At 42.4% G+C, this 72,089-nt stretch overlaps 3 protein-coding genes across 4 annotated transcripts in view; all 3 read left to right on the top strand.

Moving 5' to 3' along the window:
- LOC124008763 (leukotriene B4 receptor 1-like) overlaps window positions 1-9,074 on the top strand; it is a 20,830-nt gene extending 11,756 nt beyond the window's left edge. The window contains exons 4-7 of the mRNA XM_046320296.1: window positions 6,861-6,964; window positions 7,329-7,425; window positions 7,620-7,663; window positions 7,829-9,074. Coding sequence (XP_046176252.1) covers window positions 6,861-6,964; window positions 7,329-7,425; window positions 7,620-7,663; window positions 7,829-8,144 — 561 coding nt within the window. The 3' untranslated portion in view covers window positions 8,145-9,074. The remainder of the gene's footprint in view (window positions 1-6,860; window positions 6,965-7,328; window positions 7,426-7,619; window positions 7,664-7,828) is intronic.
- Window positions 9,075-14,682: 5,608 nt separating this feature from the next.
- Window positions 14,683-21,571, top strand: LOC124008466 (leukotriene B4 receptor 1-like). Its single transcript, XM_046319761.1, has 4 exons — window positions 14,683-15,020; window positions 15,826-16,364; window positions 17,591-17,867; window positions 20,652-21,571. Exons 2-4 carry the CDS (start codon window positions 15,850-15,852, stop codon window positions 21,063-21,065), a joined length of 1,206 nt encoding a protein of 401 aa, XP_046175717.1. The 5' UTR covers window positions 14,683-15,020; window positions 15,826-15,849; the 3' UTR covers window positions 21,066-21,571.
- Window positions 21,572-56,262: 34,691 nt separating this feature from the next.
- On the top strand, window positions 56,263-61,919 carry LOC124008218 (protein mono-ADP-ribosyltransferase PARP14-like). 2 transcript variants are annotated; one of them, XM_046319336.1, is made up of 7 exons: window positions 56,263-56,986; window positions 57,685-57,806; window positions 58,150-59,628; window positions 59,747-59,983; window positions 60,073-60,297; window positions 60,474-60,531; window positions 60,627-61,919. In XM_046319336.1, exons 2-6 carry the CDS (start codon window positions 57,726-57,728, stop codon window positions 60,528-60,530), a joined length of 2,079 nt encoding a protein of 692 aa, XP_046175292.1. In that variant the 5' UTR covers window positions 56,263-56,986; window positions 57,685-57,725; the 3' UTR covers window position 60,531; window positions 60,627-61,919. The 2 variants fall into 2 exon arrangements, with proteins under 2 accessions (XP_046175292.1, XP_046175290.1); XM_046319334.1 differs by having other exon boundaries at window positions 56,263-57,084.
- Window positions 61,920-72,089: the final 10,170 nt, after the last annotated feature.

The raw sequence follows: 72,089 nt of genomic DNA, 5'->3' as shown, positions 1-72,089 counted from the left end.
CACTGTGAGAAGTTTCCAACACCAACTCACGAAGCTTAACTGGTACAACAACCTGACTAATTGCCTCCCCCAGAAAAACACTATCATGAGACACCCACTTTCTCATCAGGACATCCTCTTGGAGAAAATAGCCATGGGCGACATCTCCCAACTGTTCTATAGGCACAATTTGATCACGCAACTCTTCCAACGTGGGGTCATCCCGTTGAGCATTGATTAGATCTGAGCGGGTTACAGATAACGGGATAACAGGGAAAACAGTGACATACTTTGTATTATTATCATTAGTCGGCGCAGTGACTAGTTCGCCACGGCTCATAGAACGTGTCACTGCACACGCAGAGAACACCTCTGGGAAACTCTGTACACTCTCATCAGGAATCCCAACAAATGACGGCTTAGTGGAAACCACTAGAGATGGAAACACAACTGGCCATACCCGCTCACCTGCTAAGTTATTCCCAAGGATAACGTCGATACCCTCAATAGGCAATGAAGGACGCACCCCCACAACAACTTCACCCTTCACCAGCCCACAATCCAACATCAGTTTATGCAATGGAACTGACAGAGTGTTCAAACCTATTCCCCTAATTAGAACACTATTCCCGAATCAGTCTCAGCAGAAAAGGGTAACACAGACTCCAACACAAATGATTCAGAGGCACCTGTGTCTCTCAGGATCTTCACTGGCACTAGGTCTTTACTTCCTAACATAGACACAAAACCTTCTGTAATGAAAGGTAAATAGTCTGGATCAATATGGACTTTCACATTCTCCTGGGCCTGAGGAAATGAGTCAAGAATGAACTGATGTGGAACAGGTGCAGCTAACGCAGCAGGCTTAGATTTAGCGTAAGCACCCTTTGACCTGAGAAGTGGACATTCGTTTTTCCAATGACCTGAACCTTGACAGTAGTGACACTCCTGCCCAAAGTCAGCCTTACCATGGGAGTCAGGTTCAACCCTAGTTGAATAGAACTCTGCCCGAGAATCAAAGTATCTCGGTGAGCGAAGCCCAAATCTATCCGAACACCCCCACTCTTTCCGAATACGGGGTTTTGCAAAGACACTTTTGTGAGTCAACACATACTCGTCCGCCAAAACCGCAGCTTCAGCAACATTCTTTACTTTCTGTTCATTAATATAAGTGGCAATACGATCAGGAATTGTGTCCTTAAATTGCTCTAACATAATCAGATCACACAGCCCTTGGAAAGTCACAACTGCAGAGGCAGAACACCAGCGATTAAACTGTAAAGATAACTGTCGCGCAAACTCAACATGAGTCTGGTTATCGTCCCTTTTTAAAGTTCTAAATCGTTGGCGGTAAGCCTCAGGGACCAATTCATAAATCTGTAACACAGCTGTTTTAACTTTATCATAACTGGCACTGTCGTGTACACTAAGAGCTGAATATGCTTCCTGCGCTTTACCAGTCAGCACACACTGCAACATTAAAGTGCGGTCAGAATCAGGCCAACTCCTAGCGTCAGCAACCCGCTCAAACAACGAAAAGAATGTCTCGGGGTCCCTTTCATTAAACCGAGGCAATAACCGCAAGTTCCCAACAATATCAAATGTCTCTGGGGCACGACCAAAAGCGGAACTACCCCTAGGTAAATCTGGGTCACCTTCCCAAAACAACCTCTCCCCTGAGATCTTTCCTTCCCTAACCAACTCTATACGTTCTTGTTGCAACTTGATTTTAGCACGCTCCATATCTTGTTTAAATGCCAATTCCTTTTCATATTTCACACGATCATGCTCTAGCTTCTCACGATCATGCTCTAGCTTCTCACGATCATGCTCTAGCTGTAACAAAAGCAGTTCTTTCTGCTGTTCAAAAAGAAGGCTACTAGGACTAACCGATGGAATGGCCATTGTAACGTTATGGGGAGACAACAAATCCTCAGCAGAGGCTGGCCCGGTGGTAACTTCAAGAATACCACTCTCCATCAGATTGGCTTTCAATATCAACCTAATAGAATTCTTTAGACGTTTATCACTAATCTCAACCTTGTAGTGTTCCGCGACCTTCAACAGCTGTTCTTTAGTACCTAAATCTAACAATTCCTCTGATGGAGAGCGAATGAACTTATCTACATAAGACGCCATAATCACACAAAAAACAATTCTCGCTCTTCCCTTCTGCTGAGCACACCAGAACACAACCCGAGAATTGACAATCACCCTGAGCACCACAGAAGAGAGATGAGATATGGAGCTTCCCCAAAACCTACAATAACTCAACCCTAGTCTTCGTGCAGATTTGCGGTGGGAATTTACGCACTGTAGCCCGCTGGCAAGGAAATAGAACTCCCCAGCATGCTGGCAAATTCCACCAAGCCACGGATGTGCCCCCGAGACAACTGCTCAGTCCACAGACACCACACAAAAATAACAAACATTAACCATGCCCAACATATTCCAAAAAATGAAACACGTCGCTAAACCTATCAGGGGAAAAAGGCTATAGCTCCGGGTAGCAAGTTCCACTACCCTACCCAAATCTCCCACCGAGGTACACAGCAGATTACTCACTTCAGACTGACGTCCCAACAGAAAGTAGAACAAGAGTTCAGGCTAGGCAGGGCCTGGAAACTAACCATTATACTCTCTCCAACGCAGCACACAAACCAAACAACAAAGGCAACCAATACTGGGCCGATCACACTCAAACACTATTCAAACCAAACACGTACCTCCACGGTCTCCCAAACCAATAGTTCAAAGATCCCGGATGAGCCCCCACTTGTCACGAACCGGCTCAAAGCCCGTAACAAAGGGAGACAACGTGGAGATAAGGAGTAACAAAAGATATATTTATTAACTAAAGCAACTAAGGAAAATATCCAATGGTGTGTGTAATCAGTAGTCCGTAGTGTAAGTGAGTGTTTTGCATGCATGAATGTGATAATGCAGGGTGTTGAAAAGGTGCCAAAGCAAACAAACAAAAAGGCCACCAAGAACCACACCACAATCTACAACAGGTGTCTGCATGGAGAGAGTCTCCTCCATGAATGTTGAAGAGGTCTATTTATCCTGGGAGACACCTGGCCCAGGTGTCTCCCATGTAGCTGACGACCCTCTCAACTCCGCCCACCGGCATCCTAATAAGAAAACAAGAACAAAGACAGAATACGGCAGACAGAGTGGGAGGGTCGTCACATCAGAGAGATATCAGAAACATTAGGTTGAAACATCAGAGAGATATCAGAAACATTAGGTTGAAACATCAGAGATATATCAGAAACATTAGGTTGAAACATCAGAGAGATATCAGAAACATTAGGTTGAAACATCAGATAGATATCAGAAAAATTAGGTTGAAACATCAGAGAGATATCAGAAACATTAGGTTGAAACATCAGAGAGATATCAGAAACATTAGGTTGAAACATCAGAGAGATATCAGAAACATTAGGTTGAAACATCAGAGAGATATCAGAAACATTAGGTTGAAACATCAGAGAGATATCAGAAACATTAGGTGTGGAACATCAGAGAGCTATCGGAAACATTAGGTTGAAACATCAGAGAGATATCAGAAACATTAGGTTGAAACATCAGAGAGATATCAGAAACATTAGGTTGAAACATCAGAGAGATATCAGAAACATTAGGTTGAAACATCAGAGAGATATCAGAAACATTAGGTTGAAACATCAGAGCGATATCAGAAACATTAGGTTGAAACTTCAGAGAGATATCAGAAACATTAGGTTGAAACATCAGAGAGATATCAGAAACATTAGGTTGAAACATCAGAGAGATATCAGAAACATTAGGTTGAAACATCAGAGAGATATCAGAAACATTAGGTTGAAACATCAGAGAGATATCAGAAACATTAGGTTGAAACATCAGAGAGATATTAGAAACATTAGGTTGAAACATCAGAGAGATATCAGAAACATTAGGTTGAAACATCAGAGATATCAGAAACATTAGGTTGAAACATCAGAGAGATATCAGAAACATTAGGTTGAAACATCAGAGAGATATCAGAAACATTAGGTTGAAACATCAGAGAGATATCAGAAACATTAGGTTGAAACATCAGAGAGATATCAGAAACATTAGGTTGAAACATCAGAGAGATATCAGAAACATTAGGTTGAAACATCAGAGAGATATCAGAAACATTAGGTTGAAACATCAGAGAGATATCAGAAACATTAGGTTGAAACATCAGAGATATCAGAAACATTAGGTTGAAACATCAGAGAGATATCAGAAACATTAGGTTGAAACATCAGAGAGATATCAGAAACATTAGGTTGAAACATCAGAGATATCAGAAACATTAGGTTGAAACATCAGAGAGATATCAGAAACATTAGGTTGAAACATCAGAGAGATATCAGAAACATTAGGTTGAAACATCAGAGAGATATCAGAAACATTATGTGTGGAACATCAGATAGATATCAGAAACATTAGGCGTGGAACATCAGAGAGATATCAGAAACATTAGGTTGAAACATCAGAGAGATATCAGAAACATTAGGTTGAAACATCAGAGAGATATCAGAAACATTAGGTTGAAACATCAGAGAGATATCAGAAACATTAGGTTGAAACATCAGAGAGATATCAGAAACATTAGGTTGAAACATCAGAGAGATATCAGAAACATTAGGTTGAAACATCAGAGAGATATCAGAAACATTAGGTTGAAACATCAGAGATATCAGAAACATTAGGTTGAAACATCAGAGAGATATCAGAAACATTAGGTTGAAACATCAGAGAGATATCAGAAACATTAGGTTGAAACATCAGAGAGATATCAGAAACATTAGGTTGAAACATCAGAGAGATATCAGAAACATTAGGTTGAAACATCAGAGAGATATCAGAAACATTAGGTTGAAACATCAGAGATATCAGAAACATTAGGTTGAAACATCAGAGAGATATCAAAAACATTAGGTTGAAACATCAGAGAGATATCAGAAACATTAGGTTGAAACATCAGAGAGATATCAGAAACATTAGGTTGAAACATCAGAGATATATCAGAAACATTAGGTTGAAACATCAGAGATATATCAGAAACATTATGTGTGGAACATCAGAGAGATATCAGAAACATTAGGTTGAAACATCAGAGAGATATCAGAAACATTAGGTGTGGAACATCAGAGAGATATCAGAAACATTAGGTTGAAACATCAGAGAGATATCAGAAACATTAGGTTGAAACATCAGAGAGATATCAGAAACATTAGGTTGAAACATCAGAGAGATATCAGAAACATTAGGTTGAAACATCAGAGAGATATCAGAAACATTAGGTTGAAACATCAGAGAGATATCAGAAACATTAGGTTGAAACATCAGAGAGATATCAGAAACATTAGGTTGAAACATCAGAGAGATATCAGAAACATTAGGTTGAAACATCAGAGCGATATCAGAAACATTAGGTTGAAACATCAGAGAGATATCAGAAACATTAGGTTGAAACATCAGAGAGATATCAGAAACATTAGGTTGAAACATCAGAGATATCAGAAACATTAGGTTGAAACATCAGAGAGATATCAGAAACATTAGGTTGAAACATCAGAGAGATATCAGAAACATTAGGTTGAAACATCAGAGATATCAGAAACATTAGGTTGAAACATCAGAGAGATATCAGAAACATTAGGTTGAAACATCAGAGAGATATCAGAAACATTAGGTTGAAACATCAGAGAGATATCAGAAACATTATGTGTGGAACATCAGATAGATATCATAAACATTAGGCGTGGAACATCAGAGAGATATCAGAAACATTAGGTTGAAACATCAGAGAGATATCAGAAACATTAGGTTGAAACATCAGAGAGATATCAGAAACATTAGGTTGAAACATCAGAGATATCAGAAACATTAGGTTGAAACATCAGAGAGATATCAGAAACATTAGGTTGAAACATCAGAGAGATATCAGAAACATTAGGTGTGGAACATAAAACATAAAACAACTATGGTGGATGACAGAAGAATTCTTTCCCTGGTGAAGAAAAACCCCTTCACCACAGTTGGCCAGATCATTAACACCCTCCAGGAGGCAGGCGTATCTGTGTCAATGTCAACGATGAAGAGAAGACTTGACCAGAGTAAACACAGAGGGCTAACCACAAGATGTAAACCATTGGTAAACCTCAAATACATGAAAACCATATTAGAGTTTGCCCCAAAAAACACTAAAAAAGCCTATACAGTTCTGGAACAACATCCTATGGACAGATGAGACAAAGATCAACTTGTACCGGAGTTCAGATTCAGCCAAATGCTTCAAAACTCATTGGACGGCGCTTCACAGTACAGATGGACAATGACCCGAAGCAATACTGCGAAGGCAACTCAATAGTTTTTCAAGGCAAAAAAAAGTGCAATGTTCTGCAATGGCCAAGTCAATCACCTGACCTGAATTCAATTGAACATGCACTTCACTTGCTGTAGACAAAACGCCACAAGAACAAGCAGGAACTGAAGACAGCTGCAGCTAAGTCTTGGCAGAGCATCACCAGGAAAGAAACACAGCACCTGGTGATGTCTAGGGGTTCCAGAATTCAGGAAGTCATTGACAGCAAAGGATTTGCAACCACGAATTAAATCTCACTATTTAATTTATGATTTTGTTAGTTTGCCCAATTACTTTTGAGCCCCACTTATACTTAGCGCACATCTCGATTGTTTCCTTTCAAATCCATGGTGGTGGCGTACAGAGCCAAAATGATGCAAGTTGTGTCACTGTCCAAATACTCATGGACCTGACTGTATAAAGTGTCACTAAAGCTAACCGATCAAGGTGATCTCTATGCTGATACAGTACACGTCCCATTCTCTCAGCGCAGGTGGTGCTCCAGTACACGTTGGAGACGGTGCTGGGATTTGTAGTTCCTTACAGCTTGATTGTAGGCAGCTACATCTGCATCCTGCGGAGGATCAGACAAACCAGGTCCACTGCTGTTTTACTATCTTCATTTTTATTTCTGCCTTCATTTCATATTTGTCTAGATGTATTGTTTTTATTTTCTCACTTATTACAAGCCAGTGAAGTTGGGTCCAAAGGACCAAGGGCCAAACACTAGCATGCAATGCCATGTCAATTGGCCACATGGTAAATCTATAACAAGTGATTGAGAAAGCAAACGTTTTAAAGGCCATTCCCATCACCCCGTGTGATCTAGAGTCCTGAAATCCGGTACATTTGCATCAAGGACCATTAAGGTCTGTCATGATTGATTTTCCACCAATTGGAATTCGGGGGAAAAAAACACTTAAAACTCTGTATGAAAAAAAGTGTGATTTGATTTGACCAGGTTCAGGAGGAGGATCCACAGTGAGAAACTCATCCTAACCATCGTGGTCACCTTTGGAATCTTCTGGCTGCCCTACCATGTCATCAACATTGTGCAGGTAGTGTGTGCGTGCGTGTGTGGGGTGTTTTGTGTGTGTGCATGTCTGAGCTATAGCCAGGGCCTCACACTCCTAAACGGGGCTGTAACAGTAGGTCCCGCTGTAACTGGGCTGTAACTGGGCTGTAACTGGGCTGTAACTGGGCTGTCTGCTGTGATGAAATCTCTTCTCATAGATGAAATCTGTCCTTACAGGTTGCCTCAGCACTTTCTCCTCAAGATTCAGCTATAAAAGCAAGGTAGGCTTTCTGAAAAGTCTTTCCTAAATGACTGTTTCGTAAGATCCTCACCTCATCACAGGTATCATTTGTAGTGTATTGTTATCAAATCCCTAACTACATTTTAATAAAAAACAATGAACAACCATTTTTTTTTTGCTGTTTTCATATCTACTCTTCCTCCAGACTGGACCCTATCTGGCAGTCCTGCCGTGCGGTCACATCAGCCCTGGCATTCATCAGCAGCTGTGCCAACCCGGTCCTCTACACCTTCGCCGGCAAGTCCTATATCCGGCGGGAAGGCTTTGCCTTCATGGCCCGTCTTTTCGAAGGCACTGCGCTGGACTCTGGGACCAGGAAGAACCGACAGAACAGCCAGAACAGCCGAGAGAGAGACAGGGATGCAGAGGGGCTGAAAGAAAAGGAAGGAGAGCTAGAATCCACGACCAGTGCCAATGTTGTGAGCCCCATCTGTGTGAAACCTGTGAAAAATGTCAAATAGTGACCATCTGGGCTGGTAGTTGGACGCTATGGTGGCAGAACCTATTTTGATGGGAAAACACTGCCTAAGACTGGTTTCCTGCAGTTCGCTCGGCGGTCAGTAGATGTAAGTGCTTCCTAATGGGTCATGACTGACTTACTGACTGAACCATATCTCTGTTTTTAGAGGTGGTGCTTCAAGCGCTCAGCAGGTGAAGGGGGTGAATTTTATAAGTGATCTTACCGGGATGTCTTGTCTGTCTGACTGCCTCTCTTTCTATATGTGTGTGTGTGTGTGTGTGTGTGTGTGTGTGTGTGTGTGTGTGTGTGTGTGTGTGTGTGTGTGTGTGTGTGTGTGTGTGTGTGTGTGTGTGTGTGTGTGTGTGTGTGTGTGTGTGTGTGTGTGTGTGTGTGTGTGTGTGTGTGGTGTACTGCTGTAAGTACAGTAGAAAGAGCACTGTAATATTTCCCTACTTCTTTTTGCTTCATATATTTTCTCAAAAGCATTAAGACATGTTGCCATGTTGGGCCAGATCAAGAAAATAAAACACCATTTTCTCAGATTAGATTTGGCTGCCATCCATTGATTAGGAAACTCTTAATGGGAGAAGAAAACAACTCACAGAAGAGTCATGACTGGCTGGCAATAGCATGCAGGTCCTTCACAATCTGTCCAGTCATTTCTTTACCTTCAGGCCATTCTTTTCCCTCTTTCTCCTCCCCCTCTCTTTCTCCTGGAGCCGTTCTCCTCTCTTTTACCTCTTCATCCAGCTCCTCAACTCCTTCCTTCTCCTCTTTCTCTCTCCCGCTCCCATCATGCTGGTCTCCTGCTGGGCGTGTCCATGTTGGAGGCTGTCAACCTCCAGCAGCTGTGCCGGAGAGACTGGGCCCCGCTTGAAACAAGGAAATCATACATTTCATTTTCACTTTGAATAATGACAATAAAAAATACAGTTGATTTTTATATAAATGTGATTTTTTTTCAGTCTCACGCTCATACAGTGTGGTATTAGCTCTGGGTAATTATGGCATAGTAACCATTGCTCATGTGCAACACATTGACAAGGTGGTATTTAGCCCAAAATAGGGCAAAGGTCACCACTATCAGGGCAAGGATGTGGTTGGTCTTCCTGGTGGTGCCAGCAGGTGTGGCCAGATACTAAGGAATGAGCAGATTGCCATGATGCTGAAGGGGACCAGGAACGCAGCGACCGTCTCTAGGGAATAATGAAACACCGGGACCGTCTCTAGGGAATAATGAAACACCGGGACCGTCTCTAGGGAATAATGAAACACCGGGACCGTCTCTAGGGAATAATGAAACACCGGGACCGTCTCTAGGGAATAATGAAACACCGGGACCGTCTCTAGGGAATAATGAAACACCGGGACCGTCTCTAGGGAATAATGAAACACCGGGACCGTCTCTAGGGAATAATGAAACACCGGGACCGTCTCTAGGGAATAATGAAACACCGGGACCGTCTCTAGGGAATAATGAAACACCGGGACCGTCTCTAGGGAATAATGAAACACCGGGACCGTCTCTAGGGAATAATGAAACACCGGGACCGTCTCTAGGGAATAATGAAACACCGGGACCGTCTCTAGGGAATAATGAAACACCGGGACCGTCTCTAGGGAATAATGAAACACCGGGACCGTCTCTAGGGAATAATGAAACACCGGGACCGTCTCTAGGGAATAATGAAACACCGGGACCGTCTCTAGGGAATAATGAAACACCGGGACCGTCTCTAGGGAATAATGAAACACCGGGACCGTCTCTAGGGAATAATGAAACACCGGGACCGTCTCTAGGGAATAATGAAACACCGGGACCGTCTCTAGGGAATAATGAAACACCGGGACCGTCTCTAGGGAATAATGAAACACCGGGACCGTCTCTAGGGAATAATGAAACACCGGGACCGTCTCTAGGGAATAATGAAACACCGGGACCGTCTCTAGGGAATAATGAAACACCGGGACCGTCTCTAGGGAATAATGAAACACCTGGACCGTCTCTAGGGAATAATGAAACACCGGGACCGTCTCTAGGGAATAATGAAACACCGGGACCGTCTCTAGGGAATAATGAAACACCGGGACCGTCTCTAGGGAATAATGAAACACCGGGACCGTCTCTAGGGAATAATGAAACACCGGGACCGTCTCTAGGGAATAATGAAACACCGGGACCGTCTCTAGGGAATAATGAAACACCGGGACCGTCTCTAGGGAATAATGAAACACCGGGACCGTCTCTAGGGAATAATGAAACACCGGGACCGTCTCTAGGGAATAATGAAACACCGGGACCGTCTCTAGGGAATAATGAAACACCGGGACCGTCTCTAGGGAATAATGAAACACCGGGACCGTCTCTAGGGAATAATGAAACACCGGGACCGTCTCTAGGGAATAATGAAACACCGGACCGTCTCTAGGGAATAATGAAACACCGGGACCGTCTCTAGGGAATAATGAAACACCGGGACCGTCTCTAGGGAATAATGAAACACCGGGACCGTCTCTAGGGAATAATGAAACACCGGGACCGTCTCTAGGGAATAATGAAACACCGGGACCGTCTTTAGGGAATAATGAAACACCGGGACCGTCTCTAGGGAATAATGAAACACCGGGACCGTCTCTAGGGAATAATGAAACACCGGGACCGTCTCTAGGGAATAATGAAACACCGGGACCGTCTCTAGGGAATAATGAAACACCGGGACCGTCTCTAGGGAATAATGAAACACCGGGACCGTCTCTAGGGAATAATGAAACACCGGGACCGTCTCTAGGGAATAATGAAACACCGGGACCGTCTCTAGGGAATAATGAAACACCGGGACCGTCTCTAGGGAATAATGAAACACCGGGACCGTCTCTAGGGAATAATGAAACACCGGGACCGTCTCTAGGGAATAATGAAACACCGGGACCGTCTCTAGGGAATAATGAAACACCGGGACCGTCTCTAGGGAATAATGAAACACCGGGACCGTCTCTAGGGAATAATGAAACACCGGGACCGTCTCTAGGGGGAATAATGAAACACCGGGACCGTCTCTAGGGAAACACACGGGACCGTCTCTAGGGAATAATGAAACACCGGGACCGTCTCTAGGGAATAATGAAACACCGGGACCGTCTCTAGGGAATAATGAAACACCGGGACCGTCTCTAGGGAATAATGAAACACCGGGACCGTCTCTAGGGAATAATGAAACACCGGGACCGTCTTTAGGGAATAATGAAACACCGGGACCGTCTCTAGGGAATAATGAAACACCGGGACCGTCTTTAGGGAATAATGAAACACCGGGACCGTCTCTAGGGAATAATGAAACACCGGGTAGAATGGATGAGACAAGAAACAATTGGATTTGATTTACTTCATTATTAAAGTGTCTTGCATCTTCAGGATTCCCAGCCCACTTACGTTTTAGTAAGAGTGTCTTCAATGAATGTAATTACATATTGTATCTAGTTAAATTGCAGTTCTTGTCTGTTACAATTAATTGCATTAAGAACAATGTTTGACTGATTGATTATACTGTGTTGAAGATATATCCATATCTGCTTAGAATACTTGTGGATATAGAATAAACAAAAATCTGCAACATATTTTATGGAAAACTGAGAACACAATATGAGAACATGTGCTGTATTAAAATCAATAAAATTGCAAGATGAAGGAATATTCTGGTGGGCGGACACGCTTGGACATGAAGGTCCAATCCCCACGCAAGTGTCGATCGACGCCCATCAGGGTGACCAACAGGAGGCTGAGGTACATGAAAGATGCAGGAGCTTACACGCGCCCTCTCCCAACTCCCAGACTTCACCCGTGAAGAACTGGCGAATGAAGAAAGGAGCGGTGAGCAGGACGATGGAGCAGGTTGGGAGGAGCGGTGAGCAGGACGATGGAGCAGGTTGGGAGGAGCGGTGAGCAGGACGATGGAGCAGGTTGGGAGGAGTGGTGAGCAGGACGATGGAGCAGGTTGGGAGGAGCGGTGAGCAGGACGATGGAGCAGGTTGGGAGGAGCGGTGAGCAGGACGATGGAGCAGGTTGGGAGGAGCGGTGAGCAGGACGATGGAGCAGGTTGGGAGGAGAGGTGAGCAGGACGATGGAGCAGGTTGGGAGGAGCGGTGAGCAGGACGATGGAGCAGGTTGGGAGGAGCGGTGAGCAGGACGATGGAGCAGGTTGGGAGGAGAGGTGAGCAGGACGATGGAGCAGGTTGGGAGGAGAGGTGAGCAGGACGATGGAGCAGGTTGGGAGGAGAGGTGAGCAGGACGATGGAGCAGGTTGGGAGGAGCGGTGAGCAGGACGATGGAGCAGGTTGGGAGGAGCGGTGAGCAGGACGATGGAGCAGGTTGGGAGGAGAGGTGAGCAGGACGATGGAGCAGGTTGGGAGGAGAGGTGAGCAGGACGATGGAGCAGGTTGGGAGGAGAGGTGAGCAGGACGATGGAGCAGGTTGGGAGGAGCGGTGAGCATGACGATGGAGCAGGTTGGGAGGAGCGGTGAGCAGGACGATCGAGCAGGTTGGGAGGAGCGGTGAGCAGGACGATCGTGTCGGCGGCCGCCAACTGGAGGAAGAGGATGGAGGTGATGGAATGCTGTTGCAGGCAGAACAGGATGGTCCACACCACTAGGAGGTTCCCATGGAGACCCATGGCCATAGCAACCAGAAGAATGGAGATGCCAATAGAATAAGGAAGAGACGGGGATGGGTTTGAAGTGGATTAATTGGCGGAGAAGTAGGTGATGGTGGTATTCCTTGATGTGGCTTCCATCCTGAGAGCGAGAGAGAGAGAGAAAGACAGAGACAGGAAAGGGGAGACAGAAAGGAAGGGGACAGACAGACAGACAGACAGACAGACAGACAGACAGACAGACAGACAGACAGACAGACAGACAGACAGACAGACAGACAGACAGACAGACAGACAGACAGACAGACAGACAGACAGACAGACAGACAGACAGACAGACAGACAGACAGACAGACAGACAGACAGACAGACAGACAGACAGACAGACAGACAGACAGACAGAGAGAGAGAGAGAGAGAGAGAGAGAGAGAGAGAGAGAGAGAGAGAGAGAGAGAGAGAGAGAGGTAATCGTCAAGTGATTATGAAATGATTTGTCGTTGAGTGGGGGGAAGTTGCTTGAGACATGATGTTGAGACACATAACTGCCCTTTACAACACACTTGTCGACTCGCCCTCACGGATGATCACATGGACATTACCCAACACATCAGAGACAAAAACATTTTTTTGTCATCATTCATAAAAATAACAAAATACCTCATCTCTTCAGCATCCCATTAACGTGTATTAATCGGCCTATTTGGCATCATCATCATGTTGTTACCTGTATTCTCACAGTTCCACTGTAACACACACTCAGAGCTAACTGGCCACCGCTTCAACTGATCTGAGGAGTAACTGTAAGGGAGGCGGAACTGGTGGCAGTGAAGTCAGATGCAGGAGAGCAGAGAAAGGTAATAGCCAGAGCAGTTTAATTACAAAACCCACGGCAATACAAAAATAATCCTACATGGGTACAAAACCAGACGCGCAGCAGTAACATTGCGTACAATTGAGGCTGTTCTGAGGACAAAAGGGGGTAGGGGGGGCCACTCAATATTAGGAAGGTGTTCCTCATGTTCGGTATACCCAATGTAGTAAACATCATATAGTGTATTTGTAAAAACTGTGATGTCTGATCACAACCAAACACATTCATTTCTCAAAGCTATCATGTGAGGGCTGGAGGTTATCTACGATTGGAAAAATGGAACGGATTGTCAGAAAGATTACACAGTGATGCAGAATTTTTTTGCAAAGTTCTTTTGCCACCATTAAGCTATTTGTGGACTTAACATTGGCTTATGTACAAAAAGGTTGACTTAAGTCCATATTTTATTGAATTAAGTACATGCTAAGTGTACTTATCTCTAGTCTCTAGCTAAGTGTACTTATCTCTACTTATCTCTAGTACTTATCTCTAATCAGACCCAAAGAGAGCAAGCAGTAAGGCAGACAAACAGACTAGACAGACTTGGGTGAATGCAGTCATATATAGAGAGAGTTAGGGTGAATGCAGTCATATATAGAGAGAGTTAGGGTGGATGGAGTCATATATAGAGAGAGTTAGGGTGAATGCAGTCATATATAGAGAGAGTTAGGGTGGACGCAGTCATATATAGAGAGAGTTAGGGTGGATGGAGTCATATATAGAGAGAGTTAGGGTGAATGCAGTCATATATAGAGAGAGTTAGGGTGAATGCAGTCATATATAGAGAGAGTTAGGGTGGATGGAGTCATATATAGAGAGAGTTAGGGTGAATGCAGTCATATATAGAGAGAGTTAGGGTGAATGCAGTCATATATAGAGAGAGTTAGGGTGGGCGCAGTCATATATAGAGAGAGTTAGGGTGAATGCAGTCATATATAGAGAGAGTTAGGGTGGACGCAGTCATATATAGAGAGAGTTAGGGTGAATGCAGTCATATATAGAGAGAGTTACGGTGGATGCAGTAATATATAGAGAGAGTTAGGGTGGATGCAGTAATAAATAAAGAGCGTTTGGGTGGATGTGTAGGAAGTACACAGTCAAATGTGATGATCACAGACTTCCTTCCTGACTTGTGGTGATAGCATGTATTTAGTGTTTTCAGACTGACAGAAGGGGAACAAGAAAGAGGAGAGAAAAAGGAGTCCAGTGTAGACGGCCGGACGGACAAGAGGTCAGTCAGACAGGCGGACAGACATACAGTCAGATAAACAGACAGACAGGCAGTAAGACAGTCAGACAGACACTTCTTGTGGATTTGAGAAGATCCAGGTTAAAAGGAGAATTAATCCATCTCATAAAGGTCAGTGATGTATCAAGCTTTTTTGAAGTGGTACTGGCATTGTAAACACTGGAGAAGGCATTGTAAACACTGGAGAAGGCATTGTAAATACTGGCTGGAATTAAATGTTTTGGAGAGGATGTGTGCTTTACTGTCCCTTGTCTGTAAATATATATTTTTTTAATTTTTTAATTTTACCTTTATTTAACCAGGCAAGTCAGTTAAGAACAAATTATTATTTTCAATGACGGCCTAGGAACAGTGGGTTAACTGGCTGTTCAGGGGCAGAACGACAGATTGGTACCTTGTCAGCTCGGGGGTTTGAACTTGCAACTATCCAGTTACTAGCCCAACGCTCTAACTACTAGGCTACCCTGCCGTGTGTGTGTGTATGACTGTATTTGATCATGTGTATGTGTGTGTGTGTGTGTGTGTGTGTGGTGAGGTGGGGGGGGGTACATTATGACTTTGCTTGTCCAAGATAAGTACATGATCTTTGCATGTCTATTAGTGTCTAATGGAATTACAGATACAGGGCCCCAGTTGGCCTTTCTATCTTCTGCCCCCTTCCTTCTATGGAGTTTTCCTCCACCAAAGCTTCTGCTTGGTCTTTAGGGTCTAGGCCAGGTTACCATAAAGCACTTGTGAAAACTGGGTGTTGATGTAAAAAGGGATTGATGAATACATTTCATTGAATGATAGATTCTCTTCTCAGCGATTATGTGATATCCTCATCTCATACTGTGTGTCTCTCATCTCTCTGTGTGCTTCCCATTGTTATATCTCATCCGGTGTGTTCTAATTATATTTCTATCCTATCCTACAGTGGATTATCCCAAAAGTCCAGAAAATGGCGTCAGACCTCTCCATCTCCATCTCCGCTCCCCCCCTGCTCCCCTCCACCCCTTCTCTTGTCTCCTCCTCCCCTCCTCTCTCCATCTCACACCAGATCGGTATCTCCATTCTGGTCCTGGCCTTTGTCTTTGGTTTCCCAGGCAACCTGTTCGTGGTGTGGTCGGTGCTGTGCCGCGTGAGGCATCGCTCTGTCACGTGCCTGCTCGTCCTAAACCTCGCCGCGGCCGACGCCCTGGTGCTGCTAAGCGCCCCGCTCTTCCTGCACTTCCTGGCAGGCAGGCGAGGCTGGGAGTTCGGGGCGGTGGCCTGTAAGACGGTACACTACCTGTGCTGCGTCAACATGAATGTCTCCATCTACCTGATCTGCTTGATGAGCATGGATCGCTGGCTGGCCGTGGCGAGGCCCTTCCTGTCACAGAGGATGAGGACCAAGAAAACCCTGATGGCCGTTCTGCTGGCTATCTGGGTGCTGGCATTCGTCTTAGCTCTGCCCATGCCCTTCTATCGCAGGTGGGGCTGTGTGTGTGTGTGTGTGTGTGTGTGTGTGTGTGTGTGTGTGTGTGTGTGTGTGTGTGTGTGTGTGTGTGTGTGTGTGTGTGTGTGTGTGTGTGTGTGTGTGTGTGTGTGTGTGTGTGTGTGTGTGTGATTTACACTGATTGAAGTGGGTTTGGAAAGAGCAGGTGTTGGAGAGAGCAGGTGTTCTTAGTGTTTGTATACTCAGTGTATGGTATATATAAGTATATTACAAAGTATAATACGTCTGTGTGCTGTCTATTCTGCAAAAGAAGAACTGAAATAGAGTCAAAACATTTAGAGGATGTTGATGCAACATACTGTAAGTTTCAGTGGAGGCTGCTGAGGGGAGGACAGCTTGTAATAATGGCTGGACTGGAATGGTATTAAACACATGAAAACCATGTATTTGGTACCATTCCATTCACTCAATTTCAGCCATTATTAGCTGTCCTCCCCTCAGCAGCCTCCACTGATAAGTGTATCTGTGTGAATTTGTTCTCTGACCACCATGGATCTGTGACTGGTGTGGTTACAGAGAGAGAGAGAGAGAGAGAGAGAGGCGAGAAAGAGAGAGAGGCGAGAAAGAGAGAGAGAGATCAAATTCAGCCTTGCCCAACATTCTGTATTGTTGTGTCTATGAATAACTGTGTACATGTTCATGAGAGTGATTTGAAATGTCAAAACATTTTCTAAACAACTATGTCATTATCGAATACAAATCCTAAACTTTTCTGCGTTAATCTGTTTCAATGGTTGTGTTCCAGGTCATTTTTATTGTGGTTCCTGTAAAACACTTTCCATTATAACCTGTCTAGCACAAGTACAATGAAAAAGACCTGGAACGCTCCCATTGTCTCATCCAAACAATCCCTCTATTCTCTCTCTCTCTCTCTCTCTCTCTCTCTCTCTCTCTCTCTCTCTCTCTCTCTCTCTCTCTCTCTCTCTCTCTCTCTCTCTCTCTCTCTCTCTCTCTCTCTCTCTCTCTCTCTCTCTCTCTCTCTCTCTCTCTCTCTCTGTATTTGAAAGGTGCTATGTGTTATGTAGCAGTTCATTGTGTCATACAGGTAGAATAATACTAATACTATAATAATGGGTTGAATAATAGGTGTGATAATAACAATAGTAATTGGTAGAACCTCCCTCCCTCCCTCCCTCCCTCCCTCCCTCCCTCCCTCCCTCCCTCCCTCCCTCCCTCCCTCCCTCCCTCCCTCCCTCCCCAGTAACCTGAAGCCCTTCCTTCACAAGAACATCTCCATGAGCATCTGCATGCCGTACCACTGGGGAAGTGTGGGTCACCAGGTGTTCCAGTACCTATTCGAGACCGTCCTGGGCTTCTTCCTCCCCTTCACCTTCATCATCGTCTGCTACACCTCTGTCATTTGCCGGCTACGCAGCGCCATGTTCCAGCGCAAGGGACGAGGAAACCGTCTCATCCTCCTCATCATCGGCGCCTTCGCTCTCTTCTGGCTGCCCTACCACCTGGTCAACATCTTACAGGTACGTCAGTTCCTCAATGGATTTCCAAGGTGCTATGTGTTATGCAGCAGTTCATTGTGTCATACAGGTAGAATAATACTAATAATGATTATACATAGAATAATAGGATTAATAATAATGAGTAGAATTAGAATAATGGGTAGAATAATAGGACTAATAATAATGGGTAGAATTAGAATAATGGGTAGAATAATAGGACTAATAATAATGGGTAGAATTAGAATAATGGGTAGAATAATAGGACTAATAATAATGGGTAGAATTAGAATAATGGGTAGAATAATAGGACTAATAATAATGGGTAGAATTAGAATAATGGGTAGAATAATAGGACTAATAATAATGGGTAGAATTAGAATAATGGGTAGAATCGACCTGGCCCGGGTATCCTGGAAGGACATTGACCTCATCCCGTCAGTTGAGGATGCCTGGTAATTCTTTAAAAGTAACTTCCTCACCATTTTAGATAAGCATGCTCCGTTCAAAAAATGCAGAACTAAGAACAGATATAGCCCTTGGTTCACTCCAGACCTGACTGCCCTCGACCAGCACAAAAACATCCTGTGGCGGACTGCAATAGCATCGAACAGTCCCCGCGATATGCAACTGTTCAGGGAAGTCAGGAACCAATACACGCAGTCAGTCAGGAAAGCGAAGGCCAGCTTCTTCAGGCAGAAGTTTGCATCCTGTAGCTCCAACTCCAAAAAGTTCTGGACACTGTGAAGTCCATGGAGAACAAGAGCACCTCCTCCCAGCTGCCCACTGCACTGAGGCTAGGTAACACGGTCACCACCGATAAATCCATGATTATCGAAAACTTCAACAAGCATTTCTCAACGGCTGGCCATGCCTTCCGCCTGGCTAGTCCAACCTCGGCCAACATCTCCGCCCCCCCCCCCCCCCCCGCAGCTACTTGCCCAAGCCTCTCCAGGTTCTCCTATACCCAAATCCAGATAGCAGATGTTCTGAAAGAGCTGCAAAACCTGAACCCGTACAAATAAGCTGGGCTTGACAATCTGGATCCTCTATTTCTGAAACTATCCGCCGCCATTGTCGCAACCCCTATTTACCAGCCTGTTCAACCTCTCTTTCATATCGTCTGAGATCCCCAAGGACTGGAAAGCTAGAATGGGTAGAATAATAGGAATTAGAATTAGAATAATGAGTAGAATAATAGATGCAATAACAATAACAGGTAGAATACTAGATATAATAATAATAATAGGTAGAATAATAATAATGGTAGAATAATAGGTATAATAATAATAGTAATAGGTAGAATAATAATAATGGTAGAATAATAGGTACAATAATAATAGTAATAGGTAGAATAATAATAATGGTAGAATAATAGGTATAATAATAATAGTAATAGGTAGAATAATAATAATGGTAGAGTAATAGGTATAATAATAATAGTAATAGGTAGAATAATAATAATGGTAGAATAATAGGTATAATAATAATAGTAATAGGTAGAATAATAATAATGGTAGAATAATAGGTATAATAATAATAGTAATAGGTATAATAATAATAGTAATAGGTATAATAATAATAGTAATAGGTAGAATAATAATAGTAATAGGTATAATAATAATAGTAATAGGTATAATAATAATAGTAATAGGTAGAATAATAATAGTAATAGGTAGAATAATAATAATGGTAGAATAATAGGTATAATAATAATAGTAATAGGTATAATAATAATAGTAATAGGTAGAATAATAATAATGGTAGAATAATAGGTATAATAATAATAGTAATAGGTAGAATAATAATAGTAATAGGTATAATAATAATAGTAATAGGTAGAATAATAATAGTAATAGGTATAATAATAATAGTAATAGGTATAATAATAATAGTAATAGGTAGAATAATAATAGTAATAGGTAGAATAATAATAGTAATAGGTATAATAATAATAGTAATAGGTAGAATAATAATAGTAATAGGTATAATAATAATAGTAATAGGTATAATAATAATAGTAATAGGTAGAATAATAATAATGGTAGAATAATAGGTATAATAATAATAGTAATAGGTATAATAATAATAGTAATAGGTAGAATAATAATAATGGTATAATAATAGGTATAATAATAATAGTAATAGGTATAATAATAGTAATAGGTATAATAATAATAGTAATAGGTAGAATAATAATAGTAATAGGTATAATAATAATAGTAATAGGTAGAATAATAATAGTAATAGGTATAATAATAATAGTAATAGGTAGAATAATAATAGTAATAGGTATAATAATAATAGTAATAGGTATAATAATAATAGTAATAGGTATAATAGTAATAGTAATAGGTAGAATAATAATAGTAATAGGTAGAATAATAATAGTAATAGGTAGAATAATAATAATGGTAGAATAATAGGTATAATAATAATAGTAATAGGTATAATAATAATAGTAATAGGTATAATAATAATAATGGTAGAATAATAGGTATAATAATAATAGTAATAGATAGAATAATAATAGTAATAGGTATAATAATAATAGTAATAGGTAGAATAATAATAGTAATAGGTATAATAATAATAGTAATAGGTAGAATAATAATAGTAATAGGTATAATAATAATAGTAATAGGTATAATAATAATAGTAATAGGTAGAATCCCTATCAGTCTCTCTGATGTTTATCTGTCTCCTCTCAACTCTTTACCTCCTTCTCTTTACATGTTTTCCTCCTCCTCTCTCTCTCTCTCTCTCTCTCTCTCTCTCTCTCCCTCTCCTCCCTTCTCTCTCTCACAGGTGATTGGTCTGCTGGGTAGCAACGCCACTCTCTCCAATGCTGCTGTATTGGCCCGTCCCAACGTCACGGCGTTCGCCTTCCTGAGCAGCAGTGTGAACCCTGTGCTGTACGTGTTCGCCGGCAGCTCCCACATCCGCCGGGCCGGCCTCAGCTTCATGGCCAAGCTGTTCGAGGGCACTAACTCCGAGGGAGGTACCTCCGCCTCCTTCTCCCGCAGCACGAGGTGCAGCCGGAGTGGTTCCACAGCCCCGGACGAGAGCTCCGCTCTGCGCTCGCTGACACTCAAGCTGGGGTGGTTGGGGAAGGAAAAGGATGGGGGTGGGGATAGTGGAGTGGAGCTGCGTGGAGTTGAGGTCAAGGTTAACTCCAAGCAGGAGCTCAAGACTTTGACATCCAGTGATCAGTCAGAGTAGTGTTTTTTTATTTTTATTTTGCGGACTACTGTATTACTCCTAGATTATTATTCGTATTGAATGTATTTCATGAACAGATTTGTGATATATGTACTTCATAGCAAGTGTGTCTGTGAGGTTGCCTTCATGCAATTTCTGAATTAAAATATTATACCATTAGTTAATAAAGTTTTCACAAGTTGACAAATCGAGTCAGATTAGCGATTAGAGGGGAAGGAACGGTTCTAGACTCTGACATGCGAGGTCTAGCCAAATTACGTCAGTCACTAGAGCGGTGTTTGGAAACTCACATTTCCATGATGACCTCACTAATGCAATTGTGGTTAACTATTAGAAAATGTTCTGGGTAGGTGATGCAATAGAGACCAGTAGCCGATTTTAGTTGCACCATTATTCAGATTTGTGATATATGTGCTTCAAAGGAAGTGTGTCTGTGAGGCTGCCTTCATGCAATTTCTGAATAAAAACATTATACCATTAATTAATAAAATTTTCACGTTGACAAATCGAGTCAGATTAGCGATTTCTGCAAGGAAAAGGGGAAGGAACGGTTCTAGACTCTGACATGCGAGGTCTAGTCAAATGACGTCAGTGACTGGAGCGGTGTTTGGAAACTCACGTTTCCATGATGACCCACTAATGCAATTGTGGTTAACTATTAGAAAATGTTCCGGGTAGCCGGTTTGAGTTGCACCATTTTTCCAACACTTTAAACACACACAAAGCATTACATTCAGTGACTTCTAGTTAATCTAACATAGCGTGACAAACAACAATTTGGTGGAATTGGATAACTTTTTGTTATCAACGGTGTCATAAAACGAGCAGTAAAAAAAACACATACTGTAGTAAGATAATGAAACAGATTTGATCTTATGCCTCTGTCGACACACTAACAATATCTGTGTGCTAGAGTTCGTGGACCTTACTGCAAGGCAAGACCACCCGTACCACAGGAGAATGAGAATTATTCTTGACAAGGCAAAACATTACCATGTACTTTACCAATAAAATGGTGTGGTGATGGATATACTCAGTATACATTTCCCGAAAGAAATGATCTCACTCCAATACATTTTTATAGAAAGTTAGCAAATGTCAATGTCTATTTGCAAAAGGACAATGTCTATTTGAGGAAAAATCACCTTGATTAACTCTTGGTCACATCCCAGTTGACCTATTTACTTATGGTCTTGCCTACATCTAGTGACGTTTTTTAAATGATATTGTCACGTCGTGTATGTAGGTGGCAGGGAAGTCAAGCACAGGAGAATTCAACTTGGTATAGTTGGAGTATTTGAACTTCTTATGGCTGCAATCCCGTGATTTGACAACCGCCAGTCAAAGTGTAGGGCACCATTTTCAAAACATAAAAAATCTCATAATTAACATTCCTCAAACATACATGTGTCTCATACCATTTTATGTAAAGTATGTTTTGTTTTCTGAATTTTTATAATGATTATTTCTGTATTTGAATTTGGCGCTCTGCAATCTCACTGGATGTTGGCCAGGTGGGACGCTAGCGTCCCACATACCCTAGAGAGGTTAAAACTGTTAACAATGGGATCAATGTAGCCAGTATGCTCTAGAATGTATTGTAGTTACCCCATAAAATCTTGGGTTTTATTACATACAGTCGGGAGGAACTATTGGATATAAGAGCAAGGTCAACTCACCAACATTATGACCAGGAATATGACTTTCCCTAAGCGGATCCTCTGTTTGGCCCACCACCCAGAACAATGGATCGGATCCCAGCCGGCGACCCAAAACAACGGCGCCGCAGAAGGGGCATACGGAGTGGTCTTCTGGTCAGGCTCCGTAGACGGGCACATCGCGCACCGCTCCCGAGCATACTATTCGCCAATGTCCAGTCTCTTGACAACAAGGTAGACGAAATCTGAGCAAGGATAGCATTCCAGAGAGATATCAGAGACTGTAACATTCTTTGTTTCACGGAAACATGGCTCACCCGAGACACTCTATCTGAGTCGGTACAGCCACCTGGTTTCTTCACGCATCGCGCCGACAGAAACAAGCATCTCTCTGGTAAGAAGAAGGGCGGGGGTGTATGCCTTATGATTAACGAGACGTGGTGGGATGACATCAACATACGGGAACTCAAGTCCTTTTGTTCACCTGACTTAGAATTCCTCACAATCAAATGCCGACCGCATTATCTACCAAGAGAATTCTCTTCGATCATAATCACAGTCGTGTATATTCCCCCACAAGCAGACACATCGACGGCCCTGAAAGAACTTCATTGGACTCTATGTAAACTGGAAACATATCCTGAGGCTGCATTTATTGTAGCTGGAGATTTAAAAAAGGCTAATCTGAAAACCAGGCTCCCCAAATTCTATCAGCATATCGATTGTGCTACCAGGGCTGGCAAAACCCTAGATCACTGTTATTCACTGTTATTCTAACAGAATATAAGGCCCTCCCCCGCCCTCCCTTCGGAAAAGCTGACCACGACTCAATTTTGTTGCTCTTAGCCTATAGACAGAAACTAAAACAGGAAGCACCCGTGCTCAGGTCTGTTCAACGCTGGTCCTACCAATCGGATTCCACGCTTCAAGATTGCTTCGATCACGTGGACTGGGATATGTTCCGCATAACGTTGAACAACAACATTGACAAATACGCTGATTCGGTGAGCAAGTTTATTAACAAGTGCATCGGTGATGTTGAACCCACAGCGTCTATTAAAACATTCCCCAACCAGAAACCGTGTATTGATGGCAGCATTCGTGCAAAACAGAAAGCGCGAACCACTGCTTTTAACTTCTTGACGCACCCATCTCGTTAGCGGCTTCATTTTCATCAACCAGTGAATAGCAGCACGCCAAATTCAAATTAAATTACTAAACATATTTCATTTTCATGAAATCACAAGTGCAATATAGCAAAACACAGCTTAGTTTGTTGTTAATCCACCTGGCGCGTCAGATTTCAATATAGCTTTTCGGCGAAAGCATAACACGGGTTTATGTAAGAACATTTCTCTCAGTAGACAAAATATTACAAACACCTAGCAGCCAAGTAGATTGGTCACGAAAGTCAGAATAGCAATAGATTAAATCGCTTACCTTTGATGATCTTCGGATGTTTTCACTCATGAGACTCCCAGTTACACAATACATGTTCCTTTTGTTCCATAAAGATTATTTTTATATCCAAAATACCTCCATTTGTTTGGCGCGTTACAGTATGTTCAGAAATCCACAGGCTCGAGCGGTCACGACATTGCAGATGAAAATTCCAAATAGTATCTGTAATGTCCACAGAAACATGTCAAACGTTTTTTATAATCAATCCTCAGGTTGTTTTTAAAATATATAATCGATAATATATCAACCGGGACTGTCACTTTTTCAATAGGAGAGGGAGATACAATGGCTGCCCCACTCTGTTGCACAAGCAAAACTCATGCGAACACCCAGCTATCCACTGACGCAATGTTATCTTTCTCGCTCATTTTTCAAAATAAAAGCTGGAAACAATGTCTAAAGACTGTTGACACCTTGAGGAAGCGATAGGAAAAGGAATCTGGTTGATATGCCTTTAAATGGAGCGAAGGCAGGCTATGGAACATGGAGCTTTCAAAATAGAAGCCACTTCCTGATTTGATTTTCTTCTGGTTTTCGCCTGCAATATCAGTTCTGTTATACTCACAGACAATATTTTGACAGTTTTGGAAACTTTAGAGTGTTTTCTATCCTAATCTGATAATTATATGCATATTCTCATTTCTGGGCCTAAGAAATAGGCAGTTTCAAATGGGTATGTTTTTTAAGCCAAAAACAACAATCCTGGCCCCTACACTCAAGAAGTTAAACAGGGCAAGGTGACCGGAAACATGACCGAATACAAACAGTGTAGCTATTCCCTCCGCAAGGCAATCAAACAAGCTAAGCGTCAGTATAGAGACAAAGTGGAGTCGCAATTTAACGGCTCAGACACGAGAGGTATGTGGCAGGGTCTACAGTCAATCACGGACTACAAAAGAAAAACCAGCCCGCCGCGGACCATGCCTTGCTCCCAGACAGACTAAACAACTTTTTTGCTTGCTTTGAGGACAATACAGTGGCACTGACACGGCCCGCAACCAAATCCTGCGGGCTCTCCTTCACTGTAGCCAACGTGAGTAAAACATTTAAACGTGTTAACCCTCGCAAGGCTGCAGGCCCAGACGGCATCCCCGGCCGCGTCCTCGGAGCATGCGCAGACCAGCTGGCTGGTGTGTTTACAGACATATTCACTCAATCTTTATCCCAGTCTGCTGCTCCCACATGCTTCAAGAGGGCCACCATTGTTCCTGTTCCCAAGAAAGCTAAGGTAACTGAGCTAAATGACTATCGCCCTGTAGCACTCACTTCTGTCATCATGAAGTGCTTTGAGAGACTAGTCAATGACCATGTCACCTCCACCCTACCTGACACCCTAGACCCACTCCAATTTGCTTACCGCCCCAATAAGTCCACAGATGACGCATCGCCATCACACTGCACAATTACAATCAATTACAGCTCCGCATTTAACACCATAGTACCCTCCAAACTCGTCATCAAGCTCGGACCCTGGGTCTCGACCCCGCCCTGTACAACTGGGTCCTGACGGGCCGCCCCCAGGTGGTGAGGGTAGGTAACAACATCTCCACCCTGCTGATCCTCCCCACAAGGGTGCGTTCTGAGCTCTCTCCTGTACTCCCTGTTCACCCACGACTGCGTGGCCATGCATGCCTCCAACTCAATCATCAAGTTTGCAGACGACACTACAGTGGTAGGCTTGATTACCAACAACGACGAGACGGCCTACAGGGAGGAGGTGAGGACCCTTGGAGTGTGGTGTCAGGAAAATAACATCACACTCAACGTCTACAAAACAAAGGAGATGATTGTGGACTTCAGGAAACAGCAGAGGGAGCACCCCCCTATCCACATCGATGGGACAGTAGTGGAGAGGGTAGTAAGTTTCAAGTTCCTCGGCGTACACATCACAGACAAACTGAATTGGTCCACCAACATAGACAGTGTGGTGAAGAAGGCGCAGCAGCGCCTCTTCAACATCAGGAGGCTGAAGAAATTCAGCCTATCACCAAAAGCACTCACAAACTTCTACAGATGCACAATTGAGAGCATCCTGTCGGGCTGTATCACCGCCTGGTACGGCAACTGCTCCGCCCACAACCGTAAGGCTCTCCAGAGGGTAGTGAGGTCTGCACAAGGCATCACGGGGGCAAACTACCTGCCCTCCAGGACACCTACACCACCCGATGTCACAGGAAGGCCATAAAGATCATCAAGGACAACAACCACCCGAGCCACTGCCTGTTCACCCCGCTATCATCCAGAAGGCGAGGTCAGTACAGGTGCATCAAAGCAGGAGCCGAGAGACTGAAAAACAGCTTCTATCTCAAGGCCATCAGGCTGTTAAACAGCCACCCCTAACATTGAGTCGCTGCTGCCAACATACTGACTCAACTCCAGCCACTTTAATAATGGAAATTGATGGAAAAAAATGTATCACTATCTCCTTTAAACAATGCCACTTAATATAATTTTCACATACCCTACATTACTCATCTCATATGTATATGTATATACTGTACTCTATATATTCTACTGCATCTTGCCATCTTTATGTAATACATGTATCACTAGCCACTTTAAACTATGCCACTTTATGTTTACATACCCTAAATTACTCATCTCATATGTTTATACTGTACTCGATACCATCTACTGCATCTTGCCTATGCCGCTCTGTACCATCACTCATTCATATATCTTTATGTAGATATTATTTATCCCTTTACACTTGTGTGTATAAGGTAGTAGTTGTGGAATTATTAGGTTAGATTACTCGTTGGTTATTACTGCATTGTCGGAACTAGAAGCACAGGTTTATGCAGAGTGTAAGCATCCTGCTATGCTAGCCATTCATTCACTTGAGCAGCGCCTAACCTGCTACCTGGTTCTACAGCTATAGTTCTCTGGAATCGCTCCTTACCCCCATAAGACCCTGGGTTATAGGGGGTATAATAAATGTTATTCAACATCTGCTCTGCCATCCTTCTTGCCTGTCTGATGTACAATTACATTAATGAGCCCCGTTCAAATAACGAGAATATTTCATTTTAATTTTGCATTTTTATTTTTGCAAATATTATGTATTACGTATACAGACACTTCAGGATATTAGTACCCGTTTTCTCAATGATCCATGCATGCCACACCTTGTATACTTGGTTTACATTTACAGGCTTGTATAGCTGAATTTTTAAAACGCATACATCCGTTATATAAGAATATAAACAACAAATATGATAAATGTTACAATTAAACGGTGTTTCAAACAAATAAAGTAAATCTTAGACAAGGATGTTTCTAGTTCTTCAGAATCATCCACAAGACGGGATACCAGTTGTGTCCATTGTAGAGTCTTACATGTCTTACATGACTCATGATTTGCTCCATTTTTAGCACACTCTCTGCATTCTTCAGGCAGAAGTTTGCATCCTGTAGCTCCAACTCCAAAACGTTCTGGGACACTGTGAAGTCCATGGAGAACAAGAGCACCTCCTCCCAGCTGCCCACTGCACTGAGGCTAGGGAACACGGTCACCACCGACAAATCCATGATTATCGAAAACTTCAACAAGCATTTCTCAACGGCTGGCCATGCCTTCCGCCTGGCTACTCCTACCTCGGCCAACAGCTCCGGCCCCCCCGCAGCTCCTCGCCCAAGCCTCTCCAGGTTCTCCTTTACCCAAATCCAGATAGCAGATGTTCTGAAAGAGCTGCAAAACCTGGACCCGTATAAATCAGCTGGGCTTGACAATCTGGACCCTCTATTTCTGAAACTATCCGCCGCCATTGTCGCAACCCCTATTACCAGCCTGTTCAACCTCTCTTTCATATCGTCTGAGATCCCCAAGGACTGGAAAGCTGCCGCAGTCATCCCCCTCTTCAAAGGGGGTGACACCCTGGACCCAAACTGTTACAGACCTATATCCATCCTGCCCTGCCTATCTAAGGTCTTCGAAAGCCAAGTCAACAAACAGGTCACTGACCATCTCGAATCCCACCGTACCTTCTCCGCTATGCAATCTGGTTTCCGAGCCGGTCACGGGTGCACCTCAGCCACACTCAAGGTACCAAACGATATCATAACCGCCATCGATAAAAGACAGTATTGTGCAGCCGTCTTCATCGACCTGGCCAAGGCTTTCGACTCTGTCAATCACCATATTCTTATCGGAAGACTCAGTAGCCTCGGTTTTTCTAATGACTGCCTTGCCTGGTTCACCAATTACTTTGCAGACAGAGTTCAGTGTGTCAAATCGGAGGGCATGTTGTCCGGTCCTCTGGCAGTCTCTATGGGGGTGCCACAGGGTTCAATTCTCGGGCCGACTCTTTTCTCTGTATATATCAATGATGTTGCTCTTGCTGCGGGCGATTCCCTGATCCACCTCTACGCAGACGACACCATTGTATACACTTTCGGCCCGTCATTGGACACTGTGCTATCTAACCTCCAATCGAGCTTCAATGCCATACAACACTCCTTCCATGGCCTCCAACTGCTCTTAAACGCTAGTAAAACCAAATGCATGCTTTTCAACCGATCGCTGCCTGCACCCGCATGCCCGACTAGCATCACCACACTGGATGGTTCCGACCTTGAATATGTGGACACCTATAAGTACCTAGGTGTCTGGCTAGACTGCAAACTCTCCTTCCAGACCAATATCAAACATCTCCAATCGAAAATCAAATCAAGAATCGGCTTTCTATTCCGCAACAAAGCCTCCTTCACTCACGCTGCCAAGCTTACCCTAGTAAAACTGACTATCCTACCGATCCTCGACTTCGGCGACGTCATCTACAAAATTGCTTCCAACACTCTACTCAGCAAACTGGATGCAGTTTAGTTTTGTCACTAAAGCACCTTATACTACCCACCACTGCGACTTGTATGCTCTAGTCGGCTGGCCCTCGCTACATATTCGTCGCCAGACCCACTGCCTTCAGGTCATCTACAAGGCCATGCTAGGCAAAGCTCCGCCTTATCTCAGCTCACTGATCACGATGGCAACACCCATCCGTAGCACGCGCTCCAGCAGGTGTATCTCATTGATCATCCCTAAAGCCAACACCTCATTCGGCTGCCTTTCGTTCCAGTACTCTGCTGCCTGTGACTGGAACGAATTGCAAAAATCGCTGAAGTTGGAGACTTTTATCTCCCTCAACAACTTCAAACATCAGCTAGCTGAGCAGCTAACCGGTCACTGCAGCTGTACATAATCTATTGGTAAATAGCACACCCATTTTCACCTACCTCATCCCCACAGTTTTTATTTATTTACTTTTCTGCTCTTTTGCACACCAATATCTCTACCTGTACATGATCATCTGATCATTTATCACTCCAGTGTTAATCTGCAATATAGTAATTATTCGCCTACCTCCTCATGCCTTTTGCACACATTGTATATAGACTCCCCTTTTTTTCTCTGTGTTATTGACTTGTTAATTGTTTACTCCATGTGTAACTCTGTGTTGTCTGTTCACACTGCTATGCTTTATCTTGGCCAGGTCGCAGTTGCAAATGAGAACCTGTTCTCAACTAGCCTACCTGGTTAAATAAAGGTGAAAAATAAATAAATAAATAAATAAATTAGCCCATGTATTGTGTGGTGTGTAGAACGATACATTGTTCACTTTATTTTCAATAGTTTTCTGCATAACATTTGTAAATTCTCTCACAAGAAAACATGTATTTATTCTCTCTAACATCGTATGCAAATAGTTACCCATTGCTTTATATCGAAATAAAAATATATATTGTTTCTCGTTCTCTTGGGGTTTATTGAGCCAGAACGTCACCACATCAGCCACCAAAAGCTTCCTTGTATTTGTTGTCGTCCACCAGGGGGGAGTAGAATCCTTAGGCTCTGGTACCCATGATGAATCAGAGTTCTGATATGGGACTTGCCTGGGGGGAGTAGAATCCTTAGGCTCTGGTACCCATGACGAATCAGAGTTCTGATATGGGACTTGCCTGGGGGGAGTAGAATTCTTAGGATCTGGTACCCATGACGAATCAGAGTTCTGATATGGGACTTGCCTGGGGGAGTAGAATCCTTAGGATCTGGTACCCATGACGAATCAGAGTTCTGATATGGGACTTGCACCCATGACGAATCAGAGTTCTGATATGGGACTTGCCTGGGGGAGTAGAATCCTTAGGCTCTGGTACCCATGACGAATCAGAGTTCTGATATGGAGCTTGCCTGGGGGGAGTAGAATCCTTAGGCTCTGGTACACATGACGAATCAGAGTTCTGATATGGGGCTTGCCTGGGGGGAGTAGAATGCAGGGCTGTGAGGCATAGAGTCTTAGGGTCTGGTACCCATGACGAATCAGAGTTCTGATATGGTTAACGTAGCAGCCGCGTACTTAGTTTTCTTCAGGGGCTGATCTTCTGAGGATGAACCTTCTTGGGTTTCCTTTGAATCATAATCCTTAGGATTCGTATATATCATGCACTTCCTTAGTTGGAAAATACTCTGCCATTGATGGCTCTGTACAAATAGAGCCTCCACTAACTCTAACATGATCAATTCCATTATATCCCAACTTTTAAAAGGAATAAGCACACGCAACCTAAAATCCCCAGTCAGGCCACCATCACTGTTGTTTTCGTTGCGGGTTTTCTCGTTGCTGATATAGAACTCCACGCACCCACATGGAAGTCTATTCTTTCTTTGTATTTTCACCCTATGAAATATTCTCCCTGAGGAGTCAGGGGCACCTTCCCAATGGGCCTCGTAGCCGTGAACAAGCTAAACCCCTTTGTGATAACTCTCAGTTCGGGACACACCACCTTGTGAAACACCTGCCAGTCTTCAAACCTGTAGTCCACTCCTAAAGTCTGGTCTGTATATTCTTCTTCTTCGGCTACGGTACGGTTCCACTCTGCAGGCCGGGTAATCAAACAGATAACCCCATAGCTGTCAATTAGACATCAACACTTGATCTTTCAGCACAGTTGCAGGCGGTATTTGGGTTCTATACATATTTAGAAACCGTTTTTTTTGGCGCATCGTATATTGATGCTCTATACTCTTCCCGTTCTCTATGTTTTAACCGAGGTCCTGCTTCAGTTGTTACGGTCATCACGTGTGTCACTGATCACAAAATCCATGTTTCATTTCTTTAGTGGTTTGTCTAGGTCGCTTGTAGTGTTCAGCTCTTATTTATAATGCGGCTTCCCCCAACATTCCAGCCCTAAGGTCACTACAACAGGGGGGAGGGGCAACAGGGGGTGGGGGCATACTCTTTCAAATGTTCAAACACATCCCCTAGTTCAACGAGGTCCCTACACATCAATCATGATGACAGTTTCAAAGGAACAGATGCACTATCTGGTTAAATAACCACTTCCTGTACATGTACAGATATGGGCACTCCCTGGAGAGCGTGAGAACTTCCTGACAGGATTTCCTGCAGGATGATATGGGCATACACACCGGACCATAAAAATAGGGTCATAAATCACACGTTTGACGTGTGCTGTCTACAGTATTCTCTCTTATACAATATAAATGTCTGCTAACCAACATAATAAAGTAGTTTTAAACTTAATAAATACCCCATGTGTTTTAATTGAAAATATTGAAAGGTCATACAGAAACAGTTATATTATCTATTTATTTGTATTTATTTAACCTTTATTTAACTAGGCAAGTCAGTTAAGAACAAATTCTTATTTAAAATGACGGCCTACACCGGCCAAACCCTAACCCGGACGACGCTGGGCCAATTGTGTGCCGCCCTATGGGACTCCCAATCACGGCTGGTTGTGATACAACCTGGAATCGAACTAGGGTCTGTAGTTACACCTCTAGCACTGAGATGCAGTGCTAGAGGTGCAGGCATATATTTTTCTGGCAACATCTGCATTTTCCATGGTTGATACATAAATAATCAATACAACAGTAAAACAATAGTCAATTAAACAATTAAACATAATCAAACTCTGCATTAAAGACCTGCTCCACGTCACCTCTACTGGTGGTAGAAAGAACAACATCAACATCATTTACTAGCATCATTCAATTTCAAAGATAAACATCAAAAGTGTTGCGTAAGGATGTGAATATGAGACTAATACAGATTAAGAAAACAAGGTCAAATCGACGAAAAAACTAAATTCAAAGATCAAAAAAAGTATATATATATTTTACATTAAACATAATCTATAACAACAAATACAGTTATTATTAAATAGCACACAATATAGTCAATTCTTCCACAGGAACAAACCACTAGAAAGGCATTTCAACATGTTCTTTTAAACCCTGTGACAAGTGAGTGATAAATAAGTCTAACCTGTCGATGTTGATGACTTATTCGTTTGTGGCTCAAACATTTTTGTGTGAAGACATCTTCGAAATGACTACGTGGGCATCAGAAGGTTTCCAACGACTGCCGTAAAAACTGTGGATGTCGTGAGAGTCTCCGCTATCGATGATGCAGTCGTATGAGTTGCTAGCTCAAACGGTTTGGGTTTTAAATAGGATTGTGTGCTGACTTTCTTGTCCGGATCCACTCTTGTGTAGAAAAACACTGCTTTCAAAGGCCCCGTGTTATGGAATAGGCGCAAGCTTTATGTTGTCGTTAAAGAGGGGATTGATCTGCGGTTAAGTCTCTAGCATAAACACACAGGGAGCTATTCAACATTCAAGATGGCGTCACGTGTGACGTGTGGGGCATCCAATCAACTCTTTAAAAACACACTTTGACAGCATCGTGATTGTATAAAGAAACAATACTCTCATAATCTATAACATTATTATTAAATCACACACAATGTTAGAAAATGTTAAACTAAATGTGATAATTTTACAACAGGAAAATACTATTAGAATGTTCTAGAGCCTCCAACAGAATCAATGAATGGCAGAATCGAAATCCTGTACGGCCACATTGTTAAGCGCCATCAAATACTCTCTCCTACCAGCTACAATAGCTACTCTCAGTAAAAGTTACCTAGTCAGACAACCTATAAGTATCTTTAAAGCTGAATCTAAATATTCATTTTATAACAGGAAAATATAAAGGGGATTGGATGTCAGCCTCTGGAGCTCCACAGCGCCTCACTATGGCCGTCTGCTGCTGTAGAAATACACTCTGTTGACTCCTGCTTCAGGACCTGAGGACAGAGAGACAAGAGACAGTCAACATTGTCTCTAACCAATAAGAGTGTAAACCCTGCCTAAGCACCAGGGGGGATATGTTTAGGAAGTTCATACCAAGGATGATTTTACTATTTGATTTTGAATTTGAAGACCCCTTGCAGGATAAAAAAAAAGATTTGATGAAAAGTTGTATTAGCCCATACAAACACATTGAATAACAGATTCACTACATGTACAAACAGATAGTCCCACGCAAACAAATCTAATGGAAGTTTGTTCTGAAGTGTCTGTTACGTCTGGTAACATTTGTTATTCTTGTACCCTTTATTTTTGGCACTAAACAGTCTCCATATAGACCTCCATGCATTTTTTCAACTGATACTGGGGGACCTTCAGACCAGTCTTCAGACCAGGCTTATGAGGCCTGTGGGCCAAGCCACTCCTACGTTGTCTTGGCTGTGTGCTTAGTGTCATTGTCCTGTTGGAAGGTGAACCTTCGCCTCAGCCTGAGGTCCTGAGCGTTCTGGAGCAGGTTATCATCAAGGATCCCTCTGTTCTTTTCGGATTAGTCTCCCAGTCCCTGCCGCTGAAAAACATCCTCACAGCATGATGTTGCCACCACCATGCTTCACCTTAGGGATGGTATTGGCCAGGTGACGAGCATGACAGTAGGCTATCAGGCCAAATAGTTCAATCTTGGTTTCATCAGACCAGAGAATCTTGGTGTCCCGATGGAGGACTTGTTGCCAGAAAAATATATGTCTGCACCTCTAGCACTCCATCCCCCACTTAGTCTGACTGCTGTCCTCTCCGGCTCCACAACAAACTCCCGCCCGGCCATCTAGAGGTGTGAATACCCAGCCAGCCTACAAGTAGATAGAAGTGCTTTACAGCAGAACGAGACTTGGGACTTGTGCCCAGCAGCACACTATTGTGTAGAGGGTGTTCTAAATACTGTAATTGTAAATAGTGTGTACATTTGAATTTAATTTTAATTTGACTTTGTGTGTGTTCTGTGGTGTGTTCACTTATGACATTCGATCAGTGTTGGCTGCTAACTTGGCCCTTATCTTAAATAGTTCACTTCTGTGTTTGCAGACATTGGATCAGCATTCTTGTCGCGTCTCCTGTTAGTACATTTCATGTAGGAAGTTAATGATCCATAATGTATGACATTCCTGGGAGCGTGTAAACGTGTATTTTTTATTAGCATAGTATTTTTGTATATTTTCTATAGTTATGTTCTTGAAAATGTATAAATTTACCAATTCTGCCACATGGGTACATTTATGCAAATTGTGAGGGACACCTGGGTGACTTCATACTAAACGTTGCTTGGTCATTCTTAAAGTTATCAGTCTGAAACTTCACACACTGTTGCCCTTTTGTGGACACTATCTACAGTCCCTCCAGCTGCCTAGCTGAATGTGTGGCTTTTCTTTTTCAATGCAAATATGATGCATCAAAAATAGAAAACTTTTGTTTTTGTATTTTTTTATTATCTTTTACTAGATCTATTGTGTTATATTTTCCTACATTCATTTCACAGTTCCACAAACTTCAAAGTGTTTCCTTTCAAATGGTATCAAGAATATGCATATCCTTGCTTCAGGTCCTGAGCTACCGGCAGTTAGATTTGGGTATGTCATTTTAGGCAAAAATGGAAAAGAAGGGCCTGATCCTTAAGAGGTTTTAATGGGGGCCTGTACCATCTACCTGCAGTGAAGCCGCTCAACATTTACATTACATTCAGTCATGTAACAGACTCCCATCCAGAGTGACCAACAGGAGCAACCAGGGTCAAGAGCCCTGTCCAAGAGCACAAGGACAGATGCCCCACCCAGCTGAATAAGGGGACCCAAACCAGCCACCTCTCGGCCACCCGACCAACCATCCAAGATCCCCCCCCACAGTTCCCCTCGAGAGCTGCCCCTCAACCATCCAAGACCCCACCACAAATCCTTCCCAAAAAACCTCCCCCTCCACTCCACTCCACTCCACTCCCCTCCACTCCGCACCCCTAAACCCTCCCATTTCCACCCCTCCCCCCAATCCACCGTCGCACTCCAACCCAACTAAAACTACCACCCACCCGATGCGCCAACAACCAACAACCAACAACCAACAAGAAAAACAAAAGACAAAAACAAAAGACATCAAGGCCAAGTGTTTGTGTGCATATGAGGCACTATTTGCAGGTGTGTATGTCCGTTTGTGTACACGTGTGAATTTGAATGAAAGTGTGTGTATGCAAGTGTATGTGCGTACAAGCGCTTGCGTGGCATCAGTCTCAGGACAAAAGGCATTGGATGTAATAATCTTTGTTTATTTTGACAGAATTTTTTACTTTTATCTTTGACTGTCATTCTACCCCCCTGCCTAGCAACTCATGTATACTGATGTGAGTGCTATATGGTGGTAGTCATTGTGGCATGAGGCCTTAGAGTTCTTGGGAACAGGAATCTTACAATTCCTCATGTTAAGATCAAGTTGTAGATATGACAACTTTGCATTTTCCAATCATCTATTTGTGAAGTTATATAAAAAAAGTTAAGTCAATCTATTAGGATTTAGAATATTTATTTAAAATGGTAATGTTGTATAAAACATTATGACAGTAAAATTGTCTGTGGTCTCACCTGTCACAGCATTGACCATCTGGGCTAGCAACACAACTCCTGTAAATAAATCAGAATTTGCATCCATTAAAATCATCTTCTTTGTTTATCCATTCTGTACTTCATTTTGCCCTGTCTGTATGAGTAGTTGTAGAGGCACTACAGTGAAGCAGAGGTATGATTACCAACTATTGCTACAGAAGTAGTGATGGAAGGTAGGAGGTAGAGAAATGTGATAAAGAAGTAAAAGGAAGCAACACTGTTTGCTGTTGTTGTGCAAACAAAACCCACACAAAACGACAACAACAGCAAGCATAGACGTCTGCTGTCACGCCCTGATCTGTTCCACATGTCCTTGTGCTTGTCACCACCCCCCCTCCAGGTGTCGCCCATCTTTCCTATTATCCAATGTTACTTCATACAGTCTGCACTTGGTCTTACCTTGATTCCTGATAGTCTGTATACCAGAGAGAGAGACTCCACAGCATGTTTAGTGGTTGAGGCTTCATTCACCACCTGTCTCCTGTCTGTAATGACAAAACAAAGAAAATGGGGTTAGGTGCCCTGGGGCCCCAAATGCTTTAGTCCGGCACTGGTCAGCAAAGGTTTAAATCCAACCCACTGCCCTTCTAACTTGCACTCCCTCCTACTTCCCCTGTCTCCTCTTCCCTGTTCTATCTCAGTACAATATATTTAAATAGTAATAATATGAATAATAATAACATGAAAAACACTAATAATATGAATAATAATAACATGAAAAACACTAATAATATGAATAATATTACTAATAATATGAATAATAAAACAAATGGGTGACTATGCATATTTCATTACAATTTGAATTTGCGTCACATACTGCATACTGTTGGTGATGTTATGTTTGGCTATTGTTTACGGTAAACTAAACAAGACACTCTAATAGATGGAATATCCAAATGGTAAATTCACTACAGGAGGTACACAATACACAATAAACAAACGTGACCAATAAAATCATTCAGGTTGTAAAATAAGAAAAATCAAGTGAACAACATTGAATGTTCTGTCATTTAACAGGCTTTTACAATTCTAAAAATAATATAAGTTTTATAAATCAAATCATTACTAATTTTAGACATGGTACATGAAATAACTCAGTACCTTCCCTGCTGTTTGAAGAAGTTGAAATTTTGAAGAGTGGAAATATCTCCGTGTCTTTTACCCCCGTCTGCTCATCTGTCACCTTGCGTGTCCTTCTATCATTCTTTTTTATTTTTATTTTTTACATTTTATTTTTGCATTTTCCAATTAAGAACATTCAAAACAAAAGTGAAAAGATATTAGACAACGATAGGACAAAGTGACAGTAACAGAAGAGCGTAACAAAAATACATTATAATTATAATTATATAAACAAACATACAATAATAAAAATTAAAAATAATAACGAGACATTGGATCACCTGCCGTAGGCTACATATTATACATTATGTGTGAAACATTATGTGGGGATTATATATAGATTCAATCAATGAGATGTGGGGGGAGATTCTCCATATAGTCAATAAAAGGTTGCCAAATTCTGTAAAATGTCTTTAACTTATTCCTCAAGCAGTAAGTGATTTTCTCCAAAGGGATACAACTATTATCTTCAGAAAGCCACATTGCAACTGGCAGGGAGGAATCCAATTTCCATTTCAAGGCAATACATTTCTTGGCAATCGCTAGCAATATTTCTGTTAGCTTTATAGTATGGCTTTGCCTAAGATTGGTGTTAGTAAAGTTACCCAGTAGACAGACCCCCGTGAATTGAGGATATGGTATCGCATACCCCCTGCCAGAAACTGTGTAGTTTTGAACACTGCCAAGTGGAATGGAGGAATGTTCCTTCATCTGAGCTACATCTAAAACATAGGGAGGAGATATCTGGGTTGAACTTGTGCAGTCTAGATGGGGTGATTTAGAGCTGATGGAGGAAATTAAACTGGATCAGTCTGTATCTGGAGTTCAATGTGGATGTAACCCCATCCCTGCATAGGTCACTCCATAGATCCTCATCAAGATCAATACCCAGATCTTTCTCCCATCTAAGTCGGGGTTTGTCTAGCCCAGGCAGTGTTAGTCCTGACATAAGAGCATTGTAAACACGGGAAATGGTCTTGAACAGTGGTTGGTCTGCGTGGCAGAGTTGTTCAATAGGTGACATCTTAGGTAGGTTCCATTGTCCCTTGAGAGTCACCCTAATAAAGTTTCGTAGTTGTAGGTAGCTAAAGAAGTCCCTGTTAGGCAAGTGGTATTTCTGTTTCATCTGATCAAAAGACATAAGAACTCCCTCCTCGTAACAATGTTCCAGAAGAGTGATCCTCTTATCAGACATGGTCTAAAGTTACTATTCTGGAAAAACATAGGGATCAATCTATTGTTCCATAAAGGGGTTTTGGGGGAAAGGAATCCCCCTCGTCCGAACCTTCTATCATTCTTTGACCACAATGTCAATCTTTGATAATATATTCATATTGTGAGCTGTGTAGCCTTCTGTACTGTACCTAACCACATTTATATAATTAGTTGTGTAATGCAAAACAGTGTTTTGGGTACAGCAGAGCATCCCAGTGCTCATATTGACACCATTCATCTGCTTTTAACACTTTGTTGTCCCACATTGTTTCTCCACGTTGCTCCATGGAAATAATGTTTATTTTAAATTTTCCTTGGTAACACAGTGCGTGACAGTGCATTGTACACTCCTCTCCTATTGAAATAGGCTTCTACTCGTTCCAAGGGTTCAAACAAGGACTGATACACTCATTCAATCAGGTAGATCTACATATATTGAAATGCACTTTGCTAACAGAAAGACACAATTTCATGACAAAGATCAGTGTATAAGCTCTGATAAAAAAAAGATTGAATCCAGTCTGATGTCTTGTAGGGAGCCTAGAAGGGTCGTCCACCCTGTGCCCTTCCTCCTTTCAACCTAATTTTACCTTACATGCGTACGCGACGCAAGAACGCAATTAGCTATGCAAAATGTCAACCCTGAGTAGTTGAGCGGAGTTTATAATTGTGGGGATGCACACGTCTGAGTATTGTTGCTACATAACAACGCAGGATCACCATTTTGAGGAGCCGAGAGATTTTTTCCATCACTTTTGTTTTATGAAAGTGGTAGATTTTCTAAACTCTACATATAAACTCTGAACTGATAACACTTGTAATGCCAATGATATTATGTTCAGAACCTTTGATTGTGCATTCAATGGGGTTTCACAAATCTTTCATCCCTGAGTCATTCAATACATCAGATAATGACAGGCTCACCATGTAGTCATTTTAACTACCATGTATTCCAATAGTACAAGATACACATTTAAAACGGTTATTTTTTTTATAGAAAGAATAGTAGATGGTAAATATAATTGTCCATGCAGTATTCAACTATAACTTGACATGCACAAGTGTTGTATAATTTATATCCAATGGCAGGTTGTGAGCCTGTTGAGAAATATGTGAGTTTTACAGTTTCATTATCCTGATACGGTACATAGGTAGGACAAATCATCAGAAATAGAGGTATTGTAAAGTGGCTGGCCACTGTAAAAACGTAGCACGGCACCATTTTTACCTGGAGCAATATTGTACAAGATAACATTTTCAAGGTGCCCTGTCAGATGACCTGTCACCTGACACAGTATCACCTGTCTCTCTGCTTGAATTCGTCAGCTTACAGTGTATCATAAAAATCCAGATAATGACCTGAATATATTGTTATAACCCAGGTATTTCAGCGGTACGTTGTACAAATGATGCTATGATTCCAAATTCAAAATATCATACAATTATTAATACAGTTTATACAGATTTTATGCAATTGTTTTGTATAAATAGCCTCTAAAATATATGTAAACAGACCACAAAACTCTACATTTTTGTTTTCCTGGAAAGGTATATGATACAATATCAGTACTTTTTGCCTTAGAGGGCCTGGCCCGCCCTACCGTACCTCCTTGCCCATCCAAATAAAATATTTAAATAATGATATTTTATTTGATCGAGATGCGCATCGACAGAAAGCGTCAATCTCAGATAAAGCATCTGAGCGAAAACAGCACCCCTGTCTCAGTATGTGTAGACCATGTATCTGATGCTGTCTGGACCAAAAGAATATGGCATGTCATACTGTTTCTGGACAGATCTGATCAGATTCACCGGTTACTTATGGTAAGGGAGAGGGGAGCTGATTGGCTCGCTCGCATGCTTTCTCTGATGATTCAGCAGAGAGGAAGAGGCAAAGCTCGAGACAAAATATTTCCAGAATAAGCCTAATGCATTTTTATGGGCATAAACTGCAGACCTAAGCTTGTCGCCTGCCTTCCCGCCTTTGGGACAACAACTCCCATTGTAGTGTGGAGATGCATCTTGTTATTATATACAGATCTTTGGTTTCACCCTCTTGTGAATTGGAAAGGAAAGTTGCCGATTGCACAGTGCACTGTTTGGATGTTGGCTTCCCCTAAAGTAAATTGAAGATTTGACAAAATTATTTAAATAATATTGTTCAAAATACTTCACCAGAGATCATGACTTAGCCACAGAGGATCATTAGAATGTTATTTTGTTGTTGCTGTGGATAGTTTCAAATCACAACTTCATAGGCTGTCAGGACCCGGTTACGAACCCGGGTCTCCGGAGTGAGAAACAGTCACTAAACCAACTGAGCCACGAATAGTCAGCAGAACCCAGAAGATGAGACAGACACAGCAGTACTTGAGACGGTGTATTTAATGAAGTAAAAAGTGAAGTTCTTCAGGAAAACATGTAACTCCACAACCTCAAAAGGAATTCCACAAGAACAAAGGCAATCCTCCAAGACAAAAAGGCAAATCCACAAGGTGGAAGGCACAGCACAAAAAGCCTCAAAAGATACTCAAAAACAAACAAACAAGAACAAAAAACAGAACTCCACCGGGCTCAACAAGCGCTCACAGAGTACTAGGGCTGGGTGCTAACATACAAACACAGAGCAAAGAACTGAGGAAAACAAAGGGTTTAAATACAATCAGGGGAAACGAGGCACAGGTGCAAATAATAATGGGGATCAAGGGAAAACAAAAGGTCAAAAGGCACAATGGGGGCATCTAGTGACCAAAAACCGGAACAGCCCTGGCCAAATCCTGACAATAGGCATATGCCTTTTTGGGAGGCCCGCAATTTGGCCAGCGTTTGTGGCAATAGGCCTAGCTGATTGAGTTGCGGCTGTCAGTGATCATTTTATTTCACCTTTATTTAACCAGGTAGGCTAGTTGAGAACAAGTTCTCATTTGCAACCTGGCCAAGATAAAGCATAGCAGTGTGAACAGACAACAACACAGAGTTACACATGGAGTAAACAATTAACCAGTCAATAACACAGTAGAAAAAAAGAGAGTCTATATACATTGTGTGCAAAAGGCATGAGGAGGTAGGCGAATAATTACAATTTTGCAGATTAACACTGGAGTGATAAATGATCAGATGGTCATGTACAGGTAGAGATATTGGTGTGCAAAAGAGCAGAAAAGTAAATAAATATAAACAGTATGGGGATGAGGTAGGTAAAAATGGGTGGGCTATTTACCGACAGACTATGTACAGCTGCATCGATCGGTTAGCTGCTCAGATAGCAGATGTTTGAAGTTGGTAAGGGAGATAAAAGTCTCCAACTTCAACGATTTTTGCAATTCGTTCCAGTCACAGGAAGCAGAGAACTGGAAGGAAAGGCGGCCAAATGAGGTGTTGGCTTTAGGGATGATCAGTGAGAAACACCTGCTGGAGCGCGTGCTACGGGTGGGTGTTGCCATCGTGACCAGTGAACTGAGGTAAGGCGGAGCTTTACCTAGCATGGACTTGTAGATGACCTGGAGCCAGTGGGTCTGGCCACGAATATGTAGCGAGGGCCAGCCGACTAGAGCATACAGGTCGCAGTGGTGGGTGGTATATGGTGCTTTAGTAACAAAACGGATGGCACTGTGATAAACTGCATCCAGTTTGCTGCGTAGAGTATTGGAAGCTATTTTGTAGATGACATCGCCGAAGTCGAGGATCGGTAGGATAGTCAGTTTTACTAGGGTAAGTAGTGAAGTGAAGGAGTGAGTGAAGGAGTGAGTGAAGGAGGCTTTGTTGCGGAATAGAAAGCCGACTCTAGATTTGATTTTCGATTGGAGATGTTTGATATGAGTCTGGAAGGAGAGTTTACAGTCTAGCCAGACACCTAGGTACTTATAGATGTCAACATATTCTAGGTGGGAACCATCCAGGGTGGTGATGCTGGTCGGGCGTGCGGGTGTAGGCAGCAAGCGGTTGAAAAGCATGCATTTGGTTTTACTAGCGTTTAAGAGCAGTTGGAGGCCACGGAAGGAGTGTTGTATGGCATTGAAGCTCGTTTGGAGGTGAGATAGCACAGTGTCCAAGGAAGGGCCAGAAGTATACAGAATGGTGTCGTCTGCGTAGAGGTGGATCAGGGAATCTCCCTCAGCAAGAGGGTGACCAAGAACCCTGACAGAGCTCTAGAGTTCCTCTGTGGAGATGGGAGAACCTTCCAGAAGGACAACCATCTCTGTAGCTCCATCGGTCAGCCCTTTTTGGTAGAGTGGCCAGACGGAAGCCACTCCTCAGTAAAAGGCTGATGACAGCCCGCTTGGAGTTTTCCAAAAGGCACCGAAAGACTCTCAGACCATGAGAAAAAAGATTCTCTGGTCTGATGAAACCAAGATTGAACTCTTTGACCTGAAGGCCAAGGGTCACGTCTGAAGGGAACCTGGCACCATCCCTACGGTGAAAAATGGTGGTGGCAGCAACATGCTGTGGGGATGTTTTTCAGAGGCAGGAACTGGGTGACTAGTCAGGATTGAGGCAAAGATGAACTGAGCAAAGTACAGAGAGATACTTGACGAAAACCTGCTCCAGAGCGCTCAGGACCTCAGACTGGGGTAATGGTTCACCTTCAATCAGGACAACAACCCTAAGCACACAGCCAAGACAACACAGGAGTGGCTTCAGGACAAGTCTCTGAATGTCCTTGAGTGGCACAGCCAGAGCCCGGAGTTGAACCCGATCAAACGTCTCTGTAGAGACCTGAAAATAGCTGTGCAGTGACCCTCCCCATCCAACCTGAGCTTGAGAGGATCTGCAGAGAAGACTGGGAGAAACTCCCCAAATACAGGTGTGCCTGTAGACTCGAGACTGTATTCGCTGCCAAAGATGCTTCAACAATGTACTGAGTAAATGGTCTGAATGCTTATGTACATGTGATATTTCATTATTATTATTTATTTATTAGCAAACATGTCTAAAAAACAGTTTTTGATTTGTCATAATGGGGTATTGTGTGTAGATTGATGAGGAAAAATTACAATTTAATCCATTTTAGAATAACACTGTAACGTAACAAAATGTGGAAAAAGTCAAGGGGTCTGAATACTTTCCAAATGCACTGTATTTCCTGAGTTTTCTTATATCGCCTAGAAATAGGACAGACACTTCAGAACCTTGTTTCTTATGATTCATAATTGTTCTTTTTGCCATTTATGAATGTGTTATTCAATGGGTTTCTATGGGCTTTAGTAGTAAAGGCCCAAACCTTTTTTTATACCTAAACGGTTCCTACAATTCTAATGTATGTTAATTAACTAGCTAAGTTAGATATATTATAAATACAACTATCATCTGCTGTGACATTAGAACATGACTTGATAGAATAGTTAGCTCCATCCAGTGGCAAGCCACACTACAAACGTACACTACAAACATTGTACAAGGTCCCCAGGAAGTAAGAGTAATGACAATCCACCACAACATACCCAATAGTCTAATGATTAGCAAGAGGTAGTCTGTGTTTCATTTGATTGTGCATTAAAAAGACCGTTTGAGATCGTTGTGAGGGGTTTTCTCCAGTTGTTTGAACAGGGAATGGAGCTTCACTGAAAAATGTTGTCATAGGTTGCAACAGTAATCAAAGGTGGTGGGGCATATTGTTGGGTTAATTGCAGTATTTATTTTTAGATACCAGCAACGTTTGACAGTGTAATGCGTCTGTGTATAGGTAGGTGGTGACATGAGTCAGTTGCAAGAGAGCAAATATGAGTAATGAAAGCAATTTAATCAATAAATTCACAATACACGTAGTAAAAATACAAGGTCACACAATACGGCCCGCAATACAATAAACAATTACTCACAAACAAACATGGGGGAACAGAGGGTTAAATAATAAAAAAGTATTTGGGGAATTGAAACCAGGTGTGTAAGACAAAGACAAACAAATGGAAAATTAAAAGTGGATCAGCGATGGCTAGAAGGCTAGAAGGCGACAGTACCCCTTTCCCCTTGAAGCACGGCTCCAGCAGCGTGCCGACACTGACCTCGGGGACGACCCGGGGGACAAGGCGCAGGGCGATTCGGTTGGAGACGATGGAACTCCCGTAGCAACGAAGGTTCCAAGACGTCCTCCACCGGCACCCAGCTTCTCTCCTCTGGGCCGTACCCCTCTCACTCCACGAGGTACTGAAGGCCCCTCGCCCGATGCCTTGAGTCCAGGATGGCTCGAACAGCATACGCCGGGGCCCCCTCAATGGAACCTCCTGCACCTCAGACTTCTGGAGTGCGAACACCGGGGCCTCACTGCGGTGAGGCACTTGCCTTCTGCCACCTCACGGCCCGTTGCAGGTGCACATGGGCAGCGTCCCAGGTCTCCTCCTTGCGTTGAAACCATTCGTTCACCGCAGGAGCTTCAATAAGCTCTGATGCCAAGGTGCCAGAACCAGCTGATTTCTGGAAGGGAGAGAGGTTAGTGGAGGAGTGGCAGAAAACTACCCACATCCTGGTTTACTCTCTCCACCTGCCCATTACTCTCGGGGTGAAAACCTGAGGTGAGGCTGACCGAGACCCCCAGACGTTCCATGAACGCTCTCCAGACCCTGGACGTGAACTGGGGACCCCGATCAGAGACTATGTTCTCAGGCACCCCGTAGTGCCGGAAGACGTGAGTGAACTGGGAAAAGGGAGGAGACAGCAGGACTTAGAAAAACGATCCACAATGACCAGGATTGTGGTGTTGCCCTGTAAGGGAGGAAGATCCGTGAGGAAATCCACCGACAGGTGCGACCGCGGCCGTTGTGGAAAGGGTAGGGGTTGTAACTTCCCTCTGGGCAGGTGCCTGGGAGCCTTGCACTGGGCGCACACCGAGCAGGAGGAAACAAACCCTTACGTCCATGGCCAAGGTGGACCACCAGTACTTCCCACTAAGGCAACGCACCGAGGGTGTTGTGTGGGCCCAATAGATCAATCGGTCGCGGAGAGCAGGCGGAACGTACAGGCGCCCAGCTGGACACTGGGGGGGATTGGGCTCTGTGTGTAACGCCCGCTCGATGTCCGCGTCCAGCTCCCACACCACCGGTGCCACCAGGCAAGAGGCCGGAAGTATGGGAGTGTGATCCATGGACCGCTCCTCTGTGTCATACATCCGGGACAGTGCGTCTGCCTTAATGTTCTGGGAATCTGGTCTGTAGGACAGAGTGAAAACAAAACGGGTAAAGTACATGGCCTATCTTGTCTGGCCTTGGTTCAGTCTCCTCGCCACCCAGATGTACTCCAGATTGCAGTGGTCAGTCCAGATGAGAAAAGGGTGTTTAGCCCCCTCAAGCCAATGTATCCATGCCTTCAGAGCCTTTACAACAGCCAACAGCTTCCAGTCCCTAAGGGCATTTGTGGCATAGATCCGTGAGAGGGAGATACATCCATCATGCATGATGATTTATACGGTAAGATGGTCTAGCTAGCTACATTTTCAGATATTACACATTTCTAGTTTTGACAGAAAGTGAGTTTCATTTTAAGCTAAAGTGTATTGTTAGCTAGTTAACGTTAGCTGACTGTTCCCTAACTAACGCTACATGTATGACGTTTTTATTCAATGTTGTTTAGCTAGCTAACGTTAGCTGGCTGGCTTGTGATGTGTGTGATATTACACATTGTTTACCTAGCTAGCTAGCTACATGTCTTAAGCTAAAGTGTATTGTTAGCTAGCTAATGTTAGCTGGCTGGCTCCCGAGCTAACGTTGCGTGTATGACATTATTATTTGTATCCCAGATCCATTAGCTTTGCTAGTTAGAGCCTACTGTTAGCTAGCTAACATTGAACCTTGGTTGGTTAGCTCCCAGCAGATTCATGCAGGGTAGTAATGACATGATTTGGCAATGTTCATTGTTTTTTAACTAGCTAACGTTAGGTGGCTGGCTCGTTAGCTAACGCTGTGACGTGTGTGATCTTACATGTTGTTTATCTAGCTGGGTTCATTGTTTACCTCGCTAGTTAGCTACATATCTTATTTTAAAGTGTACTGTTAGCTAGGTAACGTTAGCTGGCTGGCTCCCTAGCTAACATTGTGTGTATGGCGTTATTATTCGTATACCAGATCCGTTAGCTTTGCTAGTGTAAAGGGTTGCGCTGATTGAATCTGGTATCAGGATAAGTATGACACTGAGTAACCAATTGTATACTATGTTTTTTTTATTAGCTAAGCAATAAGTGGTAAATGCAATTTTCGTATATACGGGTCCGCTGTAATACCACGCAGGGCAAACAGAGAACTGGCCAACACCCTAAAGATATCTTCTGACAATACTCTGACAGTAGTAGTTCCTGCTTCCGAGCTGGCCTGTCAGAGTAGAGATCAAGTGTGGTTTAAACTTACTCGACCTATGTTGATTGTTGGCGCCCCAACTGGTCCCAGCCCCCGGGCGCTCCCATTGGCAGGTGTAGTTGTTGCTGGGCAGAATATCTATGCGCTCATACAAACTTCTTCACAACAGTATCTCGGACCTGCCTGGTGTGTTCCTTGTTCTTCATGATGCTCTCTGCACTTTTAACGGACCTCTGAGACTATCACAGTGCAGGTGCATTTATACGGAGACTTGATTACACACAGGTGGATTGTATTTATCATCATTAGTCATATAGGTCAACATTGGATCATTAAGAGATCCTCACTGAACTTCTGGAGAGAGTTTGCTGCACTGAAAGTAAAGGGGCTGAATAATTTTGCACACCCAATTTTTCAGTTTTTGATTTGTTAAAAAAGTTTGAAATATCCAATAAATGTCGTTCCACTTCATGATTGTGTCCCACTTGTTGCTGATTCTTCACAAAAAAATACAGTTTTATATCTTTATGTTTGAAGCCTGAAATGTGGCAAAAGGTCGCAAAGTTCAAGGGGGCCCAATACTTTCGCAAGGCACTGTATATATATTTTCAAGTTTAAAAAAATCTGAAGTCGAGGTATGGACCACGGTGTCCTCATATGTAGTAATGACCATGTTTAAGATGCCGATTTCAGAATTCAGAAAAGTGTGCACTGCACTGACATTTGCATGAATCTGTTTAATCTCCTTTATTGAATAAGTATCAATATCTGAGTATCAGTCCTTGTTTTCACCCTTTGAAAGGGGAAGAGTAGAAACCTATTTGAAAAGGATAGGAGTGTACAATTCACTCTCACACACTGTTCTGAAGAATAAGAAAAAAATACATGCCTTCATGGTCAAATTGCTGCAAAGAAACCACAGGCGTACTTCCTAACTCAGTTGCTGGTGAGAAAGGAAACTGCTCAGGGATTTCCCCATGATGCCGATAATAATTTTCAAACAGAGCTTAATGGTTGTGATAGGAGAAAACTGACGATGTACAAACAATGTCGTAGTTATTCCACAATACTAACTTGTTATGGCTGGGGGCAGTATTGAGTAGCTTGAATGAATAAGGTGCCCAGAGTAAATTGCCTGCTAATCAGGCCCAGTTGCTAATATATGCATATTATTAGTAGATTTTGATGAGCTGATCACGCGCAGTCATGTGAGAGTTAGCTTGCGTTCCATTGCATTTCTACAGACCAAGGAATTCTCCAGTTGGAACATTATTGAAGATTTATGATAAAAACATCCTAAAGATTGATTCTATACTTTGTTTGACATGTTTCTACGAATTGTAATATGACTTTTCGTCTGAACTTTTGCCTGGACTGGCCCGCGTGTCGTGAGTTTGGATTGTGTACTAAATGCACAAACAAAAAGGAGGTATTTGGACATAAATGATGGACTTTATCGAACAAATCAAACATTTATTGTGGAACTGGGATTCCTGGGTATGCATTCTGATGAAGATCATAAAAGGTAAGTGAATATTTATAATGCTATTTCTGACTTCTGCTGACTCCACAACATAACGGATATCTGTATGGCTTGTTTTGTTGTCTGAGCGCTGTACTCAGATTATTGCATGGTGTGCCTTTTCGGTAAAGCTTTTTTGAAATCTGACACAGCGGTTGCTTTAAGGAGACGTTTATCTAAAGTTCCATGCATAACACTTGTATTTTCATCAACATATATGATGAGTATTTCTGTAAATTGTTGTGGCTCTCTGCAAAATCACCAGATGTTTTGGAACGACTGAACATAACACACCAATGTAAACTCAGATTTTTGGATATAAAGATGAACTTTATCGAACAAAACACATTTATTGTGTAACATGAAGTCCTGTGAGTGCCATCAAATGAGGATCATCAAAGGTTAGTGATTAATTTAATCACTATTTCGGACTTTTCTGAGCCCTCTCCTTGGCTGGAAATGGCTGTATGGTTGTCTGTGACTTGGTGCTGACCTGACATAATCGTTTGGTGTGCTTTCGCCGTAAAGCCTATTTGAAATCGGACACTGTGGCTGGATTTACAAGAAGTTTATCTTTAAAATGGTGTAACATACTTGTACGTTTGAGGAATTTTAATTATGGGATTTCTGTTGTTTTGAATTTGGCGCCCTGCAATTTCACTGGCTGTTGTCGAGGTTAGCGTCCCACTTGTACCAGACAGCTTAAGATATTCTCTAGCGTCCTCTCGTGTTCTCTAGTCCAGTGGATAAAGGCTGTATCTTAGGCCATGATGTGTAGATGTAATATTCTAATGTAATTTAACATTAAAGATAAATATATGTTGGATGTCATTTTTTCTATTTCCTAATTCCACATAAAAAATAAACAGAAAAGAAACAGTTTCTACATCACATACAAACTGCATTACAGACCTGCTCCACATCACCACAACTGATGGTAAAAAGTACATTGTCATATAAAATCATAATTTACCATAATTTACTATGACCATTTATCATCATCATGTACTATCATCATTTACAATAATTTACTATCACTCATTTACAATCATAATTGATCGTAATCTAACTTCATAATTTAAGATCATCAATTCAATTCAAAAATCAAACATCGAAAGTGTATCATATACAGTATATATAAATCACAAACAAGATCATAAAATGTCAAACAAAAAGTCAGGAACATGCTACTAGAAATGCACAGCATTATATTATGTAATATATTCTGTAACATGAATTACAGTTTGTATTAAGTTAAGTACAATATTGTAAAATGTAAAACAAAAGTGAGCAGGAACTTACATCTAGAATGTTCTAGAGCCTCCAACAGAATCAGGGAATGGTAAAATCCAAATCCTGTATGCCCACATCGTTAAGAGCCATCAAATACTCTCTCCTACCAGCTACAATAGCTACTCTCAGTAAAAGTTACCTGGTCAGGCAACCTCTAAAGATATGGAATAACTTAAAGCTTAACCTATATATTAGAGATATATTCATCACATTGTATGATTTTTATGTAATTAACTTGCATTTTATTTTATGACATAAGTATTTGATCACCTACCAACCAGTAAGAATTCCGGCTCTCACAGACCTGTTAGTTTTTCTTTAATAAGCCCTCCTGTTCTCCACTCATTATCTGTATTAACTGCACCTGTTTGAATTCGTTACCTGTATAAAAGACACCTGTCCACACACTCAATCAAACAGACCCCAAACTCTCCACAATGGCCAAGACCAGAGAGCTGTGTAAGGACATCAGGGATAAAATTGTAGACCTGCACAAGGCTGGGATGGGCTACAGGACAATAGGTAAGCAGCTTGGTGAGAAGGCAACAACCGTTGGCGCAATTATTAGAAAATGGAAGAAGTTCAAGATGACGGTCAATCACCCTCGGTCTGGGGCTCCATGCAAGATCTCACCTCGTGGGGCATCAATGATCACAAGGAAGGTGAGGGATCAGCCCAGAACTACACAGCAGGACCTGGTCAATGACCTGAAGAGAGCTGGGACCACAGTCTCAAAGAAAACCATTAGTAACACACTGCGCCGTCATTGATTAAAATCCTGCAACGCACGCAATGTCCCCCTGCTCAAGCCAGCACATGTCCAGGTTCGTCTGAAGTTTGCCAATGACCATCTGGATGATCCAGAGGAGGAATGGGAGAAGGTCATGTGGTCTGATGAGACATAAATAGAGCTTCTTGGTCTAAACTCCACTCGCCATGTTTGGAGGAAGAAGAAGGATGAGTACAACCCCAAGAACACCATCCCAACCATGAAGCATGGAGGTGGAAACATTATTCTTTGGAGATGCTTTTCTGCAAAGGGGACAGGACAACTGCACCGTATTGAGGGGAGGATGGATGGGGCCATGTATCGCGAGATCTTGGCCAACAACCTCCTTCCCTCAGTAAGAGCATTGAAGATAGGTCGTGGCTGGGTCTTCCAGCATGACAACGACCCGAAACACACAGCCAGGGCAACTAAGGAGTGGCTCCGTAAGACGCATCTCAAGGTCCTGGAGTGGCCTAGCCAGTCTCCAGACCTGAACCCAATAGAAAATCTTTGGAGAGAGCAGAAAGTCCGTATTGTCCAGCGACAGCCCCGAAACCTGAAGGATCTGGAGAAGGTCTGTATGGAGGAGTGGGCCAAAATCCCTGCTGCAGTGTGTGTAAACCTGGTCAAGAACTACAGGAAACATATGATCTCTGTAATTGCAAACAACGTTTTCTGTACCAAATATTAAATTCTGCTTTTCTTAAGTATCAAATACTTATGTCATGCAATAAAATGCAAATTAATTACTTAAAAATCATACAATGTGATTTTCTGGATTTTTGTTTTAGATTCCGTCTCTCACCTCGTTTAATAAAGGTGAAATAAAATGTTTTTAAAAAACAAACATGCTTTGTAAGTAGTCCTACTTACAAAGCATGTTCGTTTTTATTTATTTTTTATTTCACCTTTATTTGACCAGGTAGGCTAGTTGAGAACAAGTACTCATTTACAACTGCGACCATGTAGAGGTCTGTAATTTATATCAAACCTGCAAAATCAGCAGTGTATCAAATACTTGTTCTCCCCACTATATATTCTCATGCTAATGCAGTTGTTTGAATGGTTGCATAGTATTCATTTGATTTTTGGAAATATTTGATTTGATTGCTACATATACAGTGCCTTGCGAAAGTATTCGGCCCCCTTGAACTTTGCGAACTTTTTGCCACATTTCAGCTTTCAAACATAAAGATATAAAACTGTATATTTTTGTGAAGAATCAACAACAAGTGGGACACAATCATGAAGCGGAACGACATTTACTGGATATTTCAAACTTTTTTAACAAATCAAAAACTGAAAAATTTGGCGTGCAAAATTATTCAGCCCCTTTACTTTCAGTGCAGCAAACTCTCTCCAGAAGTTCAGTGAGGATCTCTGAATGATCCAATGTTGACCTAAATGACTAATGATGATAATTACAATCCCACCTGTGTGTAATCAAGTCTCCGTATAAATACACCTGCACTGTGATAGTCTCAGAGGTCCGTTAAAAGCGCAGAGAGCATCATGAAGAACAAGGAACACACCAGGCAGGTCCGAGATACTGTTGTGAAGAGGTTTAAAGCCGGATTTGGATACAAAAAGATTTCCCAAGCTTTAAACATCCCAAGGAGCACTGTGCAAGCGATAATATTGAAATGGAAGGAGTATCAGACCACTGCAAATCTACCAAGACCTGGCCGTCCCTCTAAACATTCAGCTCATACAAGGAGAAGACTGACCAGAGATGCAGCCAAGCGGCCCATGATCACTCTGGATGAACTGCAGAGATCTACAGCTGAGGTGGGAGACTCTGTCCATAGGACAACAATTAGTCGTATATTGCACAAATCTGGCCTTTATGGAAGAGTGGCAAGAAGAAAGCCATTTCTTAAAGATATCCATAAAAACTGTTGTTTAAAGTTTGCCACAAGCCACCTGGGAGACACACCAAACATGTGGAAGAAGGTGCTCTGGTCAGATTAAACCAAAATTGAACTTTTTGGCAACAATGCAAAACGTTATGTTTGGCGTAAAAGCAACACCCTAAACACACCATCCCCACTGTCAAACATGGTGGTGGCAGCATCATGGTTTGGGCCTGATTTTCTTCAGCAGGGACAGGGAAGATGGTTAAAATTGATGGGAAGATGGATGGAGCCAAATACAGGACCATTCTGGAAGAAAACCTGATGGAGTCTGCAAAAGACCTGAGACTGGGACGGAGATTTGTCTTCCAACAAGACAATGATCCAAAACATAAAGCAAAATCTATAATGGAATGGTTCAAAAATAAACATATCCAGGTGTTAGAATGGCCAAGTCAAAGTCCAGACCTGAATCCAATCGATAATCTGTGGAAAGAACTGAAAACTGCTGTTCACAAATGCTCTCCATCCAACCTCACTGAGCTCGAGCTGTTTTGCAAGGAGGAATGGGAAAAAAATTCAGTCTCTCGATGTGCAAAACATACCCCAAGCGACTTACAGCTGTAATCGCAGCAAAAGGTGGAGCTACAAAGTATTAACTTAAGGTGGCTGAATAATTTTGCACGGCAAATTTTTCAGTTTTTGATTTGTTAAAAAAGTTTGAAATATCCAAAAAATGTCGTTCCACTTCATGATTGTGTCCCACTTGTTGTTGATTCTTCACAAAAAAATACAGTTTTTTATCTTTATGTTTGAAGCCTGAAATGTGGCAAAAGGTTGCAAAGTTCAAGGGGGCCGAATACTTTCGCAAGGCACTGTATATATATATGAAGAGTGGAATAGTCTTAAACCAATGCTTAAAGACTTAACCCCCCCCCCCCTCGTATGATGAGTGGTATAGTCTCAAACCAATGCTTAAAGACTTAAACCACCCCTCTCATATGAAGAGTGGTATAGTCTTAAACCAATCCTTAAAGACTTAGCCCCCCCCTCGTATGATGAGTGGTATAGTCTTAAACCAATGCTTAAAGACTTAAACCACCCCTCTCATATGAAGAGTGGTATAGTCTTAAACCAATGCTTAAAGACTTAAACCACCCCTCTCGTATGATGAGTGGTATAGTCTTAAACCAATGCTTAAAGACTTAAACCACCCCTCTCATATGAAGAGTGGTATAGTCTTAAACCAATGCTTAAAGACTTAAACCACCCCTCTCATATGAAGAGTGGTATAGTCTTAAACCAATGCTTAAAGACTTAAACCACCCCTCTCATATGAAGAGTGGTATAGTCTTAAACCAATGCTTAAAGACTTAAACCACCCCTCTCATATGAAGAGTGGTATAGTCTTAAACCAATGCTTAAAGACTTAAACCACCCCTCTCGTATGATGAGTGGTATAGTCTTAAACCAATGCTTAAAGACTTAACCCACCCACCCCCCTCGTATGATGAGTGGTATAGTCTCAAACCAATGCGTAAAGACTTAAACCACCCCTCTCATATGAAGAGTGGTATAGTCTTAAACCAATGCTTAAAGACTTAGCCCCCCCCTCATATGATGAGTGGTATAGGCTTAAACCAATGCTTAAAGACTTAACCCACCCACCCCCCTCGTATGATGAGTGGTATAGTCTCAAACCAATGCTTAAAGACTTAAACCACCCCTCTCATATGAAGAGTGGTATAGTCTTAAACCAATGCTTAAAGACTTAGCCCCCCCCTCATATGATGAGTGGTATAGGCTTAAACCAATGCTTAAAGACTTAAACCACCCCTCTCATATGAAGAGTGGTATAGTCTTAAACCAATGCTTAAAGACTTAGCCCACCCCCACCCTCGTATGATGAGTGGTATAGTCTTAAACCAATGCTTAAAGACTTAGCCCCCCCCACCCTCGTATGATGAGTGGTATAGTCTTAAACCAATGCTTAAAGACTTAGCCCACCCCCACCCTCGTATGATGAGTGGTATAGTCTTAAACCAATGCTTAAAGACTTAAACCACCCCTCTCATATGAAGAGTGGTATAGTCTTAAACCAATGCTTAAAGACTTAAACCACCCCTCTCATATGAAGAGTGGTATAGTCTTAAACCAATGCTTAAAGACTTAGCCCCCCACCCTCGTATGATGAGTGGTATAGTCTTAAACCAATGCTTAAAGACTTAGCCCCCCACCCTCGTATGATGAGTGGTATAGTCTTAAACCAATGCTTAAAGACTTAGCCCCCCACCCTCGTATGATGAGTGGTATAGTCTTAAACCAATGCTTAAAGACTTAGCCCACCCCCACCCTCGTATGATGAGTGGTATAGTCTTAAACCAATGCTTAAAGACTTAGCCCCCCCCACCCTCGTATGATGAGTGGTATAGTCTTAAACCAATGCTTAAAGACTTAGCCCACCCCCACCCTCGTATGATGAGTGGTATAGTCTTAAACCAATGCTTAAAGACTTAGCCCCCCCCTCATATGATGAGTGGTATAGGCTTAAACCAATGCTTAAAGACTTAAACCACCCCTCTCATATGAAGAGTGGTATAGTCTTAAACCAATGCTTAAAGACTTAGCCCACCCCCACCCTCGTATGATGAGTGGTATAGTCTTAAACCAATGCTTAAAGACTTAGCCCCCCCCTCATATGATGAGTGGTATAGTCTTAAACCAATGCTTAAAGACTTTGTAAGTCGCTCTGGATAAGAGCGTCTGCTAAATGACTTAAATGTTAAATGTTAAATGTTAAACCAATGCTTAAAGACTTAGCCCCCCCCACCCTCGTATGATGAGTGGTATAGTCTTAAACCAATGCTTAAAGACTTAAACCACCCCTCCAATATATTTCAGGATGATGTAGGAGACGTCCTCGTTCCCCCAAGAAGTCACAGCATGTCACATCAGCATCCAGCTCTGCAGGATCAGGTACTGTATAGGCTATTAGCTAAATTAAGGTGCATTATTGTATACACATCCCTAGAGGTTCCCTGACATTACGTAATGACAACAATCTGTTTTCTGTCTAGACGATACTGAAAACAAAATGCACGGCCAACTGGGAGCTGTGAACTGGGTATGTAGTCTACTGTGTGTAATGCTGAAGGCTTGGCGCATGGCAATATATAATGGTTGTGATTACTTGATGAGTAAATAATATAATAATATATGCCATTTAGCAGACGCTTTTATCCAAAGCGACTTACAGTCATGTGTGCATACATTCTACGTATGGGTGGTCCCGGGAATCGAACCCACTACCCTGGCGTAGATATCACTGAAAACCCCTTTAGTAATAGTGGCTTTTACTTTGCATGGTGGTATTGTGAAAGTGGGGTGTAATTTGACTTGATCACCCAATGAGGCACTACTCTTAATATTTATTCTTCAAGGAAGCAGATGTTCTTCTAAGGGACACCCTAGAGGCAGCTAGGTGGTGCAAACTCCCAACATTTAAAGGCACCGTTTACCTCCCTAGTGTAATTTGGATGGACGGGGAAGACCACATTACAACCCTTAAAGAACTACGGTTGTATGATTGCCAGGATGAAGAGGAACATATTATCCTCTAGCAACCCTTCATGTTCTCGTTCCACTTACAGAGAGATGATGAGATGTTCTATGTGGAGGCAGTTGACAACAAGAAAAGGAGTGTATTCTGGAGGAGCAGAAGTGAAGCCATTTTTGAGGAGTGTCAAGCCTTGTTTTTCTCTGCTGGGTTAATTGTGTTCTGCTGTTTAGTAAACATGACATAGAAGTCCCCCGCGTACGTCTATATGGTGTAGTCTGTCTTCATTCTCATGAGGAAAGTAAACGGCATTAGAAATCAGGATAGGTAGTAACTGTGTATATATGCTCAATTAAATAATATCATTACAAAGTTATAACATTTATCAACACAATTTTAACAGTACATGACACACATAACAAGTATGTTGTTCACTGCAACAATAACAGTAGTTTGTCTCAAATATAGCACGGAGCAAAAAGTGTGACAACACATGTGCTGGTACCACTTTGCATCATATTTCTTACGAACTTCAAATATGAAATATGCTTGTATTAAACGTGTGCCTTGCACAAATGTGTGTGTTTGTATTCAATGTGTGACTGTCAAACCTCAGATGGACAAAAAAAAAAAACGATGGGCTGGGTCAGAAGTGTGCGGAGTCAAACGTCTGATTCCGCCCACATTGAGCCAGCCGAACTGCACACTGCAGTCAGGGATACTTGGACTTTTTTGCGCAGCCCTTGACTTTTTGGGGGAGAAATGAAACCGGAAGTTGCAAAGCAACTCTCACGTTGGGGCTCGAGATACTATCTAATTTCGACTAGCTACTTTCGGTTCATGTGCTTTGCTGATACCACATTCCTGACAAGTTTGTACGTATAAAAAAAAATATATGTAAACGAGTAAAGGCATACATAAAGTAAGAATTTAACGTGTACATGTTGATTCATAGTCGTAACATAGGGTTTGTACGTTTACAAATGTAATTTAACGGTTACGTTTCATGTTTCACGGATCGCTTTTCTTACAATCCTAACAATTTCCGTATGATCAATCTACTTGCACCCGCTGCAAAACACTCCTACCTTGGCGCCCGGGACATATTCATCGAATCTCCTCAAGAGTGCCACAAATTCACGGAAGTTGATTTGGGGATGGTCTGGACTGACAAAATCTGGACCTATAATAGACATCTATTTTTGGGCCAGGGCGGACCATATCTAAAGTTCAAGCAAATATGATCAAAATATAGGAGTCGGAGCGTGCATGTAGTGTCGTCTACGTATTCTCCTCGATCGACTGATTTGCTCTTTCTGATAGGGTCAACGACAAATAATAGCCAGGCTACTTCATAATATGGAAGTTTGCAAATACCCTGTTTTCTTCGAGTGCCAGACTCTGGACCCACCACAGAAACATATGATAAAAAGGTACTTTGGAATTAAACGTAAATCCGGTGGCGGAGATTGTGGACCAGTAGAATCAGTTGGTGACAAAGTCTACAAGATCGCATTTATTGACCAGACAGGTATGAAAATGTTTAGGCTAAGTGATTGAATATGGAGTGCGGTATTACCATATAGCCAAGTCTTGCCAAAGTCGTTCATAAATGAACGTTTGTTTTACAATATGTGTCTACATGTTTAATATGTATTATTTGTATAGGGCTACACTTGGGTAAAACAATAATATTTGAAGTAGTATTTGTAGTAGGATGTGTTGAATCTGAATGTTTTTCAGACATACACAACATATAAATCTGGTATCGGCTTAAGTTTCACTTCACCATAGCCAGGCTACGCTTATGCAGACAGCCATGCGCAAATGCATTACTTTGGCTTTTCATTATATTGATTAATTCTACAGTACTTTATCAATGTAAAAAGGGAGAAAGTTGTTATTTTAATAACTTTTAAGATGATTTAATAACTATAGATATACATATACATACAGTATATTACTTAATAGATTATAGCACAACTCCTCTAGCCTATGTAGCCTTTAACTCTTCAAGTCCTGGAGTGAATGCAAAAGGCTTAATATATAGTACAACTTATTATTATTGTTGGTATTGTTATTACTAGTACTACATGACTACAACAACTCATTATGACTCTATCTCTTCCAGTCCAGGAGAGGGTACTTCAGAAACCTAATCATGTTTTGGAGATGCCTGGAGGACCTCTCTTCCTCACTCTGAGAGACAGCCTGGAGCCTCCACCCACAACAACCTCCCCAGTCAGTAGTCAGGTGAGGCCAGACTATACAGACACACCAAAACAGAGTCACATATCACCATGACGACAATGCACTGTTATTGTATTTGCACTGTTATCCCACACTTGGATGTTTGCCAGTGTGTGAGGTATAAATGTATGGTTTTGTAATATTGAGGAAATATAGTCATTTTAACTAAATATAACCATGTTAAAGTAAACTGAAAAATACCTCCACGCTAGAATGGAGAATCATCAGATATCCCAGAAGCAGTTGTACCGTTGAACTGCAATAATACATAGAAAGATAATAAAATATTGTAGTCATGACCACAGTGAAATTACCCTGCAATGACTCACTTGTTTTCCAAATCTAGAGTCACCACTCCCTCCCGTTCGACACATCTCCACCTGGTGGTCAAGAACATGTACTCCATCATCTGAGCACAGGGAAGCAGGAGAAGATCAGGACCACCTGTCATCTGGGACAGGTCCAGCTCCTTCTTCTAGGTGAAGTGATAGAGAAGGATCTAGGTGAGGTTGTTCCAGGGGTGAGGGTGACGCGCCTTGACTCAGCTCAGCTGGTCCTGCATGGCTACGCAAATGAAGTCCAGGCAGCCAGACAGTTGGTTACGGATAAGATCTCTCTGGTGCTGGAGCGGGTGGTGCCTGAGGTGTCCCCCCACCTCCTGTCCTTCCTGAGGGAGGAGTATGGGAGGCCTGGGAACCTGAGCAGTCTGCTGGGGTTAGGACTCCATGTGGAGGTAGAGTTGGAGGATACAGAGCTCCGTCTGTTCTCCCTCTCCTCTGGGAAACTGGACCAGGCTGAGAAGGATCTGCTGGGGGAGTTTGGGGAGAAGAAGATTGACGTGCCCAACGGTGCCCTCCTGGCTGAACTGAAATCTAAGCTTGAGACGAAGGTGAAGGAGATGAACCAGAGCAGATGCAGGGTGGTAGCCAGGTATGGTCCTGGGTGTAGAGTGCAGCTGCTGGGCCACATGAAGGAGGTTCAGGAGCTGAGGGAGGAGATTGGGGTCTTTCTGATACGCAGGTCCAGTGTAAGAGTCGTGAGACACCATCAACAGAATCAGGATGGCGTAGTCAGCGAAGCAGGAACCGGATTAATACGGGAGGAGATGGTCGCAGCCACCAGCTATCGCCTCCGTCTGGGACTGCAGGTAGTGGTGTGTCAAGGTGACATCACCAAGGAACAGGTGGATGCGCTGGTGAATGCAGCCAATGAGGACCTGGATCATGCTGAGGGCGTGGCTGCAGCTCTGAGCCGGGCGGGGGGGCCTGAGGTACAGCGGGCCAGCAGGGATCTGGTTAGGCAGATAGGGAGAGTGCCCACAGGTACAGTGGTAGAGACTACAGGGGGGAATCTGCCTTGTAAGATGCTGCTGCATGCAGTGGGACCAGTAGGGGGCAGCGTAGGTGGGAATGAGCGCCCTCTGCTGCAGAAGACAGTAAAGGCAGTCCTGGATCTGGCAGAGACCATGGAACTCCAGACCCTGGCCATGCCCTGCATCAGCTCGGGGATATTGGGCGTTCCTCTGAAGGTGTGCTCTGAGGCCATAGTCTCTGCAGTGAGGGACTTTGGGAGGAAACAGCACATCCTTACCAAGGTCACTCTGATTGATGTGAGTGGAGAGGCAGTGAGAGCCATGCAGGAGGCCTGTGATAGGCTGTTAGAGGGGAAGAGGGAGTTTCCTGGGTGGGAGGTAGAGTCCAGCACCACCACTACCACTACACATGCTCCTCAGAGAGACACCACTGCTGCCTCCCCCAGGGGATCAGTGGCTCCAGAGGTCTGTGTCCAGGTGGAGATCATCCAGGGAACCATAGAGAAACAGCAGGTGAGAGAGAGACACACTGACATGGCCACAGCCTTGATTCAACAACATTCTGTGAATTAGGTTGACTTCATACTGACTCAATGTTCTCTCTTTTTTTCCCATCTCTTTTTCTCTGAAGGTGGATGCCCTGGTGTCCCCCATGGTTGGCAGTGACCCTCTCTCCTCCCGTGTTGGTAATGCGTTGTTGGAGGCAGCTGGACCAGGGATGATGAAAGCCTTTGCGAGGAAATCAGGGGGACGGACTGCACCTGGTGACAACGTCCTAGTGGAGGGACTGTCTGGTCTCAGCTCTGGCCGTGTCTTCTTCCTCAGATGTGCACACTGGGACAACAACCCCCAAGGACCAGCAGTACAGGTGGGTCGTGTGTGTGTGTGTGTGCGTGTGTGTGTGTGTGCTGTTACCTTTGAACCTCCATTAACCCTTGACCTCTGGTTCTCTCTCAGGCTCTGATGCAGGGTGTGAGGAAAATTCTGACCTCCTGTGAGAACCGGGGCTTCCGTTCCGTTGCCTTCCCTTTAGTTGGAACTGGTGTGGTTCTCCAGTTCCCTGACAATGTGGTAACACAGGTTCTGCTAGAAGAGATCCGTACGCATGAGCAGAACCGAGCGAGCAGAACCCCCTTCCTTGTCCGCATCATTGTCCATCCAAATGACAGAGATTCTACCAAGGTGAGCAGAGACTTTTGAAGAAGGTCTCACTCAGTGCATTGGGGAAAACATCCTTTAACTTCACTGTTTCAGCCAAGCCATTTTATAATACTGTCATACATCCATAATTATAGATGTTTTCAATAATAACAGTTACAGTCCTTCATTGCAGTTGTATTGTTTGTTCTAATCTACAGGCTTTTCAGAATGCTTTGCATCTCAGAGGGTCCGTATTAGGCACTCGACCAGAGTAAGGTGAGTTACAACACTTCACCCCCACCTTTAAATCAAATACATTATTACTATATGATTGATCCATTTCAAGTTATAATTCTGAACCCTCCCTATAGACATCAGGATTGTGCTGCTGGGGAAAACCGGAGGAGGTAAAAGCAGTGCTGGAAACACCATCTTCGGACAAGATGATGTGTTCCTCTCAGACAGTTCCTCCACCTCCTCAACACAGAAATGTAAAGCTCAGACCAAGAACATCAAAGGGAGAAACATCACCCTGATTGACACACCTGGATTCTTTGACACTGACATCCCTGAAGAGGAACTGAAACCTAAAATAGTTAAATGTATAACAGAATGTGCTCCAGGGCCACATGCCTTTCTCATTGTACTGAAAGTGGAACGGTACACAGTCCACGAGAACGAAGCCGTAGCGAAAATCGAGACATATTTTTCACCAGAGGCCTTCAAATATGCTACAGTCCTCTTCACTCATGGTGACCAGCTCAATGGTTTGACCGTTGAGAAGTTTGTCCAACAGAATGCTGATCTGAACAAGCTTGTGGAGAAATGTGGAGGCCGCTAATCACGTGATCGACAACAAATACTGGAACACCAATCAGCAGGGTCGGTACAGCAACCAGTACCAAGTAGCAGAGTTACTCAACACCATAGAGAAGATGGTGAGAGATAACGGAGGTGGGTTCTACACCAACGAGATGCTCCAAGAGGCAGAGAGATTAATACAAGCAGAGATAGAGGGTCTTAGGAAGGAGTTAAAAGGCCAGATGACACAGGAAGAGATGAGAAAACAAGCCAAGAAAAGAACAAGGAAGAAACTCCTGATCAAATGGTCAGGGACACTAACAGGTGCAGTGATAGGAGCTTTTCTTGGGGTGGCACTGGTGATAGGGATCCCACTTCCATTGGCTACAAAACCACTGGTTCATTTAGTCAAACGTCAGATAGCAGCTTCAATGACAATAGGGCCAGCAGCCGTGACAAAGGTAGTACGACCAGTACTTGTAGCAAAGAAAGGGGCGACCATGAGAGGAGATTCAAAGACAGGTGCAGGGGTAGGCATAGCTGCAGGAGTTGTCGTTGGGATGGCCGCAATAGCAGGAGCAGTAAGAGGAGGGATAGTAGGAGCTACTGCAGCAGAGGAGGCAGAGACAGTACAGGAGGCAGCAGAGAAAGCAGCCAATGCTGTCTACCATGATGCTACGCGTCTTCATGACCAAGCAGGACACCTTCTGCTAAGGGACAGTAACTCTAAGTAGATGAGATATTATTATTATTATATATATTTTTTTAACCTTTTATTTAACTAGGCAAGTCAGTTAAGAGCAAATTCTTATTTTCAATTACGGCCAAGGGGTGGGTTAACGACAGATCTTTACCTTGTCAGTTCAGGGATTCGATCTAGCAACTTTTCGGTTACTGGCCCAACACTCTAACCACTAGGCTACCTGCCGGCCCACTCAGTGAGCTGTACTCTGCCATAAGCAAACAGGAAATGCTCATTCAGAGGCGGCGCTCCTAGTGTACAATAGCTGCTTGTCCAACATATGTAGCTGCTTGTCCAAATATATATATATATATATTTCATAGTTTTGAAAAAAATCAAGGGATACGGTAGCACATAGGACTGTGGCAGTCATGAAATGTTGTCAGTGGGTTATTGTCATGCAAAAGACTGCTGGTCTCACTGTAATTGACTATTAATGAACATAAACACGTTTAGCATTTGGATGCCTCCACTCATACCAGCTGCATACAAGCCACTGATGTGCACTTTTGGAACATCTACATTTAAAAAGTTTAAATCAATTGAATTTACACCAAAGCAATAAACCTATTATTTATTTAAGGAAGGTCTATATAAACATTATGATATGAAGAAAATGTATTTCAGAAAAACAGAATGTTATCTGGCAAAATGCTCCGTCTGGCTATGCGCCATACCATAGTCTGTAGGCTTGTTCATTTAGCAATTTAGCAGACAAGATATGCTTGAGTCCCGTTCCAATAGTTTATAACATGTGATTTTATAGTAAGATTAATGTAATTGAACTTAGCCGAATAAAATAGATAGGATATTTGTCATATTCTGGAGCGAGTGCGCATATGAAGTGGCTATGTTGAGCGTAAAAGTGATCATTTGAAGCAGGTCCTAAAGAGTTATATTGTACAAACCTTAAAAATCAAAACATATGGGCTGCATGATGCGACTTTAGGCTATTGATGATTTGACAAAGTCGCAAAAAAACTTGGCGCTCCGGTCCTTGCCTGTGGCTGCACAAGCTGTTCTCTCATATTTTTATTTAGTATTATTTTTTTCACCCACAGTTTAATCTTGCCTTTACTAATATGTCAAATTAATGTAAATTTAGAATGGGCCATTATCAAATGGGCAGGAACAGAGGCGGGGGGAGTATGTCATCAGTATGCACTCGAATAGCGAATAGGAGCCGCTTTCCTAACAGTATTATTATGATTTTTTTAACTAATGACGTAGGCTACTCGGTTTTTTCACCCCACACATCAACCACTAAACAGTCGAGCTGCGCGACAGGTGATATTCCGCCCAAACTCTGTATGCTATGGGCTCTCCAACCCGGTTCCTGCAGCTAACAAGTGCTTCATTTGGCCAACCAAGATAAATCTGTTCGGAAAATTTAAAGTAACATGTTTTAACAACTAAAGATAATTCATTAAACTGTTGACAGCCCCTCTCTCAGCGTGCTCCAATAAGAAATGAAGGAGAGATGGAGATGGAAATGCACGGTGGTGATTTAGTCTGTAGCTAAAGGTAATGTGTCAGCCTATTAGTTATAAAAAAAAACTATTACTAGGCTATTCAAAATCAAGTACAAATGATATATAATTGTTGGCTAACTGAATTTGAATAGGATAGACCAATTATGTACCATAGACATCATACCAGTGAGCTGAGATAAGGCGGGGCTATACCTAGCAAATATTTATAGATGATTAGGAATTAGATTATGGACACATGGGTTTTTTACTCTTTGACTTCATTGAAATTATTATTACATCAAAGCAATAAAATATGACCCAATCATTGGACACAGAGAGTAAATGTTCTTAACATTTATTTTAATTTGCAGTAATGTATTTTCTGTAAACCATATTTCAATTTGATATATTAGAGAGAATACAGTTGAAGGCAAACCATCTAAAGTGATTGATGACCTATTTTATGTGTCACGTGGTTATGCCCATACGTGTACATTCTCACGCTATCGAGTGAGCGCTTATGTAACCTGATAGCGCATCTGTTTGCATGTTGTAAATTATAGTATATTTGATAATATGTTTGCTCATTTTCATGTTGTAAATTACAGTAATTATGTTTTATTAAACATTAATCACTAACATTAAATTATGGTCATGACATGTTTGAGAAGTATTATTGAGAACTTAGTTATATTTTTTGTTGTTGTATTATAATATTTGTATTGTTTTTTTTCATAAGTAATAATAATAATGTAATAATGTTGACTGTTTGTTGCAGATTTGGTCAATCCAAAAACTAACACATGCATTACATAATTATTTTCTAGAAATGATAGGAGTAATTAAACAGTTTAAGTGTATTTAAAATTGTAAAATTATATGTCATACCAATGACATCTCATTCAACATGTTTTCCATTTTTGGTGATTACTACAAATAGTCATTTTTAGAACATGTTAAGAAAAGTTTAAGAAAATCAATGTTTGTGCAATATTTTTTATTTCTAAATACTTTCTTGTAATATTTCACTTTTTAAAATATAAAATCAATGACTAAACAACCCTAAATTCTCTCCCTTGTGAGAGAATGTACATTAAGCATAGGTGTACATTAAGCATAGGTGATACCACAAAGTAACGGTTAAATGGCACTATTTAGACATATTGTAATGTGACCATGATGTATACAATTCATGTCGGAAGTTTGCATATACCTTAGCCAACTACATTTAAACTCAGTTTCACAATTCCTGACATTTAATCCAAGTACAAATGCCCTGTCTGAGGTCAGTTAGGATCACCACTTTATTTTAAGAATGTGGAATGTCAGAATAATAGAGAGAATGATTTATTTCAGCTTTTATTTCTTTCATTACATTCCCAGTGGGTCAGAAGTTTACATACACTCAATTAGTATTTGGTAGCATTGCCTTTAAATTGTTTAACTTGGGTCAAATGTTTCGAGTAGCCTTCCACAAGCACAGTAGTTATAGAGGATGCAAAAGGACAGCACCTCAAGAGTAAATATGAACAGTTTAGGGTACCATAGCCGCAGGCAGAACAGTTGAAACTGGAACAGCAGCAACGCCAGGTGGACTGGGGACAGCAAGGAGTCATCATGCCAGGTAGTCCTGATGCATGGTCCTAGGGCTCAGGTCCTCCGAGAGAGAGAAGGAGAGAATTAGAGAGAGCATACTTAAATTCACACAGGACACCGGATAAGACAGAAGAAGTGTTCCAGATGTAACAAACTGACCCTAGCCCCCCGACACATAAACTACTGCAGCATAAATACTGGAGGCTCAGACAGGAGGGGTCAGGAGACACTGTGGCCCCATCCGATGAGACCCCCGGACAGGGCCAAACAGGAAGGATATAACCCCACCCACTTTGCCAAAGCACAGCCCCCACACCACTAGAGGGATATCTTCAACCACCAACGTACCATCCTGAGACAAGGCCGAGTATCGCCCACAAAGATCTCCGCCACAGCACAACCCAAGGGGGGGGGGGGCGCCAGGACTACACCTTTAGCTTGTACAGTTAGTATGACTGTTTATGCATGCTCTGATTCAATCTTGGAAGTGGATGCCCGAAGACAAGTCTTAGTGGATTATTAATAATTAAGATATTAAGGATCATTGAGCAAAAACATGAATACCCAAGAGCTAGAAGGTCTCATGAGCCACTTGATTGGAAAACAATTTTGTGGAGTATGGGCTTGTGATGAACTACCTATTGAGAAAGGGAAGGATCGACCGGCCATGTTTATTGTCAATACCCATCCTAAACACAGGCCTGGTGAACATTGACTAGCTGGGACATTAGAAGATGAAGGAGGTAGAAAAATCTAAACTTTTTTCACTCCTATGGAATCCCCCCGGTTTTTCCCATTTCCCCCAACTATTAAACAGTTTTTGAACAAAAATGGATCAAATATCTACTACAGCATCAAACAAGTACAAGACAACCTTTCTACTACATGTGGCCAACACTGTGTATTCTACCTATGCCAAAAAGCCCATGGAGTTTCTTTTGAAGATGTTATGTCTCTTTATAATGATGATTTAAGAAGTAATGATAGCACCGTAGATTGTTTGGTTAGAAAATATCAAACGTTTTTTAAGTATGTGTCCTTTTAAGACCCTATAATCAAGGTGTAGGCTCAAGTCAAATGTTTAAATAATGTCACAAATGTTCAATTGTATCATTTTTTTAAATAAAATGTATTGAATTCAATAAAAAGTAATTCAGAAGTCATTCAAAAGTCTAACCTCCCTGAGAGATCAGGATTAGGAAAAGGTCTGGAGGCGTTCAGGGGTGAAGACTCATCCATAAATTAGTTATTATTGACCCATTCAAAAGGGGGAAGGGTTCCGACACGCAGGCGTCCCATCTAGACATCTGGAAATGCAAATGCGCTACGCTAAATGCTAATAGCACTCGTTAAAACTCAAACGTTCATTAAAATACACATGCAGGGTACTGAATTAAAGCTACACTCGTTGTGAATCCAGGCAACAAGTCAGATTTTTAAAATGCTTTTCGGCGAAAGCATGAGAAGCTATTATCTGATAGCATGTAACACCCCAAAAGAACCGCAGGGGACGTAAACAAAATAATTAGCATAGTCGGCGCTACACAAAACGCACAAATAAAATATAAAACATTCATTACCATCTTCTTTGTTGGCACTCCTAGATGTCCCATAAACATCACTATTGGGTCTTTTTTTCGATTAAATCGGTCCATATATAGCCTAGATATCGATCTATGAAGACTTTGATCAAGGAAAAAAATAGCGTTTTATAACGTAACGTCATTTTTTTAAAATTAAAAAAGTCGACGATAAACTTTCACAAAACACTTCGAAATACTTTTGTAATGCAACTTTAGGTATTAGTAAACGTTAATGATCACGAGGCGATGTATATTCTATAGCTGTACGTTTGGAAATAATGTCCGGGTAAATCTCAACCAAAATATCCGGTCGGAGACCAGAAGAACTGCGCTGCCTTGTGTCTGTTTGACCAAGAAACAAATCGTAGGCAAATGACAAGACTGTTGACATCATGTGAAAGCTGTAGGTATTGCAACCTCGGCCCCATTTAATGTGGTTCACGTTTAACAATGGGTTGAAGTGGCGCATGGATATAATTTCCAATTTTCAGTGATCAGATTTTCCTGCACTTTTCGATGAAACGCACGTTCTTTTATAGTCACAGCCGTGATTTAACCAGTTTTATACACGTCTAAATGTTTTCTATCCACACATACTAATCATATGCATATACTATATTCCTGGCATGAGTAGCAGGGCACTGAAATGTTGCGCGATTTTTAACAGAATGTTCAAAAAGTAGGGGGTAGGAGTAACAGGTTAAAGGGTTCTGTTTTAAAGTTTGAAACTGTTGGTGAAGCTTATAGTTTGGTACAACCGAGAGTGGAATGTTGAAAAGGGCTTTAAGAAACTGACGCCACCGAGGAGGTCTTCTGTCATCAGCAATCTTGTGGGATGCTGTGGTACTTTTAAGCAAGTCTATCATATGAGAACCCTTGACAACATCTCCCTGAAAGATAAACTCTCCTTTGCCATTCCAAGTAGCGGCCCCCTTTAAGTATTTTATTTTGTTCATAATGCACCTAACATTTTTCCTGTTACGTGCTGGAACATGTGTCAGCATGTCATGCATAACATTATCTTCAACATGCATTTGATCTTCAACCGGTAAGATCTCCAGTCCAGGAATTACAGGGGCAGGGCTCTCTCTATGCTCTAAATTCTTTAAGGGTTCCAGTAGGGAAAGCGATAAATGGTTTGTTTCTCTCTCACTGTCAAAACTCCCACCGAAGGTGGCTCCTCTTCCTGTTCGGGCGGCGCTCGGCGGTCGTCGTCTCCGGTCTACTAGCTGCCACCGATCCCCTTTTCCTTTTCTGTTAGTTTTGTCTTATTGGTTCACCTGTTTCTTGTTTGAGTTTTGGTTAGGGCTATTTAAGCCGGTTAGGCCCACCTGCTTTTGTGCGGGCTTGTTCCTCTGTTAGTTTGTGGATGTGCATTTGTATTGTATTTTCTCCGGACTGTTTGGGTCCTGTTTTTGGGCCGGTCAGATTTATGCGCCTGGTGTTTTTGGCGTGGTCGTTTTTTACCGGAATAAATATGATTGTCCTAACCCTCTGCTCTCTGCGCCTGACTCCAAACCCACTACTCCTAGAAGACCTGACACTCCCCTTGTTTTACCAAGGCCAAATACCTTTGCAATAGTTTTGTGTATTTTTGGACCTTATCATAGGGATTCAATCCTTTTCTGTTCAAAATATCCCTCATGGCCATATCAAATCATTATCCGCTGTTTGATATTTTCAGGATCCTGTAATTGATGTTTCAGTCTATCCAACTCTTGTTGAAGCACTAAGTACATTTTATTGGCCATCACACTCTGTGTTCAACCCCCACGTCTGGCAGCAATAAGGCTGGTGATGAAGGGCACGGCTATACTTAGTAAAGGTAGAAGAAAACCCCCACATCTGGCAGCAATAAGGCTGGTGATGAAGCACATGGCTATACTTAGTAAAGGTAGAAGAAAACCCCCACATCTGGCAGCAATACGGCTGGTGATGAAGGGCACGGCTATACTTAGTAAAGGTAGAAGAAAACCCCCGTCTGGCAGCAATAAGGCTGGTGATGAAGCTGGCTAGCAAAAGGTAAGGCTGGTGATGAAGCACATGGCTATACTTAGTAAAGGTAGAAGAAAACCCCCACGTCTGGCAGCAATAAGGCTGGTGATGAAGCACATGGCTATACTTAGTAAAGGTAGAAGAAAACCCCCACATCTGGCAGCAATAAGGCTGGTGATGAAGCACATGGCTATACTTAGTAAAGGTAGAAGAAAACCCCCACGTCTGGCAGCAATAAGGCTGGTGATGAAGCACATGGCTATACTTAGTAAAGGTAGAAGAAAACCCCCAGACTGTTGTATGGTATGTCTTTTCTTTAGAAGACTGGCCCTTTTAGAGTTTGATCGCTGTCTTTTGTCTCTTTAATTTTGTTAATTGGGTCTGGGTGATTGGGATGCGTCCTTTGAGAAGATTCAAAGCAATCTCACATAGTGATAATATGAGATCTGAAGAACAATGACCCAAGATGGCCTTATGTTCTTTATGGGTAGCCCCAACTAGGGATCTCAAGAGCGATAGGCTTCTTTTTAAACGCAGAGACATATTTGTACTTTTTCGGAATGTAAACTGTCGGCCACTCCCACGGAATAAATCCTGTCTGAGCCTCAGGTGTTCTGGAGTATTTCATTTTAAATCCACGATTAAATAAGAAAATGGCGCTTTGGTAGCGTCCTCATAGCTCTCCATAAAGTAGGATTTCCTTCCAGGGTACATCTGCTGAGCTAGAATGTTTATTTGTAGTTTGTCTCTATGTTTTTTTTAACAAAACCATGTAATTGGCGTTCAAACTAATGGTACGGCTATTTTTAACTTGGAGAAACACATTTTGTACCAAGTAAAGCACGGACAGGTTTCGATGATGAGTATATTGAGTTAAATCTTGTGCAACTTCAGGATGTTCACTATCAGCAAAAAGCATATCATCCAAAACCAGCATATTGTTTTTTATGAGGAGGGAAAAGTTCATCATCAGACAGGGTATTCCTTCAACAAACTTGATTTTTATTTTCTTCAACAACTCATCATACAAAGGTTGATAATGTGAATAACACCACACAATGTTGTCAGGTGTCTGAGATAATACGTGTTCAGAATTCTCTAAAATACTTTTTACAAAACAAGTTTTACCACTATTGGATGGGCCTGCGATTAGGGCCGAAAAGGGTCGTTGCAACCTGGGACAATAGGCCATGGTAAATGCTGCAAAAAACACCTTTACATTACCTGGGGGTAGAACCCACTTCTTGATACGTCTCCATTGCACCAGGGGAATGTTTTCACTCAATAATGAAAAATGTGAAATTTCACATTGGTCTGAAAAAACAAATTCCATAAATGATTCGGGATCTTTAAAGTGACTATGCATATATGATGAACAGAGAGTAGAAGTATCGTAAAAAGAGGCAGTTTAACCACCAACAACTGCGCCGGTGACGTCAAATTGAGGCAGCACCTCTCTGATTCAGATGGGTTTTGTTAATAAAAGGATATGTAGAAGGGTGAGCCGGTTAAGAATCGATTCAGACAAGGTGGTAAAATTGTACTACAAGCGACAGTTTATTTCAGAGTGAGAATATCTGGTACACGTAAATACGGCCCTTTCCGTTAGCCCATCAGACCAGCAGGAAAAGAGCGAGTGAACCGTTACATACACAATTTATACAGAACAGAAAGTAGATTGACTCCAGAAGATCAGGTCTTCGGATTGGTTCAGCCTGGAGGTAGTCTTCTTGCATTGGCTCAGCTGGGCCGTCCGTCACTCTAGAATCTCGCCATCACACAATGTTCAGCTAAAGAGGTAGATTTGGTGTGTATGTGTGTGTGTGAGCTATCCTGTAGGGGGCCCCACATCCTTTACTGTGAGAATATGTTGCTATGTGTTGTCTCAGTTATAACAATGCAATAGCAGTAAGCTGGTCACCTGCATAAGAAATAGCACTTCCTAACAGTTTGGGTTAAATGTGGAATATTTCTGTTGAATGCGTTCAGTTGTGCAACAGACTAGGTATTCCCTTCTCTCTCTCAAAGCATGGATATAAATGGCCGACTGCATTTTCACAAGGGTTATCACATATTTTGAGTACTTTCGGGAAGCCCGCAATTTCGGCACCCAGGAACATGTATCAAATGGAGTGGCTGCAATTCCAAATGATCTGGAAGCTATTTTAGCCGTGCCCGAAATCTGTCTTGCCTACTACTTACTTAACCCTTGTGTGGTGTTTGGGTCTGTGGTACCCATTTTCAATGTTTACTAAAATAAACTAATTGCTGTAGTTTTTATAGCAAAAAAGTACAGTAATTCCCTGTTTTATCCATGAGCAATATGTTGTAGACTGCAATGCAACTTGGGCCGTCAAAACAGTCTTTCTTACGTCCACCAACAGCAGTTAGGGACCGTTAACTAGTGACAAATCAAATGTTCAAATTTCAATAGTTATTTAACCATTACTTCTAAAATGTTCAAAACTGGTTCTAGCTAACCCGATGGCATAGACACATATTGCACACATTTATTTTTTGTTGATTTAAATCTCGCACTATTTTTAAAATTTCAATAGCTCCTTGGTCATGTGACCTAATGATTTCAAACAAGGTTCAGCATGTCCACTGACTACCCTTCTATATTGCACACCCTTTAGTTTGTCCATTTTCATCTCACAAGATTTTACATGAATTTTTCAAAATGTAACATTTCAATAGCTCCTTGGTCATGTGACCTTCTGACTTCAAACATGCTGCAGAATGTACCCTTCTATATTGCACACTCTTGTTTATGTACTGCAAAATCACGCGGTATAACGTACATTTTTCACCGGGCTATGGAGGAGCACTGGAGCTCTGGTGCTTAGCCCTTGCACCACTCCTCTTGGCTGCATGCCCACTTTAACCCGGCATGTGCGGGGAACTGGAACCGGCCGCACTGGGTTCTCCTGGCAAACTGGGGATACTGTGCGTAGAGCCGGTGCAGGTCTCACCGGGCTATGGAGGCACACTGGAGGTCTGGAGCGCTGAGCTGGCACAAGACATGCAGGGCTGGGGAGGCGCACAGGAGGCCTGGTGCGTGGGACTGACACAGTCTCCACCAGATGGCTAGCACGCACTTCAGGACAAGTATGGAGAGCTGACTCGGGTGACATCAAACCGAGGACACGTAGGGCAAATGTCGTGCCTCATGCACCAACACAGCAGCTCTCTCATAGCTCTCTCCTCTAATCTCCCCATCAACTCCTTCACTGTCTCTACTTCACTCCCTTCGCTCCCCTCCAAGTTCACCCCAACTGACTCTGGTTTCATCCTCGGCTCCGCCGACCGTGCCGTGTGCCCCCCCCTAGCTGGTGGGTAGTTCTGTCACGGCCTTCTTCCTGGAAGGAAGAAGTGGACCAAACTGCAGCGTTGTGAGCGTACATATTCCTTTTATTTGAATGAATGTCGCCAACAAAACAACAAAACAAAGAAACAACCGTGACGCTTAACTGGGCGATAACTTTGTTAGTGGCATTATCTTCCCACAAAATACGAAAGGGAAAAAGGCTGCCTAAGTATGAATCCCAATATGAGAAAACGATAGACAACTACCCGGCCAAAACATAGAAATACAAACACATAGAATCAGAACATAGAATGCCCACCCAAATCACACCCTGA

Source organism: Oncorhynchus gorbuscha, linkage group LG21 (genome assembly GCF_021184085.1).
Source record: "Oncorhynchus gorbuscha isolate QuinsamMale2020 ecotype Even-year linkage group LG21, OgorEven_v1.0, whole genome shotgun sequence".
NCBI lineage: Eukaryota > Metazoa > Chordata > Actinopteri > Salmoniformes > Salmonidae > Oncorhynchus > Oncorhynchus gorbuscha.
This window is presented reverse-complemented; position numbering and strand designations above follow the sequence as displayed.

Bases quoted from the DNA above. Each gene is read 5' to 3' on its own strand.
- LOC124008218 (XM_046319334.1), top strand. From the start codon at position 56,913: ATGGAAGTTTGCAAATACCCTGTTTTCTTCGAGTGCCAGACTCTGGAC. The intron at 59,629-59,746 runs GTGAGAGAGAGA...TTTTCTCTGAAG, and splicing joins GAACCATAGAGAAACAGCAG to GTGGATGCCCTGGTGTCCCC. The intron at 59,984-60,072 runs GTGGGTCGTGTG...GTTCTCTCTCAG, and splicing joins CCCAAGGACCAGCAGTACAG to GCTCTGATGCAGGGTGTGAG.
- LOC124008466 (XM_046319761.1), top strand. From the start codon at position 15,850: ATGGCGTCAGACCTCTCCATCTCCATCTCCGCTCCCCCCCTGCTCCCC. The intron at 16,365-17,590 runs GTGGGGCTGTGT...CTCCCTCCCCAG, and splicing joins CCCATGCCCTTCTATCGCAG to TAACCTGAAGCCCTTCCTTC. The intron at 17,868-20,651 runs GTACGTCAGTTC...TCTCTCTCACAG, and splicing joins ACCTGGTCAACATCTTACAG to GTGATTGGTCTGCTGGGTAG.